General features: G+C 39.0%; 1 protein-coding gene across 1 annotated transcript; it reads left to right on the plus strand.

Annotated features, from left to right (window-relative positions):
• Positions 1 to 660: 660 nt before the first annotated feature.
• On the plus strand, positions 661 to 36,720 carry LOC126369014 (chaoptin-like). The gene is made up of 6 exons (XM_050013303.1): positions 661 to 864; positions 28,105 to 28,281; positions 31,282 to 31,426; positions 31,499 to 31,609; positions 31,692 to 34,678; positions 35,119 to 36,720. Exons 2-6 carry the CDS (start codon positions 28,107 to 28,109, stop codon positions 35,403 to 35,405), a joined length of 3,705 nt encoding a protein of 1,234 aa, XP_049869260.1. The 5' UTR covers positions 661 to 864; positions 28,105 to 28,106; the 3' UTR covers positions 35,406 to 36,720.
• Positions 36,721 to 72,089: the final 35,369 nt, after the last annotated feature.

Consider the following 72,089-nt stretch of genomic DNA (forward strand, 5'->3'; position numbering starts at 1 on the left):
ATTTATTAGGTGGTTGAAACCTAAAATAATATTTTCCACTTGAACGCAGTCACCTGTAGCGGTCGACCGTATTTGTCGACTTGTCAATTTCCTCCGCTAAAAGGGTTACGATGTTATTTCAGCGATCGGTTATATTTTCACAAAATAATATTTTATTTTCCCTCTATTTAAATAACTTACGAGGTTAAAAAGTATTATATTATTTTTTATTGTAACTTTAAATAAAAGTACAATAATTATCACAGTTTATTTTCCTCGTAAAAGGGAAATTATGTTGTCGACTTCAGTGAGTAAATGAGTAGGTACTTATATATTTATAAGACAAGATAAGATTTCTCTCAAAATTCAAAAAGTAAATATTCCTGTCCAGTAATAATCACAACTTGTAAGAAAATCTACAGTGACCAATTAAGTGCGCATAGAGTCCCACATTAATTTAAAAAGCCCGTCTAATTTTAAATGCATTTTTTTATTTTTCATAAAATATGCTATCAAATTCATAATTCCGGTCCAATTTTCAGGTAATTCCGTTGGCAAAATTACGTGGGAAAGCTGGGTTCGACGGTACCTGAGAGGTGTGAGCGTTGTACAGGACAGAACGCGGCGCGCGCCCATTCGCCTGCCGCGGCCTTCAGTTAGTAACCGGCAGCCGTACGCATCGGACGTACCTTTTGCGCCTTCCGTACGGCTACTACGATCTGTCTGAATAACTTTAAAATGAACGACCTACACCAACCGCGTACAGTGCGCCAACCCAGTGACTGATGAAGCACCAGAATATTGTTTCGCGTAGTTTCTAAGCGTAAAACTTTGGATTTATAAAGAATTGTGGTGATTATGAGATGTGATTTAAAGTAACAACTCGTAAGTATTTTTATGAAGTATATACTACTTAAATAATTTTATATATAAGAAAGTTCCAACAATTATAGTGAGTAGTACTTGAGATAAATAGCGTTTTTATAATTGTAGACATAACCTCAAACCAGAGTTACTAATTTAAAATAATAATAATTTAAGGAATATTATTTTTCTCAATTGAAGTTTTCAACTAAAACACACTACTCAGCGAACGCCTTCCTAAAATTATAAAATATAAAGTTACAACCAGAAAAAAAAAAACACTTAACCAAATTCCATTGTATTTTAAATAACAAAGACCGGCTAAAAATATTTCTCTAGAAAGGCGACTTCACGTAAACACTTTTCAATTTGCTCTTTATATATAGTCTTATAATAAGGCTTTCAATGCAAAAATGTTTTTCCCCAATTTTAGGTTCCTGAATAATATTCCTGGCTGGAATAATATTCTTATTGCATATCGTAATAAAAAAAAATTGTAAGTATGGAAATACATTAGGTAGTTCTCAAGATTGGCATGAGCGTGTAGAGGACAGATTTACTCATTATATAGGTATATACAGGGTGTTACTGATATCGTAACGATAACTTTAAGGGATGATTCAGACCATGATTTTGGGTTGCTATCAAGTGAAATTTTCCGTCGCTAAAGTATGGAACCGAAAATATAAAAAAACAATTTTTCATGATATCAACTCAGAATCATGGTTCGAATCATCCGAGTCAGCATTTGTCACGGTGTCACTAACACCCAAACGCAATTGTATGGCTACCTGTACGTACATGTATGGGGTATAAGTGACATCGTAAAGAATACTAAGGGTGGTGATTCAGCTCATTATTCTGAGTTAATATCAAGTGGATTTTTTATCGCAGAAGTATAGAATTAAAAATAACTTAAAAAAACACAAAAATTATAAATTTTGCAATGGAAATTCCACTTGATATTAACTCAGAATCATGGTCTGAATCATGCCTCTCTGTAGCTTTTTTAAATGAGGCTCCAAGGACCAAAATATGTACTTAGCCCGATTTTAGTTTAAGTCCGAACGCTTATTACGTCTACATTGATGAGGTAAAATTAATGAAAGATACGAATGCAAAGATGACATTATTGTTATTACTAAGTTAATTAGAAATAGTTACAAGATATTAGGTAGCGTATCGCTTACGTTGAGTTATGTCATTACACACTCTTCAACTATAACTATAGATGTAGGCGTTCTTCGGTTATACTAAAAACGGGCTATGTACGGTCACGAGTACTAATATGTATAATTGTATACACTTTGAAACCATGTCACATTAACTTTTTTGACAAATTACACCGTAAGTCTCATTAAATGTCAAATATGATAGTGCGACAGGGTTCTAAAGTGGGTACGTGAAATTGCTCATGACTGTACATCTTTTGGTCGTTCGAAAGTGATTTAAAAAAAGCTACATTCTGGCATCCCATCAGTCATCCGGAGGGTTCTGATGTGTAAGTACCCTTGCGTGTGCGTGAAGCGGACTAGTATTTAATATTAACAATGGAACCCTTAAAATTATTAATGCATCAGGTAACTCCTTCTAGTTAAAGTAGTTAATATATAAACAGTCAAAATACAACCGTTATTAGGCAGACGTTTGCCCTTGTCAACAGGCACGGATGTCAAACATACTTCATTGGCAAAGCCACAGGCAATGTATATGACAATAACTTGCAGCCACTTTTGATGCGAAGTCCTGAAAAACTGATTATGATGAAGGGACCCTTATAATGTATACCTATTGGTGAAGAGAATACCATCATTATCCGCCTTATCAATAAAAAATAAACAAGCGATGAACGTGTGTATAAGTCTCTTAGAACGTGTGAAAAAATTTTTGACAGGATTTGGATAAAAGTATTTGAAGTCTGAAGTGTTTGAAGCTTGTAAGCCAGTTGGTAGAACGCTTGCCTTTTTCAAATTCAAATTCAAAAATTTCTTTATTCGGTAGGTAACATAGTTACACTTTGAATCGTCAATTTTTACATAACGAACGTCTCATCCGCCTAAAACTACTGCAGCTTCCCACAACCTGTATAGCCAGGGAAAAGAAGCTGCAAGAAACGTTCTTGAAAAAAAAAATAGTTACTTTCACCTTGAGATCGCAGGTACGAATCCAGCACAAGCCTAAACCAATGATTGCGGATTTTATTTTGGGAATTCATGTTTGGATCATAAATGATTATCACGTGCTTAGCGGTGAAGGAAACATCGCGAAGAAACCCAAATTCCCGAGAAATGCATTTTTCGAAGGTATGTGACCAAACCTGCATTGGGCTGGTTTTCCCTTCGCGGGTTGGAAGGTTGGGTATGTGGATCCTGTGAAAAAGACGGGATAATGCTAGGGAGATGATGAATAGAATAGAATAGAATAATTTATTTGCCAGAAAACAGATGAATTATTTGATAGGACAGTTTCGATTCAATTTTGCTTGGCTGTCATATACTTATACACAAGTTCACAGCTTGTTTATTTTTTATTGGAAAGGTGGTTATTTACGACGTGTCCGGGATAATAGGCAGCTGGAAGCAATCTTTGTCCGACAGAGAAGTGTTTTTGAATAGAGAAAAACAAGAATAACTAGGACAAATTGAAAAAGTACCTATTTGGAAAACCAACATAAACATAAACAGCCTATTTACGTCCAACTGCTAGGCACAAGCCTTCCCTTTCTTCCTTTCTTTATGGAGCATACTCCACCACGCTGCTCCACTGCGGGTTGGTGGAGGTGTCTTTACGGCTAATAGCCGGGACCGACGACATAACGTGTCCTCCGAAACACGGAATCATCTTACTTTTACTTTGTTTAATTTAATGACCTAGTATAAATTTAGAATGTTCAACAACAACCGACATCAAATAGTAAAATGCATACCTACGTAAAAAGGTCACGTTTTCGATTCTATTCCACTTAATAGTTAATCAGAATTACATTGTAGATTAAAGAGTCTGTATACTTTTTACGTGTCATAAAAGAACACTACCTCTTTTACAGTTTCCACTGTACTATACGTAAAGTCACAACCGCAATGCATAAGGGGGTGGGTAGAGCCACGAGTGATCAGAAGACACTTGGAGACACTTTCGCTTCACAGTCCTAAGATTCTTTCCTTCCTGTCCTTTTAGAAAACTAGTTATAGGTATAAAAGTACTTTTTGTCACACCTCAAATGAAATCGAATATACTTTATGGCACAGAACTAAATTTGCGGCCCAGTGCGGATTGGTGGTTATTAACGACTGCTAATGCAGCCGGGACCAACGGCTTAACGTGCCTTCCGAAGCACGGAGGAGCTCGAGATAAAAACTTTTTTTTTGTGGTCACCCATCCTATGACCGGCCTCTGCGAAAGTTGCTTAACTTCAACAATCGCAGACCGAGCGCGTTTACCGCTGCGCCACTGAGCTCCTCATAACACATATAATACTGTACAATTTGGGCGGCCTTATTGTCTATTTGATTTCACTGCCAAAAATGAAATACGCATAAGTTAGCATCACGCCTTTATCCTCAAAGGGGTAGGCAGAGGTGTATAGTAGGTCCAAAGAGCTCATTAACCAAAAAATAAAGGGAAAATGTATTTCAATCTGTCTTGTTGAAACACAACATGACAAATAGAGCAATAAAAAGATGATACCTATGTCGTGGCCAGATCATTAGAATTGGTTATTTCATGATGTGTTCGACCATTTCATGAAATGATATCATGAAACCATAACCATATCGTTGAAACGTTAACGTTTGGCCATATCGTTAATGTAGGTGATGTACATGTTATGTGGTGTAATAGAAATGCGAATAGTAGATTTTCTTGGGTTCAAAATTATGTACCTATTCGATATGTAAAATTGTACAATTAATGATTCATCGATTATAATATATTATAAATCAAGTTTTAAATATAATCGACACCAGCGGCACTACCGATGGATAATGTTACTACTAATTTTACGATGATTGCCAACGTTTGGTCATATCATGAAGTAATCATGCATTTAGTTGCTCATATCGTTAAACGTTTTGTGTTCATTGATCTGGCCAAACTACATCATGATGAATATGACCATTTTATGAAATGATCGAGCACATCATGAAATGATCATTTCTAAGATCTGGCCACGACTCCTACACCATTTAAAAAAAGAAAAAGCTTCAGAAACATAAACTCACAATGTTCGAGCTTTTCAGAAAGCTCGGTGAAATATGGCTACTTCATGTTGCTAGTTCATCGGGCGATAGATTTACCTCGTACTAGCCTAATTGGTAATACAGTCGGGCGCTTATGGTATGTAGTTAGAATACAGGGTTCATAGCAAAACATAACAGCATCACGCCTGTATCCCCTAAGGGGTAGGCAGTTAAGTTCTGTGTAATAGGGAGCGAGCCTCTTGCCATTTACTGGGCAAAACCCTGGAAACCACGTGATATAAATAATAATCAATAATTCAAACTTACAAATCTACAAAGTCAGACTTAGTGGTTTCGAGCCCGAGCTAGAATTCGAACTAATGCCGTTACGATGTACAGTCATGAGCAATATAATGTACCCACTTTAGGACTCTGTCGCACTAACATATTTGACATTTAGTGAGACAGTTCAATTTGTCAAAAAAGTTAATGTGACATGGTACCAAAGTGTATACATATTAATGCTCGTGACCGTAAGCCACCCGTTCTCTGAACTGCGCTTATACAAAGTTCGTGTTAAACAAAAACTGGTCTACGTTCTACTATGGATTACCAATGACGAATGGAGACATGAGGGGTTAAAATGACCACATCTAAGCAATTCATCTAAGAAAGCAATATTGCAATTTGACATTTGCGCATATAAAAGTAAGTGCGCAATGCAAACAACTTTCAAACAGCAATATAGCTTTCTTAGATGTATTGCTTCGATGTGACCATTTTAACCCCCCTGATCTACGCTATGAGGTTTTTACTTTTACTTGCTTGCTTTACAACGAAAGACTATCAAATAATTCGATTGAACTTTCCATGTTTACTTACACGTTTATCTCATGTTTATTTTTTATTGTTAGGCTGTTATTATATTTTATTAATAAGATAATGACCGACATAGCTCGGAGAATTGCAAAGCTGAAGTGGCAGTTGGCAGGACACATAGCGAGGAGAACCGATGGCCGGTGGGGCGGAAAGGTTCTAGAATGGCGACCACGTGTCGGACGACGCTCAGTGGGTAGGCCCGCTACAAGGTGGACCGACGATCTGGTGAAGGTCGCGGGAAGCCGCTGGATGCGGGCAGCGCAGGACCGATCGTCGTGGAGACCCTTGGGGGAGGCCTATGCCCAGCAGTGGGCGTCGTACGGCTGATGATGATGATGAATAAGATAATCATTTCCCCCTCGCATTATTCCGTTTCTCACAGGGTGCGCTTACCTAACCTGACAATTTGACGGGTCCGGTTTTTACAGAAGCAACTGCCTGTCTGACCTTCCAACCCGCGAAGGGAAAACCAGCCAAATACAGATTAGGTTACATTCCTCCGAAAATGCATTTCTCAGGAATGTGGGTTTCCTCACGTTGATTACCTTCACCGATGAGCACGTGATAATCATTTATGATCCAAACATGAATTCGAAAACAAATTCGGCTATCATCGGCATGTGCTGGATTCGAACATGCGACCTCAAAGTGAGAGGCAAGCGTTCTTGCAACTGGGCTATCACGGCTCTTTAATACCTTCCACGCTTTATTAATATGATAATATTCATAGATATATTTTATATATAGTTTATGAGGGGGTGGTTCGGGAAGTGTACGCAGTTTACACTCTGATATCTACGCCATTACTTCTGCTGCATGCATCTGACGCCGACAAGTATTTCGCCCTTTCGTTATGGATAACCGAACAACCCAAACTGTCTGCATTGTACTAGATAACTAGAGACAACGTCCCCCACCGAGAATCAAACCTGAGATATCCAAATCGTGAGCCGAATGCCCTAACAACTAAACACAATTCGCCGTCAATATTAAAAATAATTATTTATATCGGTCAAATGTGCTTAATTTGATTATCTTGTGATGGATGTATCTCTGACTACAATTGGGATATTGTCGTGAACTTATGTTATGTTTTATGATTTATTCAGGCAAAGAACATATTGACATTGGCCGACGTCATACAACTTTAGACACAATTTACTTTTGCAATTAGAAGAATGTTGTTTTATAATTAACCTACTTCTCTTTTAACAGAGCTCGACTTCCATTGTCTGCTAATTAATTAGCAATCAGAGCAGGAGAGAATCTAGTTTAGTTCGGGGTACACTTCGTCTTATCCAAACGTTCTTGTGTGAGTTAAGAAGTTTTCGAAGTAGATGAACTGTTTGATTCGGTCTAAGAAAGGCCAACAGAGCGTTGCTCTCCGTTGTGCTATCGTAACGGCTGGCGTTGCAACGCAATGTGTGCTATATCGTTGTGATTCAAATTCAAAACTATCTTTATTCAATAGGTAACATAGTTACACTTTGAAGCGTGGAGTTACGGTCTTTTGGAAGGCATGCGTGGGGCCGAAGCCAATTTCTTGGAATTCAAATTCAATAGGTTACATAGTTACACTTGGAAGCGTCAATTTTTACATAACAAACGTCTCATCCGCATATAACTACTGCAGCTTCTCACAACCTGTATAGTCGGGGAAAAGAAGCTGCAAGATAAACCTCGGCACAGGGCCCTAGACGTTCTTTTTAAAAAATAAACATAGAATATTGTTATACAATTGAGTAATTTAGCTGCCTAATATCAGTTCTCAGACAGTTAATCCCACGCATCCATATCTTGTAAATAATCACTAACCTTATAATAACCTTTTTTGCAAAGTTTCTCTTTAACTACTGTCTTAAACCAGTTGAAAGGCAAATTCTGAGTGTCAGTGGGAATCTTATTGTAAAAACGTATACATTGCCCCTTCAAAGATTTAGTGATCTTATGTAATCGACTGGCTTGTAAAGCAAGTTTATTTTTATTCCGGGTAATAACAATGTGATTTATATGTGGAACGACGGAACGTCACAGCAACGCGTCGTGTGGACTTACTCTTACGTTATCGTAACGATTCAACGGTTCAGAAATCTCAAAGGAATAAACAGACAAAAAAAACTTGTAAATATAGATAAAGGAAAACTTTAGACATATTTATTGAGATTATTTACTTTCTTTTCTGTCGATTAGAAACGAATCAGTGAACTATAAATCGGATATCGTTGCTTTAGCACCACCCGAAGGTCACAGGTTTCGTAGATAAACCAAAGGACGACGAAAGTAGCTACCCTCCAGCTAGTGAAGAACAACACTCTTTAGACTTCAAAAGAAACACAACATAACTTGAAATTCTCGAGCATTCAACGCTATACCGGCACCGTACCAGTTGCTATAGCAACATAATGGAGTAAGCTACAAAAACCCCTTTCGTTGATGAGAAGACTTCTGTCCACTAGCGTTACTTGTCACTGGTACTTTTGTACCTACAAACTAGGGGCGCTACGTAAAATCCGAACGCTTTTCATTCGGTGAATCTTTTCGCACTAAAACCTTTTGCTTGGTCTCTCCACATTTCTGCAAGTTCTTTTGCAACGGGTACTGATAAAATCTGATAATACCCTGCTGCTTCAATCTCTGCTACTTAAGTTCATTTGGAAGGCAATAATTAATAGGTAAATCAGTTATGCCAGTTTGCATAGCTGACGCGTAGTAGAATGTCTCGTTTAAACGAAATCATTTGAAAAATATCATTTTTTAAGTTTGAGATAGAATTGAAACTGTTCATAGTTGTACAACAGTCTACAATAACGAAACATGAAGGTGATGAACACAATTTCGTGTAATTATGGTAATTTTTTAGTACAATAAAATTCGGGTCAATTTCGGGTAATACCCATATAAAATAGAATTAGTGTTAGTAACAAATATACTTAGATAGATAGATAGATAAAATACTTTATTGAGCACAATGGACACAAAATACAGAGAAAGTTTCTTTGTTTCTTTCAGAGGGTGTTTCTTTTGTAGTTCTTAGGTGTATGTTAGGGTAAATAAAATATCAATAAAGTATTGCACACAATAAAATATTTAATTAATTACAATATAGTCGGTTCATCTTTCTTTTTTTCTATGATATTACGAGTCTTTATTGATATTATGATACCCATTCAAAATTCAAAAATGCAAATATATTATTTTTCAAAATTGGCTTACAAAGTTAGCGCTTTTTGAGCGTCAAAAATTAAATTACATATTATGTAACTAGCTGTAAAACTACTACCACATACCACATCGGAATCTGTAACGCTGAGGGAAAGACGTGGTCAGAAAACCTCCCAGCACAGGGCCCTAGTCCTTGTTTCATGTTTTCCTTTCGTTTTTTTAATCCAGTTTGTATTACATAATTTATAAACTTAAATACAATGGTATTCCAATTTCAAATTGTGGAAGAGAAGTGAAAAATAAAGAGTTTATGTGACTTCATAAAAACTCATTTCAACCCAAAAGCAAAACACGTTTCTTTCTACACACCTGTGTCCTCATTCTTGTGCTAGTTGCATCCACTATTCGTAACTTTAACAACGTCCCCACTTCTAACGTCTAGTGTTTCACTGACTTGCCTTCTGTATCTGGTCGTATCATCTGATGACAAACAACATGAATCTCACATACAGTCATGAGCAATATAATGTACCCACTTTAGGACTCTGTCGCACTAACATACTTTACATTTAGTGAGACTTACAGTTCAATTTGTCAAAAAAGTTAATGTGACATGGTACCAAAGTGTATACATATGCTCGTGACCGTACACCTCAATTTTCACCTAACAAACCTGAAATTTAATTTCCTCGAATAGTACTAACTTCTTCTTCTTATCGTGAGGGTTGTGAGGTGGAATACCAATCTCATCAACTCTGGTGTCAGGGTTATTATTAAACCGCCAAAGGCCCCTGACATGGCTCATGTAACGACTACATAATTACATCAGTAAGTAGTAACTGGGACCAACGGCTTAACATGCCTTCCGAAGCACGGATCATCTTAGTTTCGGACAATCAGGTAATCAGCTTGTAATGTCCTAACCAAACTAGGGATCACAAAGTGATTTTTGTGATATGTCCCCACCGGGATTCGCACCCGGGGCCGGAGGTAAAAATAAGCAACTCAAGAGCCACAGAATATAAAAAAGACCACAACACACTTCATTACAAAAACAAAACCATTTACAATTTAAAAAAGGAAAAGAATAAGTACCTTGGAGTACATTCAAGACACAAAAAAAAAATAAAAAATAGAAAATATAATTTATTTATGAGTTCACTGACGTTCATTATAATAAGGAAGAAGATATTCAACAAACTAGGATAATTTATTTTGTTCATTTTAATTCCTTTGACATAAGTAAATAAACGATAAATAAAGTAGTCAAAGCGACTTTCAAAACCAGTATCGCCCCATTTGGTTTACTTTTCGGCGTGTGTATTACGTATACATGAGTAAATAGTTTGATTTGAATTTTAAAGCATTATTTAATCGACTGTATAGTCAACGGTTTCCGCTTTTCTACTATTTGAATGTTTATTTCTGATTTCTGGTTTCATTTTTATCGTAGATTGCACACGACATGTGAATATTTTAAGATGTTTGTTAATAGTTCCTTCCATAAGGAAAACGCGCATTTCTATTGAATGAGAATTTCTAACCGACCTGGAAATTCTTGACGAGATATTAAATACTCGTAAATTCCGTTTTGTTAGTCTGTATCCTACTTATGATGAGGTATTTCTTCAATTAAACGGGCTCTAAATCACTGAAATCGAATGTATTCGCCTTATTACAAAAAAAAACTTTAGGTTTAAACATGGACTTACTAGTCCGGTACTAACATTAATACTAGAATTAAGACTCATGAGTTTAAATTCATGTTTGGATCATAATATTATTGACATTACATGGTTTCCAGAACTTGTAGCCGGTTAATGGCATACTCGCCCCTAATACATGGGACTTAAACACAGCTGACGAGCAGTGAGTGTAAAATACACCTCTGCCTACCCCTTCGGGGATACAGGCGTGATGTTATGTTATGTTATATTTCAAATATCGCTGTTCAAGAACTCGAACGCGCTGTGGTTTGTTAGAAGGTGTTTTCAACACAGAATAAAATGCTCTACACTAGAATTCCTTGACAATGAAAAGCCGATTCGTACCTTCCTTAGAGCAAATTTCAAAGATCATTTTCAGTCCCATTCTGAGGAAGTATCTTATCAACGAATTGCTGAAACAAAATGCTCACGGTAATAAGTAATGGTCTTCTTTGTTGTTTTTCTTTTAAGAGAAGAGTAATGGTAGGTATAATAAGCGGCATGGATCATTTCAAAGGTCTATTGTCATGTCTGATAATATTCTATGATGATTCGAAACAGCACATTGTAAATCGAGATATATATTTTTTGGAATAACGAAATTATACTTTTATTTTATTTATTCATTCATGTAAAAAGGCTTTGCCAGGCATGCGTAAAAACAAGCGAATTCGTCGCTCAGCTAAAAGTGCGGGCAACACTATTTTTTCCCTTTATATCACGTATGGAAAATGGATTTGCAACGCCGAATTTGAAATGGTTCCAAATCCCGCACAAATTAGTGGTGGAATTTAATGGTGACAGTCAGTGTTTTCAGTGCAACGGCATATAAATGCCAGTGTTTTCGTTGGGCTTCAAAATATTTTATGGTAAATCAATGTAGTATTATCAAACACGAATATATCTCTGTTTTTCTGTTTCCTTTTCACGCTACGTACTAGATCGATTATGCTCATATTAAAAACTAGAGACATGATAATCAAAACACGCGTAATATTGCAATTTTTTAATAATACAAATCGTTAGAAACGTGTAAAAATATCAGCACTGTTTGAAACGAACCAAGAGTACTTACTCAAACAATAATAAGAAAAAATGCCTTCCTATCGGGATAGCTCGTTGACACCACTTGATGCTTTGCGAAAAAAGCTATCAATTTATCATGATCGTTATATCGAACTCCGAATATTCTCTTCAGAATATTTCGTATTTTCTCCGACACAGCTATTTTATTTCAGTATCTTTATTTTTTGTCTTGTTTGATTAAACTTATACGTGCTCAACGTCTATCAGAGGCATTTCTCTAAAAGCCATACTTGAACATCAAAGTTATCATTACTTGACTCGATCCCCGCCGTGCCTGTCAACCGCAGAAGCTGATTTCCGTCAATTAATGAATAATTAATAAGTTTCCTACGTAATAACGAACAACCCTACAAGCAGTTAAATTTGAGCACTAGACACGACGCGACGTACACAACAGATGGTAGAAATAATTATAAAAGTCCCCAACTTTGTGTACTTTCATCGCAGTTTGTTAGAGACTTGTGAAATGTTACTATCAGCTTTTGGTGGTCAAACCACATTACTCGCGCAGATTTTGTTGTTTATTCTAAACAATCTCAACGACAGTGGAATTATTTTAACTCGTAAAAGCTAACTGCCTTGTGAGCCTGTCATTGTCCCAAGCTCACCTGCTTGCATAAAGTATACGGCAATTACACTGAAACGTGTCATGCACGAGTGCTCGGACTGACGTGATTATCTATTTAAATACACCCGGGAATTTAGCAAGAGCCACGCAGACGTGCCCACGCGACATCAGCATACAAATACATTGTGTTACTGACGGGTAACGTCCCTGGTTCTATCCCAAATTATCAAAATATCCCCAATGCTCGCCATTGCCAAAACCAATCAGATAAAAAGTACGCGTCGTATCGCATGCATTATTAACTTATATCTGCTGTAAAAACAAACTGAGGTTCTTCCATAAATTGTCTCGATTTATTGGCAACCAACTTAGTAGTCTTCTGACCGGGGATGGAAGCTCCGAATTTATTTGCGAGATCTGACAATTTATTTCCGTGACTTCAGCCATTTTATATGGCCATCAGCCACCACGCTTAATCCGATTACGACAGATGGAAATTTCCCAGATTACCATTTAACGCGGAAATCTCTGCAAGAACCTATTACCGCTCAGATGCCTTAAAATAATTTCTTACTTTTTCGTCGCGAGCACTTCGTTACGTTGTCTTTCATGTTTTAATTTCTTTTTCGACTTTGTTTTTTGTTCAACCTGTTCACATCCGTGTCCCCAGTGTATAATGCTTCAATTACAGCGAGAATAAAGAAGTGCAATGGAGAAAAAACAAAATAGAAGACAACGATGAAAATAACGATTACGAAGTACGGTTGCGAAACATCGGGACGTTGGAGCGTCTCCTAATTTATTAGAAGAAGGAAAAGAAAAGCTTTTGTATAAATATATTTTTGTACTTATGGCCTTAATTTAAGTCAAATTTACGAAGTCACTCTTTTTAAAACATAAAAAACCTTAATTTGTCTGTTGGAATGAAAGTAAAAGTACATAGAATACGTATGTTGCTTATCATGATCATATAGAAGTCTATAATAAGAGCCCTATCTCACTTTTTCTCGTATCACATTTCGTTGGATGCATGATGGTGGTGCCGCCACCACGGTCTTATTGAGTTAGACCTGTTAGGGTGCCCCTAAAAGTAAATATTATAAAAAAATACTATAGAAGAACAGTCATTTCATTATTCAATTAAGCTGGTAACTGTGTTTGTAGTAGAACCACAGGTAACCAACGGTTGGAAACGCAATATATATTATTTATCAAAATTACTTGAAGGAAACGTTTCGTTCCATCGTAAATATACTTTTTATTTACTCGTTCTTATTAAAAGAAAACGGTTCGTAACTTTTGTCCAGGGTCGACTTAAAACGGACACATGTTTTATGGTTTTGCTTATCTCACTTTTCATCATCGATAGTATATTGTTTATTTAATTAATAGGAATTGATTAAATAGTTTCCTATTACAGACCGTCATTCCATTAGCAGAATTTAAATTGAAATCTTACCGTAACGTTGAATAAAGATTTAAGGTACTTATCTTTGTTCAGAAAATAACAGTGATAAACTAAGCTGTTATTCTGAATGTCGGAATCCACTAACACTGCCGCTGCATCAACGGGTTAGGAAGCAGCTAGTGTTTACGACTATAGGTCCATATTTTTCTAAAAGTGAATACTCCATCATCAGCTTCCATCAGCTTTTCGGACTAGATTTACCTACCTGACTCGCATTAACCTAGTGACATACTTACTGTATCTTTGAATTACACAGCAAAATACATGGTAAGTCTTTATTTCATGTCCTATCAATACATTATATATTCATATTTTCATTGAAGTAATTTCCTTTTTTTATTGAGGCTACGTTCTTATAAAAATAGCACTGTACAGACTCGCTTTCGTTAAACCATTTCTTGGATAACAAACATATGCATCTTTTAACATCGTTTTTGGGTATAACTGACCCTTGTTATTACACCGAGTTGCAAAACATCTTCCACCCATTATTATTATTATTATCAAAATAAAAAAAGCAATAGGTAGCCACATAACTATATACCATATCTGATCCAAATATCAAGCAACAATTTTATTTTTGCCTTTATAATTACGTTATATTTTGAAATAATTATGTACCCAATCAATGATAAAATAGGTAATTATCACGTGCAATCTTCACCTTCAGGGGGTTGTTGGGGCTGCCCTGGCGCTGCAGTGCCTCGGGGATGTTCGCCTCTTGAAGCCATCAGGCTTCCAGGCCACTACGCAAGCGTGTAGCTTCTCTCTGGGAGCGAGTGCGGGGCAGCAGCAACAGTCTCCTGAAGGTGGTCTCACAAAGGATGGATAGTCCCATCCTCACTCACTGGATGTACATGCATGTGACATCCAATGAAAATTATAAATTTTACTAACTTATACAATATTCTGTTACTAACAAAATATGGATAAATATCCGAAATATAATTATATTTCATTTCATTTTACAAGGTCATTTATATTTATTTTGGGGAACGTAACCTAGAAAGTTCTAGGTACGTTCCCTCATTTTATTTTTAATAATGATCTTCTCTCGTGTAGTTTGTGAGATTCATGACCGGTTGATTATTAAGTGGCGTCAGGGTTGAGCCGGCAATGGCTCCTGACGTCACATGTAAAGACTACAGACTTATTTAAGTACTTATAAAGTGACCGAAACCGACTGCTAAACGTGCCTCCCGAAACACGGAATCACCTTATTTTCAGGACAAAGAAAGAAAGAAAGAAAAAATTATATTATTTTCGGGCACTATAATATACTGTAATGTTACATTAAATGTAATATGCCTGTATGTGTGTCTGTGGTGTCACACAGGACAGAAACCACACGGGAAATAATATAAAAAAGAACACTAAGATTAAAAATAATTAAAAAAAGAAATACAAACCCAAAATAATAATAACAGTATTCAAAATGCAACGCAACAACCAACAACCAGGTGAATGTCCTGACCAAACCAAGGACAGTATCACAAAGTGATTTAGTAAACGTGTCCCAATCGAGAATGGAGCCCAAGACCTCCGGATAGCGAACCCAAAGCTTAACCAATTTGTAATTTAGAATTTAAAAAAAAAGTCAGCAAAGTTATCTCTAATTACTTATAGCTCTGTCCACTCTATTAGTTATTACAGGCATGAGTGTTTATGAAGGAGAAAGCTCGGTGAGTGAAACATGAATTTTGCGACGGAAAATTCATCTTGATATTAACTATTGGTCTGAATCTTCCCCCTCAGTATTCGTTACGATGTTAATAACACCTGTATACATAAGGTTGCCTGGAAAAGATGCTACTTAGCAATAAGGCCGTTTATTGTATTCTTTCTATTTCTCTTTGGTTTTGTATTTTGTATTTCCTGTGTGTGCAATAAAGTATTTAAACTCATGCCCGTAATCACTAATGGGATGGGCAGAGCCACAAGTAATTAAATACAATACACACACTGTTGATACGAAGTCCTAAAATGGACATGACAAGGGATCAGCCTATCGCCTATAAACTGTCCGTCATGTTAGAAAGGACACAATCCCTCTGTCGGATTGTAAAACGTGGCTGGGAATTTTCTATACAGAGCGTTTGTGACATCGTAACGAACACTGAGGGGGATGATTCAGACCATGATTCTGAGTTGATATCAAGTGGAATTATTTTTTGCAAAGTTCGTGATATTATTGCTTTTTTTTTAAATTTTAATTTCAATGCTATATATTGGCGATGGAAAATTCCACTTGATATTAACTCAGAATAATGAGCTGAATCATCCCCCTCAGTATTAGTTACGATGTCATTTACGCCCCGTACAAGCTCATACAAGTAGCCATTCAAGAACATATGGGTGTTAGTGACATCGTGACGAAAACCCAGGGGGATGACTCAGCTCATTATTCTGAGTTAATATCAAATGGATTTTCCTATCAGAAAATTCATGAAAATTTTAGTGTTTTTTTTCAAAATTTTCAAAATTTCACTTGATATCAACTCAGAATCATAGTCTGAATGATCCCTTAAAGTTTTCGTTGCAATGTCACTAACACCCCGTATATATTATTCGCTCTCAGTCCAAAATATTCCGGGCAAGTACAAAAGTCACGTCAAAAAAAGTCCAGCGTATAAAAGCGAACATAGCTGCTAACAATGCCTGATATTCATTACAAACAGTAACAATAAGTCATTGCCAGTCTAGAAATTGGTGAAATCATTCCCATTGAAGGTTGTGGTTGCACTAACATTCATCTCCGGTAATGATGGTCATTGTTCATTCCGACCGTATCACGTTACCTTTCCGCAACAGTAAGGGAAGTCTAGCGAAATGGAATTGCTGACTGTACTGAGCAGAATGACCTCTTTTGATGGAAAACGTGTATCTAAAGACTGTATTAGTATTGAACGTTTTCAATTCCTGCTTTCAATTTTTAATAAAATACTTATGATTAGCTTTCCGCTCGCGACGTTGTCCGCGTGGACTTATTTATGTCCATCCCCTTTTCATCCCCTTAAGGGATTAGTTTCGGGATAAAAACTGTCCTATGTTCAACCGTCCTTAAGTCTCAAATTATCTCCATACCGAACATCTAAATCCGTTAAACCGTTTAAGCGTAAAAAGGTAACCGACAGGCAGAGTTACTTCCGCGTTTTAATGTTAACATACAAAAAATAACATAATCAACCCATATATGTCCCACAGGCCTCCCCTCAATCAACCGGAGGGCGTATGGAGCATACTCCACCACGCTACTCCACTGCGGATTGGTGGAGGTGTTTTTACGGCTAATAGCCGGAATCAACTGCATAACGTGCCCTCCTAAGCGCGGAATCATCTTACTTTTTCGGACGATCAGGTGATTCAAGTCTGCAACGTCGTTCACAACAAAAAACGGTCTCACAAAGTGGTTTCGACAATGCCTCCATCGGGAATCAAACCCGAACCTCCAAATCGAGAGCCTAACGCTTTAACCACTACACCATGAAGGCTGTTGTTATGGAGGGTATTTTAATGTTATTACGAATAAATATATAAGTAGTCGCAGTCAGGGATCGGCTTTACGCCCTTATTTTTTTCTCCGGATTATAGATGATTTGACGTAACATTAAGCTCATGACTATATACTCAATTGGGCTAGGCAGAGGAACATCCATTGCAGGATGAACTAATTTAGTAGGTGCCCACGTTTCATCGAACTTTCTGTTAGATCAACGTCACAATTAAATGATAAACAACACGTTCTTATGCGTTTTATAGTTTGCTACCGTATATATGTATGTATTTCTACATATATCTCACACATTACTAATTTACCACGCCTTTGTTGGTGTAGCATTCTCCATTCCTGTCTATCAAAAGCCAATTCTTTCACTTCCTTAGAAGAAACGACATTCGCCGAATTCCGTCTATGTATCTTACAATATTTTCTTATATTGCATTTATTTAATCGTTACATGAGCCATGTCAGGGACCTTTGGCGGCTCAGTAATAAACCTGACATCAATCCTGTTGTGAGGTGAAATACTAACCTCATCAACCCGCACGATAAGAAGATAATGCATTGATATATAAATCGTTTCTATAGCAACCTCATTGTTATAATGACAAAATGCGAGAAATTATTTCCTCTACAAAATAAAAACTACATAAAACAAGAGCCGCACTTTAAAAAAACAAGATTGTTGGCCACAGAATATTTTTCACACTGTCTACGCGAAACCATGACACGGTTTTAATGAGATAAAAGTTATTCTCTTAGCAAAACGCAGGGGTTCCGTCTACTGAGGCCTGTGGTAACGCTATTCAAAATGCGACGCAGATGCTCCAGCATTTTTCCCGCCTTGGCTACAAGCCAGCCTTTATATCCACTCATGGCCTCTATAAAGCACCTTCGCTTAGCGTAAATAACCAAACAACCTCCTGTCAAACAAAATCCCTTTGAGAACTCGTGCGTTAAAAATTACGGTAATGAAAGAGGTGTCTATATAGTCTCTACGCAAATGTTTTTTAGGGATTCCGATTGTGACGGGTCTGTTTAACACTACCTTTTGTTAATTTGATAATTAAAATATACTAAGACCAAGAAATATACTTATACAAACTGACTTCTATAAAATAGAGTGGGCAGTGGTACAAGTAATCAAAGACAACTTGCAGCCACTATTAATACTAAGTCTAAGATGGACATAGCAAAAAAAAAATATTTTAGACAGAAAAATCATCATCATCTCTTCCCATTTTACTTATAATTATTAATTCAAAGTAATTCGAGATAAGTAGGTTTTAAATAAAGAGACGGAACAGTTTCAATACAAATTAAAAATAAAACATAATTACTCCAGTCGTAATGCAAACTGAATAATAAATATTAAATGGTGTAATAATTATTCACATTTAATTTGCCGAATACATCGTATGCAATGAAATTATAAGTAAGTAATGTATTTATAACGAGGATTCGAGTTTTTCCAATTAAAAACTGATACACTCATCTTCATGGACAATTTTACAATGAGGGCGACACACGTTTTCATACCCGCTGATTTTTTAATCCCACTCACGCAATTTTCGAATAATGCTCATAGTTTTCATACAAAATAAACTTTTTAATTAAGTATAGCTATTGTTTCCACGATAATATGCCACAGAATTAATTGGGTGAACATTATTGTATTGCAATTTAACCAAATTAAATTGCTCAGAGCTTTCAAGGGCTACATTGAAAACCTTCTTTCAGAAACCTCTTCATTCCGTTGAGAAGCAGTTAATTATGTAAACGAGTTTCTTTTAGGAAAGATTGGAGGGATTAATAATTAAAGTGGTTAATGTTCGCTTAAAAGATTTCAAATTCGTTTCGCTTTAAGTAGGTAATTATCTTCGGTGAGAGTTCAAAGTTTTTGGGTGAATTTGACCGTATATCAAAATCAAACTTCGAAACAGAGAGACCTTCATGAAGAGACTATAGCAATAACTATAACACTTACTTATTTGCGCGCTACACTGCGCTGTACACATTTAGCAAATCCTTTGCCGAAGGTTGTCTGGAAGAGATCGCTCTTAGCGATAACGCCGCCTTTGCCCACCTTAGAATAAGTTTATCCTGTAAATGTTTTGTAAATTTGTGTGCAATAAAGTGTTTTATTATTATTATTATTATAACACTAATTCTTCGGTAGAGGCATAAAAACGTGATTTAAACGTAATAACATAAGCTCACGACTTACATCCCAATTGGAGTAGTCAGAGTTACATTCATCACAATATGAACTAAATGCCTAGCCACACCTCCACAGCTTCTTATCAGTATCGCACACACACACACACATACTTTTCTTTTTATATTTTTTTTGTTATTATTATTATTTTTAAACTACGTATATTTCTTATTTTCTTACCATAATATTGTTTTCGCACTTTAAACTGGTTGGACATCTATCACATTGTATATGCGAATATCATCAATTGTATGTACTAAACCGTGTTGCATGCCGCGGTCAGGAGTGGAGGCCTGGTGACCTGTCACTGCCTAGCTCGGGCACCAGTCTGCCACAACTGAACATTTAGTTAATAGTTTTATATTTGCCATTGTCATCTACTTATATTGTCACATTTCATATTTCCTTATGTTGAGTTATGGTGCGAAATAAAGATTCTTATTATTATTGTATGTCTTTTTCATATCTCGGGCCTATGGAGGCCCGGACTTTTGGAAGGCGTGCGTGGGACCGAAGCCAACACGTAGAGGCCCCTTAAGACAGTTTAATCTAAATGTGGTGTGACACCAACCGGCGATTATCCCTGTATGCACTATGGGAGTGCACCCAAAGACAATCCCCGGTTCGTGTAGGACTATTGCAGATTATGGGAACAAAGGGAACTGGGCTATTGGGTTGGGGGTTAGTGGACCGGGATACTGGAGCTATGGGGGACTATGGCGCCTGCTCGACCAATGTTGGTAAACATGGATAAATGAGCAGGCGGCGACTCGCCACTCACTGGATGGGCCACCTATCTAGCCGACGCGACTGGACGGCAAGGCAGCAACATGGTTGTGAGCAGCTCAAGATGTCGAGAGGTGTTATTATTATTATTATTATTACCTCCCCGAGCTTTCTGTTAGACCAACGTGATAGGTGGTGAGCCGTATCACGACATATAATGGTCGAGCCAACTGTGTTAGTGATAACTGCACTTAAGATAAATTAATAACTCATTGGTGCAAGTCCGGTACCGGGAATCGAACCGGCGCTCCCCGTTTGAGAAGCAAGCCGGTTTACCACACTACCTACGAAATTCAAAAGCTTCGATGAAATCTCGATAATAGACTACTTGACAACCTAGTCAAATGAGATACTCTTTAGGAAACGTCAAAACGAAAGTTTTCTTTGGAGTTTGTAGGGAAATACTGTCCTGTGACGTCATCAATGAAAGCGATCAAACGTCGTACTCACCGTTACTTAATTCGTAATTAAATTCGAAAAATAAGTCGAAAAACAAAATGAGATTGTTTTTGATCATCTTAGACTATTATCTATTTCTAAATTAGCATTTTATAATCATTTTTTAATCTTTGACCCAGTCAAATACCCTGTTTTCTGTATTATGCTCGAGGTTCTTCTACGTCTGACCTAATAATAACTCGAAACGACATAATTCTCTTCAGTCAATCTTTTCTGAGAGTGTATGAAGGGAAAATGGTGTGTCAAGATCATAGTAAGTGAAATTCCGTGGTGTCTGTCTGCCCCAACGGGAAAATGGTTTGATCTTATACATATATGTACCAAAAAGTTAACCCGTCTATTGATAAATATGGATTTTCGACAAGAGTACTCATGGGAGTACTCTTGTCGTAAAATTGTTTATGATTCTCGACCGACTAATTCACATAGCCTGCGTATTCGACAAAATATGAAACTTATTCAGATATTATTCGAAATCTTTTTCTTCTGGCACGTGTCACATTATTCCCGTTCCTCAACCTTTCAAGATTCTGCGCACTAGGACATTCTGTTGACATTCCCGCAGATATTACGCTTTAGTTTTCATATCACGGGCTCTCTTTTCACCGCAATCGTGGCTTCGGTAAAATAAAAGGAATAGCCTGAGTATTGTAAACGTAGTAGTTATTGGATAGAATCTGGAGGTCCGGGAGTGCCACCGCCAAGACGAGCAAATCGAAACGCAAGGGCAGGGCATTACCTACCTTTTCTCGAAACATTTCGTCGATTTTTTAACCCTCCTATCGCTGGTTTGGATTATACCAGGGGCCTGTTTAATAAAACTTACAATTGTAAATTACAATGACAATTTGATGTACATTGCGGAGAGTGTGATCATGAATATTTTGCAGTTTCATATTAGCTACGTAATGCACACCAAATTGTCGTTGTAATTTACAATTGTAAGTTTTATGAAACAGGCCCCAGATAAACCAATTCCTCAGGATATGAAGTCAGCAGTAAACTATTAAAGATATAGTTTCAAACGCATAGCTATTATAAATACTTCAAATTTTATTAATATGCAAATAACCCGATTTTGACACCCACTGATATAATCTAAAGTATTTTCAGATGTCTTAGAAAGCTGAAATTTGGGAAAGGTGAAAAATCAATTTCATGCCGTCACCATGGGTGACAAATTTATCGACTGTTCATTGCCATTCTGTTAAGTAGTTCTTGTAGTAATGAAACGGTCAAGCCACGTTGGGTTAACAAAACTCGATGAGGTACTAAAACATCTTGCGATGGATGTTCTATGACTACCCCACTTGGGATATAGCCGTGACTTTATGTTATGTTTCGAATAATAATTTAGTAGAGAGCCAAATGACTGGCGATAAACCTGGAGCCTGGAGTTTGTCTACCATATCTACACCATGTCTTTTTTTTTTATTATAAGCAGTCCATGGTATGTTCAGCAAGTGAATTATTTTTTTTAATAATATATTAACATGATTTCTTTATACATATTATACCTCGTAATACCTACCTAAACATATTATGGCTAATTATAAATTTTATCCGTTATAAATTTACTCACACAAATAATATTTAATTAAAAGGAGTATAAGCTCCCATATTGCGGAGATTTGTATCTAATCGGGACCCAAAAGTTTTAATAGATATATTACAAATGTTTCAAACTGAAAAGAGCGAAAACACCACCCAAAACTAACCAGATGCTAATCCATGTTTAAAAACCAAAACTATTGCGTAACTTACCTACATCGTAGTGACATAGAATAAGTAATAATAATACTTAGTGTAACGGGTTTGAATCCCGCCTGGGGCTTTAAACCCCCCATCACCCCCCTAGCATTATCCCGTTTTTCACAGGGTCCGCTTACCTAACCTGAAGATTTGACAGGTCCGGTTTTTTACAGAAGGGACTGCCTGTCTGACCTTCCAACCCACGAAGGGAAAACCAGCCCAATACCTATAGATGACGTCTCATACCTCCGAAAATGCATTTCTCGGGAATGTGGGTTTCCTCACGATGTTTTCCTTCACCGCTGAGCACGTGATAATCATTTATAATCCAAACATGAATTCCGAAAACAAATTCGACAATCCTTGGTTGAGGCCTGTGCTGGACTCGAACTTGCGACCTCAAAGTGAGAGGCAAGCGTTCTACCAACTGGGTTACCACGGCTTCAAACCTCCCATTGGGATATATTGTTATGGCACTAATTATACTGACGTCAGCAGGCTCTGCACGGCCACCGCGCCGCGCCCGCTGCGCAAATTATATCGGGAGTTTCGGCCAATAGACGCAGCTGATGCTATCTACGTGGATATACGTCGTACGCCTATTAGTCAAAGCTCTCGATATAATTCGCGCAGCCCGCGGCGCGGTTGCTGTGCCGCGAGGGCCGGTACTCTGAAACTCACCGTTAATTACTTATTATTAATTTGTTACGAGGTAATATACGGCGGCAATTATAATAATCACTATAACTATATTGCTACTAGAACCTAATTAGATATATAATTAAGTGCTCGTTACGAAAAAACTGTTGAAGTACTATTAGCTTTGCAGGAGAATTACTGATATAATTTTCATATAATTATACTCAAAATACAAATTATTCTTAGAAGACAATTAAAAGTTTTAAAGTATCAAATAAATTATTGACTTTCAACTGGCGGGTACTACCTCTCTGGTGTCACAATCATAATTAACCTTTTCAAATGCCATGGCTTGACAAAGGGCTATTTAGGGCTACTGTGCAATAAAATGACACAAAATTCGTTAATTCTATCTATTAATTCTAGGTGTCGTTATACCTTATAATGTAGATATTTAGAGCTTTGTTTTTTAATAATAGTAATATTGAATAGCATTGCACCGGAATTAGGTAGGTAGCTACCTAACTAACTATTTATAAGTAAAATAGGTCTTACCTTTAAAGTGAAGGGCGGCTTCTGTGATCCAGTGGTTGGGCCCACAATTCGGTCCCAGATTTGAATTCTGGTGGGGACATATCATAAAAATCACTTTGGGATCCCTAGTTTGCTCAGGATATTTCAGGCTAGTCACCTGATTGTCTGAAAGTAAGATGATCCGTGTTTCGGAAGGCACGTTAAGCCATTGGTCCCTGTTACTACTTTACTTACATCAATACAATGATATTTCTTACCGATGTAAGTAGTAGTTACATGAGCTAAGTATAATGACATACTCCCTCAATAATATCTAACTACATTATTTTACCCCAGCAATGAGAAAATAGGCAATTATTACGTGAAAAGTAAAAATAAAAAAAAGGTTTATTGCAGTATCTTTTCGTACATAGTTTATACTGGGTTTGGAGCCACCTTTTAAGCATACCTAGATATGCTTGTATTAGGTGAATCCGTTCTTCCATAAAAAATTTCGTAATTGTACCTTACACTAACTGACAAAAGAACTTAAAAAAAAGAAAAAAATAAAAATGATTAAAAATGAAAAAATCAGGCATGCTTTTATATTTATATGTAAATTTTTGAAATTTGTATTTAGTTTGTATTGTAATGTAACTTTCCATTGGCATTAGTGCGTGTGTGTGTGCGTGTGTGTGTGTGTGTGTGTGTGTGTGTGTGCGTGTGTGTGTGTGTAAATGTGTAGGTGTGTGTGTGTGTGTGTGTGTGTGTGTGTGTGTGTGTGTGTGTTCAAGTGTGTGTTTGCGAGTGTACGGTTGTGTGTATGTGCGGGTCTCTGTTGATAAAAGTGAACAACGCCATCTATCGTGTGTTTGGGGAATACCGATTGGAAAGTCCCTCATTATACAATGTGCTTTGATTACGTTAATAGGCACCGAGGCTTGTGTATTGAAACAAATTTGCTCAAAGACGAAGCTCATAAGTATAAAAGGCAAGTGAAGATGATATAGCGAATATCCTGAAGGACCATTTTTCGGTCAGTTCGCCATTGGGTCCGGCGGGGGGGTGGGTGCTTGATGCTGAAATGAACTGTCAACCGGTTACGAAATTTTTTGCGAAAGATGTCGATAAAGCTATAAAGCTTATAGCAAGAGGTAAATCCCCGGGCCACGATGGGCTCAGCATCGAACACCTGCAGCACGCCGGGCCGCACATTGCCAGAGTGTTGGCCATGTTCTATTCACTTTGTGTGGGTCATTCCTATTTACCAGCCGACTTCATGAAAACAGTGGTAGTGCCTGTGGTGAAGAATAAAACAGGTGACCTTACCGACAAACTTAACTACAGACCTATCTCTCTTGCCACTGTTGTAGCAAAAGTTTTTGACGGGCTGCTTAATACACAGTTAAATAAGTACGTATCGCTACATGATAATCAATTTGGATTTCGACCACGATTATCTACTGAGAGTGCAATTCTGTGTCTTAAGCATACCGTCAAATACTACACAGACCGTCAGACGCCTGTATATGCTTGCTTCCTTGACCTGTCCAAAGCATTCGACTTGGTTCGGTATGACTTGTTATGGGATAAGTTGAGGAGCATAAACCTACCTCAGGAACTAATTAATATGTTTCGGTATTGGTACGCGCACCAGTCCAACATGGTCAGATGGGCAGGGGAAGTGTCGGAGACGTATCGACTCGAGTGTGGAGTGCGGCAGGGTGGGTTGACGTCTCCGACCCTGTTCAACCTTTACATGAACGAGCTGATCGCCGCGCTGAGCAGCACGCGTGTCGGCTGCCATGTGGATGGCGTTTGTGTTAATAATCTGAGTTACGCTGACGACATGGTGCTGCTCAGTGCGTCGGTCTGCGGTTTGAGAAGACTGATGCGGATTTGTGAGGAGTATGCAGGTGGTCACGGTTTAACATATAATATTAGGAAAAGCCAGTGCATGGTCTTTGAGGCGGGTAATAAATGCCCAGAGAACGTTCCTCCGGTGTTGCTGAATGGTACGCCCTTGGAGAGGGTATATCAGTTTAAGTACCTGGGGCACATAGTTACTGCTGACCTCAGTGACAATGCGGATATTGAGCGGGAGCGGAGGGCGCTGTCTGTAAGGGCTAATATGATAGCCCGCAGGTTTGCGCGATGTACACCAGAGGTTAAAATTACACTCTTTCGTGCGTATTGTACATCACTATACACCTGCAGCCTGTGGGCGAATTACACTAAGCGCTGTTACAACGACCTCCGCATCCTGTACAATAATGCGTTCAGGGTGATATTGGGGCTGCCTCGGTTCTGCAGCGCGTCGGGTATGTTCGCGGCGGCGCGCACCGCCTGCTTCCATGCGACGATGCGCGCCCGCGGCATGTCCCTGGTGCGCAGAGTGCGGGCCAGCTCCAATGTCATCCTGCAAATGATCGGTGATAGGCTGGACTGTCCTTATCTCCGGCATTGCTGCGACAGACATGTGCCTGTATCGATGCCGGTGAGAAGGTATTGTTGATATTCTATTTTAATTGATTTTATTTGTTTTATCTAATTCTATTTTATTATATTTATTATTTTAAGATATTTGAATGTTTTATTATGTAAATTATGGATCATTGTTATCTGAAATAAAGAAATTTTAATTTAATTTAATAACCCCAAAGACAGAGCGAGTGTCGTCATAAGGAGCGTCCCATAATTATGTTAGTCGTAACGAGCTTCCATATACGGGCACGGAGAACATTATGTGAAGACCTCTTTTTACCGGAAAATTTCTGGTCTAGCACAACAAATATTCTGTGCAGTCGACTGGAATGGAAAATACTGGAACCCAAGACTGCAACCTACTTTTACATTAATACTTTAAGGTTCTTAATTTAAAAAGTTTAACCAACGGCTTAAAGTGCCTTCCGAAGCACGAATCATCTCACTTTCAGAAAATCGGATGTTATGGGGATCACAAAGTGATGTGATATGTGCCCATCGAAATTCGAATCCGGAACCTCCAAATCGTGAGCTCAATGCTCTGCCGCTAGACCATGGAGGCTGTTAAAATGTCTCTAGAAAGTACATAATACTGTAAACCACAATGTAATAATTTCTTATTTTTGTATATTATACTGGTTTCGTAAGCAGCTGCAATTGGTGTACTTTATAGTCTTCTAGAAACTTCCCATAAACTTTCCTTTTATTTGTTGTGAATGGTTTCGCCTGTTCGCAAAGTATTGCAAAACAGAGACTGTTAACAGAAGCAAAACAGTCACCGACCGCAAAAAGTTCCTAAAACACAGGAACCATGGACACAGCGACTCAGCGTTTTCATACATAACGTACTAAAATCGATTTTCTAGCATTTTTGGCAATTGCGTTGCATATAGAATTGTCGGATTCTATCAAGCGACATGACAGACACGACTATGAGATATAACTTCAGATTTGTTGCTGAATCGGTATTTTGGAGATATATTCGTCATTTCGTGTTCGAATAAGACCTATTGCATGATGGCTATTTATCAGACATGATGTTTAGCGAGACACGCACGCTACTACTCCATTCTAGACGCTGTCAGCTACATCTGATATGAAAATTACGCACTGTCATGTTAGCAACAACGATGAAGGACAAGTTGAAGCAATGAAAGCTTGAAATAAGCCCTAGAAGTGTGACGTAGGAGGTTTATTAGCATGTCTAAGTTCGGAAATAAACAAAACTCTTGTCTTGTTAGAATTGGCGATAAGCAAAAGTGTTTTTTTCTTTTTTTGAAGTTTTTCGTTCCATCTCTGTCGTCCCTGCTTTAGCCAAGTCTCAAACGATTACGAAAAATGACAGTGACAGTGTTAAAAATTGATGTGTGGTGTTACCTATAGTTGGATTTACAAGTCACCTCAGGTCACTGTGGCGTTTTGAAATCGTTTGCAATTCAATCTGATAAAAGAAATACTGCATACGTTTTTTCGCGTTCAAGTGCAATATCACCGATTGAAAGGTCATCATCATCAATTTAAGAGCCACGCTCTTGTCGGTGTAGCATTTTCCATTTCAGTCTATCAAAGGCCAATTGATTGAAAGGTAACCTCATATTATTTTATGGGTATACCATGACAAAACTAACACAAAAAAATACATTAACGGCACGAGTTTGAATCTAAATAAAAGAATTTATTAATATTTTCTCATTGCACTGTGTTTTCTAACGATAAAGCGACAGTTTAGACAAAATTCAAAAGTTGACTGACTTTAACCTTCGATAAGGCCGTTATTTGTAGTCAATACTACAAAAAATTTGCTACCGAAGTTATGTACTCACAGACACTTTTGAAAACTCATCCATTTACATTTCTCTGACAGTGATGGTGTGGAGCGATGGTAGCGCGCGATGGGCGCTGCAGCGGGCCTGGCTGGCGGCATGCCTGCTGGTGGGCGCGCTGGCCCCGGAGAGAGTGGAGCCCTGCGCCGGCAGCCCGCTCTGCTCGTGCCGGCCCGCGCACATGTCCTGCATCGCCGTGCCGCTGCACCGGTTCCCAGGTGATTCTGCTGTCCTTAACCAGTCATGTGCCCTTCCCGGGAATGCTCCCACTTTAAGAACGTCCTAATCCACAATAAGCACGTCAAAAAAAATATGGAATAGAAGAAAAAGGTTGGAAAGGCCAAGTTAGCGCAAATCGCGCGCCATACAAGTATGAGCAAATAGTTTATAATTGCACTCCACTGGTCCGCAAACTTTACGTAAATATATTAAAAGGTCGTCTTGTGTCGTGTAAGTTGAATATCGACTGTCATGCAAGGTGATCCCTCTTTATCACAGGAAAGTTAAAAACCTTAGTGTGATTGGTTATAAAATGGCTATCGTAGTTATCTGTTTGCAAGAGTAGTAGTAAAAGAGAGTGGGGTTGAACCGGCGACAGCGGCTCTCATACAAAATGCGCGTTTGGGCTTTTCCAACCTCTTTCTTCTATTCCGTGATATTAACCCATCACTAGACATCACTATGCTTAACAATGGCCGACTCTACATAATATATGTCATCGAATTTCCGCTAAAGCATACTTCAATTTCCCTAAAACATCCTGTTGTTCACATATACATAACATAACATAACAGAAACGGGATTCAAGCCTGCAAAATCCTTACCAAATTAAGGACAGTCTCACAAAGTGATTTCGACAATGTCCTCATCGGTAAACAAACCCGAACCTCCAGAACGTGAACCTAACGCTCTAACCACTAGATCACAGAGACTATCGAATTTTCTATACCTTCCTTTGACCGAAGGATGGTGAAAATTACATACAATTAAGAACCACTTACTTATTGGCTATTATATTATAGGTCTTGATACAAAACTTTCTAATTCTTAAACTGCTACCAACTTTAACGGCATATCAAATTGTGGGTTAAAATACGACAGTGTCAATGTTAATTAAACATGTTAGCAACCTTTCTCACAGCCGTGCGATATCAAAACAATTAAAAGTAGGTGAATTAAGTGGTAGAACCCCGCGGCCGCTGGCATCGCCAAATATTCATAGAATTATTATGACTTTGTATGACTTGTCAATTAGTTCCATTAAAATCCGAAAGACTTGTTTCGTGTCGCGTACAATAGATGAGAAATTAGAAATTATACTTAAGTATTACGATATTATATTATACGTCAAATCAAATCAGAATTTAACTTCATTAAAAATGGTCAACCTCGAACACTTTGCTATACGGGTTGTTAGTGACATCGTAACGAAACTTTTGAGGAATGATTCAGTCCATGATTCTGCGTTGATATCAAGTGGAATTTTCCATCGCAAAATTAATGGTTTTTTTTTATATTTTTAAATAGCGTTGAGCTCACGATCCGGAGGTCCCGGATTCGAATCCCGTTGGGGACATATCACAAAAATCACTTTGTTATCCCTTGTTTGGTTAGGACATTACAAGCTGATTACCTAATTGTCCGAAAGTAAGATGATCCGTGTTTCGAAAGACACGTTAAACCGTCCCGGTTACTGCTTACTGATGTAAGTAAGTAGTCGTTACATGAGCCATGTTAGGGGCCTTTGGCGGCTTAATAAAAACACTGACACTATTTGATGAAGTTTGTAATCAACTTTACAAACCAAAAGACAGAAGTATTCACATAATTTCACTTTTTAGATATACGTATACCTCTAAATGAGTTTTCTGGTAAATAATTTTATTTTTTTCATATTTGCTTTCAGGGTCTTGTTACAGAAGCTCGTCTAGGAATACCTAACTTATTGGTTCTGTCATGTTTTGTACAAATAAAAGAAGTAAATTGGAGACATTGTCAATTTAGGTCGAGTTTCAAAAATGGAAATATATATTTCGTTACATCTCGTTGCTGAAAGGCAAAATTAATTGAATTGGAAACTACGCTTTTATGAATAATACAAGTAATTGGAGATTACGAGTAAAACTGTTTTGGTTTCGAGAAGAAATTAATAATAAAAAAGAGTATCTAGTACGGTCACGAGCATTAATATGTATAGTATACACTTTGGTACCATGTCACATTAACTTTTTTGACATTATTGAACTGTAAGTCTCACTAAATGTCAAATATGTTAGTGCGACAGAGTCCTAAAGTGGGTACATTATATTGCTCATGACTGTACACATACATACACAGTATAGTCATCATATCTGTAAAAGTCATATGTAGTCATTACGTCTGTATCCCCGAAAGGGTTGACAGTATTTTTTTTGACGTGACTTATTGTAGATTTACCGCAAATGGCATTAACTACTTGACCGGCCAAATGGAGAGCGCTGAGGACTCTCAGCCGGTAGAAAAGTTAAGACAACAAGCTCGAGGGTGCCCAATTGGGCGCGAAGAGTGGGCAGTAAAATAGAGAAATAGAGTATTGGAACTCCTTTCGGACACTTTTTGTTAGTTATTCAAAACAGGCTTACATACAGGGTGTTAGTGACATCGTAACGAAAATTTTGAGGGGTGATTGAGGCCATGATTCTGAGTTGATATCAAGTGGAATTTTCCGTCGCAAAAGTATGGAACTGAAAATAATTAAAAAAAAAACACAAAAAAAATATGAATATTCAGACTGAAAATTCTACTTGATATCAACTCAGAATCATGGTCTGAACCATCCCCCTCAGTATTCGTTACGGTGTCATTAACACCCATACCTACTAGTATGGCTACTGTATGAAGTTGTACGGGGTGTAAGTGACATCGTAACGAATACTGAGAGGGATGATTCGCTGATTATTCTAACTTAATTTTCCATCGCAAAAGTATAGAATTGAAAATAATTCAAAAAAACTAAAAAAATATCATGAATTTTGCGACGAAAAATTCCACTTGATATTAACTCAGAATCATGGTCTGAATCATCCCCCGGAGTATTCGTTACGATGTCACTAACACCCTGTATATGTATGTTTTGAATAGCTAACAAAAGTAACAAACACGTTAGCTGTAAAGCAAGCAAGCACGTTAACTATAAAGTTAGTAACAGTAATATATTCATAAATTTACTTTTGTTTCAGAATGGCCCCGGATAGAGTTACAACATCTGGACATCAGCATGTCCAACTTGGAAGTAATCTCAGAGAGTGCACTCGACGGATTGCGATTACAGACTTTAGTACTAGTAGCTAACAAATTACATTACATCGAACAACACGCGTTTACGTAAGTAAAACTTCAAAAAGTGCTGTGCAGGAAACCAAGAAAGTGGAAACAAGTAATATCGTTTATTTTCAGTTCCATGGCTGCCACGCTAGCCTCCCTAGACCTCGGTTACAACGAATTCACTGAAATACCGCAACAAGGTTTGAGAGACTTAAAAGTTTTAAACTGGTTAAATCTGCAGAAGTAAGCACAAACTTTGGAATCTAAATTCTATCAAACTTTTAATTGGCTGATATTTTTACTTACGTTCAAATATTTGTTTTAGCAACAACATCGCACAGGTTGGGACCGACATAAAATGGCATCACTTGGAAGAAACTTTAACGAGTTTATCTTTGAGCAACAATCAGATAACGCAGTTGAAGCCTCACGCGCTGATGTCTCTTTATCATCTTGTACAATTGGATCTTGAAGGAAATCATCTACGGACCATCAGCTCAGACGCATTTCCACCTTCCCTATCCATCCTGAAATTATCCAATAACTTCCTACACGATGTTTCGTGTGATTTATATTTTAATCTGCCCAGACTTCAATCTATACATCTAAGACACAACACAATTACGTTCGACAGAAATTCAAATTGCCCAGATAACAAAACCAGGAAAATTGAGAAGTTGGATTTGAGCAACAATAAAATTAATGATACAACGCAAATATCTGTTCTTAGACAAATTCAAATTAGGCAAATAATTCTAGATTTTAACGAGCTATCCGTGATACCGAAGTTAGTCTACGTTAACAATAGAGTGGAGAGGTTGTCGGTGTCGTTTAATAATATAGTATTTATACATCGCGACGTGTTCCTGTCGCTGAAAAACTCGCTGGAGCGTTTGGAAGTGGAGCACAACAAATTGTCGCAGCTGGGGGACAGCTTGAGTCAGGTGGCGCGCCTCCGCCATTTATCTCTGGCCTACAACCGGCTGGAGGAGTCGCCGGCGCTCCCGCCCCGCATCCAGACACTCTCGCTCGCCGGCAACTTTTTAACTTCAATACCCTCCGCACTTCAAACTCTCGAACCCGGCTCCATTCGCTATCTCGACTTAAGCTACAACAGGATATCTAATTTGTTACCTAACGAATTCCTCGACTGGTCCACCTCCCTCGGGACTATCAACTTGAGAGGTAACAGGATCTCACAGATTTATAAGAACGTTTTTCCGGCAACCATGCCGGTAAAAGAGATTAATTTGAGCTTTAACGATTTGTATTACGTGCATCCGCAAGCTTTCTCGAACGTAACGGGTTCTTTGCACGTTATCGAGTCGTCTTCTACATTGTTCAGTGGTTATTTCCCCTTCGAAATAGACGAGGGATTAGAAAATCTCAGTTGGCTGTCGTACGATAATAACGATTTCCATATCCTCAAGCTATCAGACACCGCCGCGTTTCCATATTTGAAATATTTAAACTTGGACTATAACAGGATCGTAGACATCGTCGTCGACTACCTAAATATTTCAATTTCCCTCAGCGACTTGCGAGTCGCTTACAATTTCATAGGAGTAATACACAGCAGAACTTTTGCGAATATGCTCGACTTAAGAAATTTAGATTTATCTTACAACCGAATCAACAACTTGACTAAGCACAGTTTCACGAACTTACCGAACTTGCGATATTTATCTCTCGCGGGGAACATAATCGATTCGATGGAAGCGGAAGCCTTTGCTAATTTACCCAAACTAGAAGTATTAGAACTGCAGGGAAACAACTTCACATATTTATCGCTCTCTTCGTTTCATAACGTCTCCAATGAAGACGTTACTTTTACGTTCAATGTAAGTAAAAATCATATCAGATATATTGATGGCGAGTCAAGATTGCCTGTAAATATTTTTGATGGGTCGTATAACGACATGCAAGAAGTGCCAAACGATTTCTTTATTGCAATAGAAACATCCGTAAGACACATTATATTGTCTCATAATAAACTTATCCACATATCGAGTGAAGCTTTTGGGGAAGCGGTGTATTTAGAAATATTAGACTTGCATAAAAATAGCTTAAACAATATAAAAAGAAAATCGTTTAATAGCTTAGTCTCCTTACAGATACTAGATTTATCTTACAATATACTTTCTCAATTATCTGTAGAACAATTTTATAATTTGAATAAATTGAGATATATAAAATTGGACCATAATAATTTAAGGCTTTTACCTAGAGATGTATTTAAAAACACCATCATAGAGCACTTGGATTTGAGTTTTAATGAAATATCGCTGTTCCCGCTGACGGCGCTCTCCCAGATTGGATTCACACTGAGATACCTTGACCTGTCTCATAACCGGATAGAATATCTGGATAACAGTATATTCCGTAACACGCAGTTTTTATTGAACCTGAATCTAGGTCACAATTTGCTAACTGTGCTGTCGGATAACACATTTTCGAGTCTGGGAGGGCTGCGCCAGCTGGACCTTAGCTTCAACTCGGTGAAGGCAAACTTCAAGGAACTGTTTCACAACCTCCCCAACTTGAGGCATTTGAATCTTGCAAATGTAAGTTTAAAGTCAGTGCCTTATCTACCTTTGACGAACTTAACGAGTCTCAATTTGACTTCAAATTACATAAACAGTTTTAAGGAGACTGATGTTAAACGGCTAGTGAATCTTCGCCACTTAGACCTTAGTCATAATCGTCTTACCTCTTTAGTGCCAAAGATGTGGTTTCATTTAAATAATTTGAACGTTCTAGATATCTCATGTAACCCTATAGTAAGAATCACGCCAAATAGTTTCAAGTGGTTGCATAACTTATCTCATTTAAATTTAAATGGGCTCAAATACTTAGACATAGTCGACCAAGATTCCTTCCGTCCCTTAATCTCATTGCGTTCCTTGCATCTCCAGTCGTGGTCATCGATCAACCATTCCACTTTCCGCTTATCTAACATCACCTCCTCCCTCCCGTCGCTGTATAAACTAGTGATAGACTGGACGGACGATGTAATGGACACGCAGCTACACGGAATTGATGCAAGGAATCTCCGCTATTTAGAAATAAGGGGAGGCAGTTTGCGGAGGATATCGGACGAGGCGTTCGAGCCATTTGCCGACAGCCAAGAGATATTTATCAGGATTACGAAGACGTCGCTAACGAAACTGCCGACTGCGTTTATGAAGCACCTCGGCCAAGTTCCGCAGTTGGGCGTCGACATAAGTTATAACCAACTCACATCGCTTAATCCGGCTATCTTCTATCCAAATTTCACGAGCTGGAGTCACGTCGCCACAAAATTGCTATCAGGTAAATTGTCCGTGCAATATTAACTTACCAAACTAATCTACACAGAAACCCTGCGCTTATTATTTCCAATTACAGCACGAAAGATAATGTTATAAAAAATGAGACGCGAAAATGAGTTTAGTTGTAAACTCGGAAAGTGCTATAATCACGCCATGGCATAATGGGTCCAAGTGTAATATAATATAATTAAAAATTAATGTCACTCCACAGAAACGCGGTTTAAACGCAATATTTTATTAAAATTTATGGATCCCGTTGCAAATTGGAGTATCTAAGTTAATAACTTCGAGCATCTAATGAGTTTTAATCGTTAATGTTCCGCTTATATTCGGGGAAAGCGGGTAAAAAGTCGTGCTGGTTTCAGCTAGCTATTATAAAATCAATAATGTCATGTTTGAGCAGGGTTGTTTTCCGTTGAATAATTGAGGTGTTTTTTGTAGGTGGTTTGATTTTGACGGGGAACCCGTTGCGGTGTGAGTGCGAGTTAGCGTGGCTTGGGGCGTGGCTGCGACGTTGGCTGCAGGAGAACGACGCGGGCGCAGAGTTGCGGCGCGCCGTGCGCAGTGCCACCTGCAAGGACCAGCTCGGCCGCCGCGTACCCTTATTGCAACTACGTGCAGACGAGGCCGAGTGTCACGCCAGCGCGCTATCCAGCGACGCACAACCACATTATTCAGACGTAGTTTACACTCTCGTCGTCGCCATATGGACACTCCTCTTCAGATGATAGTATAACGTAGTCGTAAGTTACTCGTGCATATTGTAAATATGTTTCATCACACCTAGTGTTTGCGCATTCGACAGACAGTGGCCCCGATTCCTACAGACACCTCCTAATTTTACTTTAAGTTATACATGTCATTTTCTTATCCACCGAAAAGGAAAGAGACGGATGATTGACAGCTCTTAATTTTAGGAAGGATTAGTAAATGAATGAATATCCCGGGCGAATCAAAAAGGTATCTCGCTGTTATGCAAACCGTTTGACGTGTGCTGTCAACATGATTCTGTCGAATTATTGGCCAATATAAAATTTTTAGACGGTTGTTTTAGATTTGTGCGTAAAATTGACATGTGTTCCATAAATTTTATGCTTGTCGATTACCCGTCCCTTTCCTTTTCGGCGAATAAGAAAATGATATATATAACTTAAAATAAAATTAGATGGTGTTTATAGAAATTAGCACCAGTAGTTACTTTAAATACCATTTTATACACTGTACATTTTAACTTTTAATATAGACGAGTAAAATAGGTGATGTAGATAGTAAAACGTGGAACACTTGCGCGGTCTGACACCATGTTAGCGGCAACATCACATTTACAACTTGACGCTACATACGGACCCAACTACGACCACTTGAATAAATTTACATACCCCTGAAACAACGCCGACTTCAGGCGTGAGTTATTAGAAAACAACCTTAACAAACGTTGTTACCTTCGCTGTGTTGAATAAGCAATATTGGTTACAGGAATTGCGTACCTTTCCGTTTTTTACTGGCCGAGTGAAATGTTAACGGTAGACCGAAATTTTATACAAATAACAAAGGCATTTCATTGTACTATATATTTAACAGAACAGGTAGTGTTTTTATTCGGTCGGTCCGTATATACCGCGCACCAGCAGTGAATAGTAACAGTCATTATCAAAATGTTTATAGTGTTACACGCTGCCAACAACTGTGGTTTAGTGCGGGCGATCGCAGTTTTACAGTCCACTTCGTAAAATAAAACATTCCAGTATGTTAAAGTTAAGGTTTCTCCAACTTCAGTGATAGTATCTTTATAAGTTGGTCTAGTCGATTCGTCGAGTTTTGCTCAGTACCAAAGAATGTATGAAAAGTTCCTGAAAAGGTTTGGTAACTGCAAAATAAAATAACGCAAATCCGACTTTCTTTCCCCGAGTACTTAAGCCTGCGCAAGTTAAGCGGTCAAAACCTTTTTCGGGACACTTTTCCCAATTTCTTTGTCTGATTCGCTATCACTATACCTGTTTGCGAGACCCGTTACTCACCCTTTGTAAACTAAACGACTTTAACCTTATTTATATTGTGTTACCTGTGTAAATATGTACAAAAGTAAATATTTTTCCAAAATACGTGTTGATTTTATTGTGACCTCATAATGTTAATAAAGACGATCCTTTTAAACGATCCGAGCGCACATAAAGAAATATTTTATCACGCCTTGAATATTTCACGAAACTTCGTTCAGCTGACGTGGGGCTTTGTGATTTCAACTGTGTATTATGATTCGCATTGTGATTCCAGTGGCAGGGGCGGCTCCAGGGAGGGTCAGCCAGTCAGGGGTAAGGGTTGACCTTACATAACGGCCGTCCGCCCTTCTGCCGATCATCATGAATAAGATTAATGGCGAAACGAAAAAAATATAATTGGAAATGTCCCTCCACTTTTTTCTTTGAAGGCCTTTGGATTGTCTCGTTGATTAAGAGACACTTAAGGAGATTTCTTGCAGCAATGAAAACAGAATGAATTGCTCGGGGAGAATAATGGGTAGGGTTGAGACATTTGTATAGCGTGACCCCCGGTGAGATCCGGCTCTGAGCGGGCGCCAGCCGGCCGAGCCAGCTTGCTTAATTCCCGTAGGTCAAAGCAAATTGCTTCACTTTATTCTATTCCCGTAGATTTTGGAGTTGAGTTACTCGGCAAGGGGTTCTCTCCTATATATAGCAATAAAATTATAGTTTCATGTCAGGCTTTTCGTGCCGTAACTGGAGCAATCTCGCATCACATAGCTTCACTGCACCTCCGTGAAAGCCAACAAATGTACGCTCCCCTACTTCGGCGAGAGAAGTTTCCTTTATCAGTAACGAAACAAAGTAAGTAAGCTAATGTTTATTGGGTCGACTTAGTAGGGAAAGATGCCGCCTCCCTAATTTCCGTGAAAACGGAATTGTAAACTCGAGTTATAAATACGAGAACATGTTAGTACTAACACGTTAATTTCGCGTCGGGTTGCGAGCAAACTAAAACCGGAGCAATTAAATTAATTCCGGCGCATTAGCAATGGCCAAAATAGCTGGAATCGATACGGCATCAAAGCCAGTTCGGAAATTAAATGTATTCATCGGCGACGTTTTGATTTATTCGTATTCCGACTAACCCGCCTCTTTATTTATATCCTTTCTGCACGTAATTTAAACGCACGCATTTGCCAAACTATCTAGCTTACTATTTTCCTATAAATTTCACTGTACAATATATAGCTTTTATCTCGTTTTACATCGGGGATTACAGCCAGCACTCTGCTTTAGAAGCATTAAGAGTCGTAAATGACAGATTCAAAAAGAAATGGCGTAAACCTCAGGGAAAGTAAGATAAAGAAACGGTTTTCTTTGATTTAGATTGTTACTTAAAAGTTAAGCTTTATGAATAAAATAAGAAAATGCAATGTTTTTCAGTTGCCCGATGTAGGAAACAACGCATTTAGGGAAAAAAATATGATTGGTTTAAAGTTATTGGTTAAGCAGCTTGGAGCATAAACTTAGATGTTTTCTTTTTGTTCCTGACCACACAAAGAATTCTTAATCTTATCTACAGTCACAGTGCTTTATTACCTGACTACATAGCTGTAGATAGGATCCAAAGTTCCAGATATCTCAGTGTAAGCCTTTGTTTATCTAGCAATGCGGCGGAGGGTTCCTTTACCTGTACTGTGTTAGTTAGTTAGCGTGCACAACCAACGCAATATACTATTGAGTGTTCACATACATATATACCTAAACTTAAACCTATTACCCACTAGGGTAAGCAGAAACTATGGAATTCCATTTGCTGCGATCCTGGCGTGTTTCTCTTGCTTCTCCACGTTCATCAATCGTTCCATACATACACGATTCAGAGTAAGGTTATTGAGTGAAGTTTAGAAATAGCCATCAGTCTACCAGAGCATAGGTACAATACGCTTCTCATTGTTATTCTAGAGTCTGAATGAAAGAAAAATATACGAAAGTTTATATTATGGTATTTAATTTATGCTTTTTAGTTTAGCCCGGGGTATTGTCTGACCTGAAGTTCGCGCCCCACCTACGCATGAAAAAAATCAAGTGAAGGTTTTCAGAAGCTTTGATGAGAAAAATAACAATAAGTAAACGCTTGCTTATCGTGACAATCTATAATAATAATAATATAAGAAGAAGAAGAAAATGTTTAAAATAATAAAACATAACATAAATACCCTATATACGGCCCACTGCTGGGCATTAGACTTTCCCTCAATCAACAGTAGGGGGTATGGAGTATACTCCACGCTGTTTGGGCTAGTATTCCGGCACCATTTTTTCGGACAATCAAGTGGTTCAACCTGTAATGTCCAAGCCAAACAAAGAACAGTCTCACAAAATAATCGACAGTGTCCCCATCGGGAATCGAACCCAGATAGATCGTGAGAGCAATGCTCAACTAAACACCACTGGACAATGGAGCTTGTTAAAATCTCATCATTTAAAAAAACATGTATATCCTCCTAAAACCGAATGTTCTTTATAAATCCAAACCCCATTGTTTAACTATTGTGTCTGGAAATCTCGGTCTTAAGAGGATAAATCCCAAATCATGTAACAAACTTTTAGCCCTTAATTTGTAGTCACCATAATTTCTTGTAAAAATCGGAGTGGTCACGTATCACCCTCCTAGCTCCCGTTTATCACAAGGTTTTCTTACCGAACTTGAAGATTTGACAAGTCCAGTGTTATATACAAATGACTGCCTGTCTGACCTTCCAACCCGCGAAGGAGAAACCAGCCCCTTACAGCTAAGGTCACATACCTCCGAGACGCATTTCTCGGGAACGGAGTAGTCTTGTAAGCGGCACATTTATTAGTGCCGAGTAGCATCTCCGTAGAGACAACAGAACCAACAAGCGACCGTGTGACTAGACGGATCTGCATGCTTGCGGTGTTCGCAATTAACTTGGAGACATAGGTCGCAGCGCTCGGAACAAGCGAAACTTAATTTATACATTGCACTCTTATAACAATAGTAACACAACTCAAAATTAGGGTTTGTTGACTTTCTGAATTCGGTCACTACACTCCTGTATAGTAATGTATACTAATGTATACTAATGTATAGTAATGTGTAATCAACACCGTAACGAATACTAAAGGGGATGATTCAGCTTAGATACCGTGCTTCGAAAGGCACGTTAAGCCGTTAGTCCCGGTTACTACTTACTGATGTAAGTAAGTAGTCGTTACATGAACCTTGTCGCGACTCAATAATAACCCTGACATAAGGATTGATGAGGTTAGTAATTCACCTCACAACTCACAAGATGAAGAAGATTCTGATGTGGAATTTTCCGTCGCAAAATTCTTTTGCGTTGGAGAATTCCACTTGATATTAACTCACAATCCGCAGCGAAACTATTTGGTGATCTATGTATCCCATTAAAAATTACAAGCGTGATTTTATATAGATGTAAAAAGAGGGTAAATACTCATAAGACATTATCACACAGTAGTCTTAGTGTAGATTAACATAAACCATAGGTGCGGTGTTTTCAATTAAGTTGCAAGAGGGTAGACTTGACTCGTCTTGTACACACTATACGAGAGTGGATGAAACAAGGCTGTTAGAAGGTAAAGTAATGAATACACACAATGCCTAGCCCCAGAGGGAGGAATATACATGAGAAATCGTTGATTATGTGAATTAGACGCATTGTATAAATCAATGTTAAATAATAATAATATAATTTGAATAGGCAAGAATAACCTAGTCAAATGAGAAGAGAAACGAAACGTCAAAATGATTCTTGTCTATGGAAATTGTAAAGAAATACTTACATTATATACGACATAATCATTAAACGTGGCCAAACGTCGTACTCTTTATTATGTCATACCTAATTTAAATTCATTTATCAGTTAAAAAGAAACATTACATTGATTTTTAATCATCATAGATTAGATTAGCACTTTATAATTTATCTTTGACCTAATAATCTAGCCTACTACAAAAGAAAATATGTTTATTGAGCACAATCAATATAGACATTTTTTCAGGCACCCTTTTTAATTTAGATAAAATATAAAAAATTTCTTTATGTAGGAAAATGAGTAGACGGAACGTATGATTGATAGAAAGTAAAAGATAATAATACTATGGAAGGATAATGAATGGGGATTTTATTGTTTATGGTATGTATTTAAAACGATTAATGAATGGGACGGAAGGAAGCTTTTTAATAATAAGTTGTAGTTGTAGGTGGATTATTATATTGGGGACGGGCGGCGTCAACGTGAATATTGTATGGCCATCGACACGATATGAAGAATAAGAAGAAAATAAATATAAAAGGAGTGAAGAACAATGAAATATCCCTTTTAATATATCCCACGTTTATCCAGTTACAATACATTTTAAATACAAAATGTGATCCGTTTGTGAACCAGTCATTCTTGTGAATCAATCATTTGAAAATATATTTTTGCTTTGCTATACCCAAAGTGGAAACATTTCTGAGGACGACATATCACTGATTAAAACCATGTCACATTAAGATACTTGGCAATTTGTTGGATTAAGATTCACTAAATGACATGTACGACAGGGTTTTCCGACGACGAATGACCTCCGTGGTCCAGGTTGAGTCCACTCATGATCTGTGGTCCCAGGTACGAATACCAGCCCCCCCAATGGATTCTCGCCTTGTCGTGGCGGGGGGGCTCAGTAGCTGCATCGGCGGGTGCCGCTTTAGCCCAATGATGCAGTGAAGCTAAGAAGAATCCAGCGCGGCGGTGGCAAAGTCCATCGCTGCGCAACCCGTAACCCCTTAGCGCTTTGTGGTGGGGCGCCAAAGGGGTCGGGGGCCGCTTCCACATTGAGTGGAGGGGGCCGCGAGGAGACAACCTCTGTAAAAAACCGCCGGGAGGAGGCGTTTCGCCTGCGCGCGGCGGTCGTTCGTATTGCACGGCGGCCGTCGGGCCACCCGCAACCCTCGGTATTCCGAAGCGTGGGGGCCGCTCCCACGCAAGTGGGGGGGGCCGCGAGGAGACAACCTCTTTAAAAAATCCACCCGGAGGAGGAGGGCGCGTGGCGCCGTCGGCGACGGGTTCGGCGGCCATGAATACATGCCCGTCGGACAGGCTTCGGCCACCGTCGCCAAACTTGTTATCCTGGTTAGGTGTCGTGGACATGTCTCGCGGCCTACCAGGACCAAGGGGCTTGCCTTGGTCGGCCGGCCCAAGAGGAGCCAACCTCAATAAAAAACCCCCAAAGTCCCGGCGTTGAGGTGCCTTCGGGCCTTCGCGCGGCGTCGGGGCGCCGGAAGGTGGCGGAGGGGGTATTCTCCGCCAGCTAGCGACCAACCCTGGGGCACCTCCCGCACCCCAGCGGTATTAGGGTTATCCGGGTACAGGGGGCACTGCCCGGATGGACCACCCTTTCCCCCATACTCGTGGATCAAAAATGAATATTTCTGCAAATAAAGCCGAGAATTCGGAGCTGGACGGTGGGAGTGAAGGAGAGAGGATGGGAGAGAGAAGAGGAGTCAAAAAGCGTGCTCAGGCACAGATGTTTACCGGCCTTGATGCGGGCACCAAGTCCGCGGGGCATGCAGTGGCGCAACCGGGATCCACCACCCCGGAAGCGACACTCAGCCCTGGCCTAGGCGCTTGCGCCACCCGTCTCCGCAAGGGGACTGCGGAGAATGTCAACTCCGTACGGCCGATCCTAAGCGGCAAGGATCTGCTGTCGGAAGTTGAGAAGGAGAGACGGCTCAGCGTGGTCCTGTCACGCTGTGACACGCCCGTCATCGCGAACACCGCTAGCCGGGAGGAGGAGTCCATGGACTCGGACGATGATTCCTCCTGCGCTAGCATGGTGACGGTGGGGTCGGAGCTGTCGGGAGGAAGACGGTTCCTGAAAAGGAACCGGTCAGACCTCGAGGTGGAGGATGACTCCGGGGACTCTGTTGTGTTGCCCCTTGAAGGGGCGGCCCACAGGTCTAAGAGAGGGAGAGGACGCCCGCCCTCCACCGGGAAGTATGTCGGTCTGGCCGCAGCCAGGGCGGCATACAATCAGGAGCTGGCGGAGAGCCTCCGGCTGGAGGCAGAAGCGGAGGTGGCAGGGATGACCCGGAACCTGAGGGAGGCTAGGGCCTCTTTACAGCCCAGCCCCCACCTGCCCATCCAAGAGGAGGAAGAGCAGACGAGCGCTGCCCTGGCCAACGTTGTGGGGACTTCGTTGGAAACCATTACGATGGTTGCCACCAAGTCCTCACATCTAAAGGGGACGTACGTTCGGGCCCTAAAAGATGCAGTGAAGGGCATACAGGAGGCTGTATCCCAGATAAGGGAGCGGACGATGTCCGAGGAGGTTATGCGGCTGGAGGCTGCTAACTCCAAGCTCACGAGGGAGGTCGCCGATCTGCGCCGCGACTTGCAAGAGTTGCGGCAGCGACCCTCCCAGCCTCAGAGCTCGGAGCCAAGCCTCCGGCAGCTACTGGAGGAGACAGCCCGCGCCAACGCCGAGATGTTCGGGAACATGTTGAACGCTCGGCTGGCCGGGATTGAAGACCGTCTCCTCCCAGAGCCGCGTAAGAGACCTCCGCTTGCGGCGGACACAAGAAGTGCCAGGGCAGACCCTGCTCACTCTGCGCCAGCAGGGGCCCCGGTCGCCTCGGCAAGCGGCAGTGGCCGCCTCGTCAAAGAGGCTCCCACGAACAGCCAGGCTTCTTCTGCACCCGCTTCTTCTAGTAAGAAGGGGAAGGGCAAGAAGAAAAGCCTGGCTGCGCAGGAGGCAGCAGAGGCACGGCGTCAGCCCGCCTCCGCACCGGTGGAGCTGCCTTGGACCGCAGTCGTTGGTCGAAAGGCCAAGGCCAAGGCGGCCAAAGTGGCGAAGGAGCCGAAAAAGGCTCAGCCCACGGCGCGCGCGAAAGTGAGGCTTCGCGCGCCCAAATCGGCAGCGGTGACGCTCACCCTGGCGCCAGGGGCGGAGGAGAGAGGTGTGACGTACGCGTCCATCCTCTCCGACGCCAAGCAGCGTGTCCGTCTTGCGGACCTCAAGATCAATAGCTTGAGGTTCCGCAAGACAGCGACCGGGGCTCGCATGCTAGAGGTTGGGGGTGAGGCCTCGGCTGAGAAGGCGGACTCCTTGGCCCAAAAGCTTAAGGAGGTCCTGAGTCCAGAGGCAGTCCGGATCGCCAGGCCCGTGAAGCGGGCGGAAATCCGCGTCACGGGGTTGGACGATTCGGCCGACGCTGTGGAGGTGGCGGAGGCGATTGCCAAGGAGGGAGGCTGCTCCTTCGAGGCAGTGAAGTGCGGCAGGATCGTGGTCGGTCCGCGGGGAGACGGCTCCCTCTGGGTGAGCTGCCCCGTCACCGCTGCCAAAAAGGTGGCCGGCTCCGGCCGGGTCCAGGTCGGATGGACCTCGGCAAGAGCGAGGCTCCTCAGCCCAAGACCCATGAGGTGCTTCCGCTGTCTGGAGCCGGGCCACATGGGAGTTAAGTGCTCCTGTGAGTTCGACCGCAGCCGACTGTGCTTCCGCTGCGGACAACCGGACCACAGGGCACGAGACTGTGACGCCGAGCCTCACTGCCCAGTGTGTGAGACTGCGGGCAAGCCGGCGTCACATTCGATCGGTGGGAGCGGCTGTATTTCTGCGGCAAACCAGCCAAAGAACCAGGCCCCCGAGAGGAAGAGCGCCCCGAAGACCAAGGGGAAGCGCAAGGCCAAGAAGGCCAAGGCCAAGAAGGCCGGGGTGGAGCGGATGGATACCATTCAATGAATGGATCCTGCTCCACCCTAACGGGGACCTGTGGACGGTGGTCGGGGGACCGCCGTCCACAACATAGGTCCCGTGCTGTAGGGCTGCCCAAGTGTTCCGGGCAGCCCTCGGCGGAGGGGGAGGCGCTTGTTGCGCCCCCATAGGCGCTGGGCCCAAGAGGGCATCCGCCGGCGGGGACGCGGTTGTGTGCAATTGCGTTCCCGCATCCCCGCCACATGGCGGCGAGGAGGAACACCGTTGGGTTTTAGTGGGTATACCGGGTTTCCCGGGGAGTCCCACATAACCACGTCGTCCCCCCGGGCGGCGTGGTATGCGTAACGCATTTCCCAACGTTAAAAAAAAAAAAAAAAAAAAAAGGTACGAATACCAGTGGAGACTTCTTCTATCGTGTGGATTGTGGGATGAGTTACCAACCCCATCAACCCTGGTGTCAGGGTTATTACTTAGCCGCCATAAGCCCCTGACATGACTCATGTAGCCACTGCGTACTTACATCAGTGAGTAATAACCGGGACCAACGGCTTAACGTGCCTTCTGAAGCACGGATAATCTTACTTTCGGACAATCAGGTTATCAGCCTGTAATTTCCTAACCAAACTAGGGATCACAAAGTGATTTTTGTGATTTGTCCCCACCGGGATTTGAACCCGGGACTTCCGTATCGTGAGCACAACGCTCAACCACTAGACCATGGAGGCCGTTGGAGTGCCGAATGGAGACTAATTACAAAAAAACACATAAAACATTAGTATTAAAGCTTCATACATACATCGCATAAAGTCTAACATTCAATTAAATCAATTGTTTTTTAAATTATGTACACCAACCATGAATACTAGGTGTTTGATTTCTATTAGTTCATACACTACTACTGTACTACGCCCTACGCTTGCTACGACGCTGCTACGTGCTACGAATCCACTACGCACTACAGCCAGTGTACTCGTAGCGTGGCAAGTTCCAAACGATTACGAAGTAACATTAGAGTAATCGAATAAAATGTATCGTATGAGATAAGGTGATATATCAATTAGGGTGGTCCTTATTTTTCAAAGTAAAATATATCAATGGGGCACCCTCTAATTATGTTCTCTATGATTAAATATGAACACAGTAAGTATATTTGATTTTTTAAATAATATTTAGGGGTCGCGACCGACATTTTAAAATTGTAAAAATTACTAAATCAGACTAATGTTTAAGAAAAAAATCATGAATGAATTTATAACAGAATATGAGTTTTATTTATGTATATAACACGTTAATAAGCTGTCTTGTTCTTAATTTGACCTTCCTCGCCCCCCTCGTGCCTCACATGCTCATAGGCACGCCACGCAAATCGCTCAAGTTAGTTCCGTTTAGTGATGGGCAGGGAAAGAAAAAATTGGGTGGGAAAGAAAAAATATCGGGAAAATATGGGAAAATAAAATAAACACCCGAAAAATTCCCGAATTATGGGAAAATATTTTTTAATTTAATTATTTATAATCTTATTATTATTTGTATGTCGTTTCCATGTCTGGGGCCTATGGAGTCCCGGACTTTTGAAACGCGTGTGTGGGGCCCCTTAAGATAATTTAATCTAAATGTGTTGTGACACCAACCGGCGACTATCCCTGTATGCACTATGGGAGTGAGAAGACAATCCCCGGTTCGTGTTGACTATTGCAGACTATTGCAGATTATGGGAACAAAAGGAACTGGGCTATTGGGTTGCGGGTTAGTGAACCGGGATACTGGGGCTATGGGGGACTATGGGGCCTGCTCGACCAATGTTATTAACAGAGATACATTGGGCAGGCGGTGACTCGCCACTCACTGGATGGGCCACCTTTCTAGCCGACGCGACTGGACGGCAAGGCAGCAACATGGTTGTAAGCAGCTCAGGGTGGCAAGAGGTGTACACCGCTTTCTGCGACTTAAGCATCTTTCACTGCCACCCTGCGAGCGTATAGCTAACTCCACACTCTGGCCGGCCAATGAAGGCAAGCCAGAGGTGACAGTCCTGTAGCTCCCGCTGGGGTCCACTCCGGCCGGCCAGGACTGTCACTATCTTTGTTGCTCTTCTTTGGACTCTCTCTAGTAGTGCAATGTCCTTCCGATAGTAAGGTCTCCATATTTGAAACCCATGTTCTAACAGCGGTCTTACGTAAGTTTTGTAAAGCCTAAGAAACAATTCCTTATCTATATAGTAAAAAGCTTTCTAATTATGTATAGGAGGGAGTTAGTCTTCTTAGTGATTCCAATAATTGTTCGTCTCACTTTAGATTATGTGTTATCGTTATGCCAAGGTCCTTTTGTTTTTTAACACACTCTAGAGGTTTTGAGTCAATGGTGTAACTCAACGAGGGGTTGTTACTGTCAACACGCATCACAGTGCATTTAATTTGTCCACGTTCAATGTGATTAGCTAATCTCGGGTCCAAGCAATTACTCTATTCAGATCAACTTGGATTATATTATGGCTAATAAGTGGATTCCCAATACAACAGCCTGCGTAGTCTAGTGGTTAGAGCGTTAAGCTCGTTAATGGGACGTATATAGACAGTTTATACATATGTGAGTGGATTCCCCATTATTTTCGTGTCATCTGCAAAGAGTGATATATCAGACATGATAACATGTTTAAGATCTGTAAGGTGGATACTCAATAAAATTGGTCCTAACACCGATCCCTGCGGCACACAGCTGAGGATTTTCTGGGAACAGAGTATGATTCTCTGATGCGCACAGAGAAGGTGCGCTTTGACAAGGAAGTCTTCAATCCACTTCAAGAGATTGGCTCTTGATTCCAAAGAGCTCTAATTTAGCAATCAATCGTGTGACAGGAACTCGATCAAAAGCTTTTTCATAGTCCAAGTAAATAATATCTGTAGGTATTCGTGCCTCCCAATTTCTTGTCCATGTGTCCAAGCAACAGAATAAGTTGGTAACTGTTGACCTCCTTGGCACAAAACCATGTTGCTCCTCGATGATGACATTCTCTCGTGCCAAAAACATCCTATACAGAATGTTAGTGACATTGTAACGAATACTGACGGAGATGATTCAGACCATGATTCTGAGTTAATTTCAAGTGGAATTTTTCGTCGCAAAATTCATGTCTTTTCTTTTAATTAAGATGGGTTTGCTCTTGACTTCGTTCTTCCACAAAAAGAAGAGATCGACGTTGGAACGAGCTTACCCAGAAAATGGACTATTCACCCTTTTTAGTTTGTTTTGTAATTATTTTCAATTATATACTTTTGCGATGGAAAATTCCAATTCATATTAACTAAGCTTAATCATGCCTCTCAGTATTCGTTACGATGTCACTTACACCCCGTACAAGTACATACAAGTAGCCATACAATTAGGTATGGGTATTAGTGACAACATAACGAATACAGAGGAGGATGGTTCAGGCTATGATTCTGAGTTGATATCAAGTGGAATTTCCTGTCGGAAAATTCATGTAATATTTTGTATTTTTTTATTTTTTTTTAGTTCCATGCTTTTGCGACGGAAAATTACACTTGATATCAACTCTGAATCATGGTCTGAATCATCCCTCAAAGTTTTCGTTACCATGTCACTAACACCCAGTATATCCTATTCTTCTTCTTCTTCTATCGTGTGGTTTGTGAGGTGAATTACCCACCTCATCAACCCTGGTGTCAGGGTTACTATTGAGCCGCCAAAGTCCCCTGACATGGCTCATGTAACGACTACTTACTTACATCAGTAAGTAGTAACCGGGACCAACGGCTTAACGTGCCTTCCGAAGCACGGATCATCTTACTTAGTATATCCTATAATATGTACGTATCATTGCACGGAATTATTAAAATCGAACATTCCATTCAAAAGATATTACGAATTTAAGTTTTAAGAGTTCATACAACACTACGACAGAACATGAATTGGGCATAAGTAGGCATACATTATATTTAAATGGTCGTTGTTGGAAATCCTTACTTTTAATACAAATATATGCGATAAAAAATATTTTCCCTTGAAATGGGAATTTTTCGGGTTTTTTCCCTCAAAATTGGGAAAATTCCCAAAACGCGGGAATTTTCCGGGTAAGAACCCAACACTAGTTCCGTTCCGTGTGAGAGAAGCACTAGGTCCTTAAAGTGGGCCTGATATTTTAATTTTTAACATGTTGACAGTCCAGTGATCCATATAGGGTCATGACGAACTGGCTCCATACGTCCGTGACCCATACATGGTCACTAAGAAACGACCAGGTACGCACTAAAGGCTGGAGCTCCACTTGGATCCCGGGTAATGTAGCAAAGGTTAAGTAATATGCGGGACTTACAAGGAAATTTAAACATTTTTTATGGGGACTGTCAACGTGTTAAACGATTTAAAAACTACTGGAGCAAAATCGACCAAACCAACTACAAAACATTAACATCTGATCCCCATTCCATGACATTTGTTTTCCCAAAATCAACTTAGCCAATATCAACCTCGAGATGATTATTAAAGAGCTTCTCAACCTCACTATTATTTACCTAGGAGGAGTACCTGAATCTGACAGACGAAACTATGCATTGTTTAGAATGCCAGCAGGACTGCATAGGGCTCGTTGGATGGGAAAAGCAATTTATTGCTTAAAAATATTTTTATTTAGGCACCAATTCAAAATTACCAAATAGAAGAAAAAGGAATTAAATATATCTGCATATTTTCAGTAATGATTTATGTTAAATACTAGTATCAAGGTTCTATTGCTTCGTCAGCGCCCAAAAATGACTTGCAGCTATTAAAAGACCTTATTATGTTCGAGAATATAAATCCTGCACTAGCCAAAGTTTCATTAAAAAAAATAATGGGCCATTTGTGGTACTTATCAGAGGAGCTCATATGATTAGCATTTTTGATGATGAAATTACCACAGATACCAAACAAAAAATGGTTCAAGCGTTAAATAACGAAGTTCTCACTTCTCTCCGAAGCGAATAAGTCTGGATGCCATAGAAATTGTAAGAAAAAATATCGAAGACTGTGTCTAGTAATTCACTTCGTTTCTGTAAAATACTCGGAATATCATCCTGTAAGATACTCGGAATATCATCCATTTTTTAGAAAAAGGAGTTGCTAACTGGCTTTTTGATGAAGAGTACAAAGTTGGAAGAGACATAGTGCGGTCAATGAAGTTAGTCAATGATATTGCAGAACGTGGTCTTGCTTTAATGGAAGCATTTAATAAGTTGATTACCATTAATGAGCAACAAAAGCAGTAACTATCTTCTTTTGATTTTCAAATAATTTAGAAAAATATCCGATAGTAAAAAATCAACCCTAGTTAGTCTCTCTCTCTTTATTTAAGAGCTGCGCTCTTGTCGCGGTGGAGTAATCGCCTTCATTACTCCATAGATAGGGCGTGTAGAACGGTGGTTGCCCCAATTAGCCTTCCGTTCCGCAGTACACCGACCAATTTCTCAATCGGTGATGTTCTAGCTAGAGCCCTACCAGAATCCATTTCCTCGGCCTCCAACCAGTACTGATACCGCTGCTGCCCGGCATCAGGGGTGCGCTTTTGAAGTAGCGGCACCTACTCGCTACGTCACAAGATCGGCATAGAACCTAAGTAGCATTTTATAGGTTAGCCCGTCCCAGTGAGCTACCCACAACGTTCTGCTAATCCTGTCCTAGTTAGTAGTTAATAGTGAAGTAATCCTAGTTCGTAGTTAAGTATTTTTTTAATTTTTTAAATGAATGTGTGTTAATTTCAAAAAAAAATTTTTTTTCATTTTCAAAGTCCTGTCGCAACCCCTAAAAATAAAAAATAAATTCTAAAAAAAATGTCGTGTTTCTTTCTAAGCCTATATATCACTTTGCGAGGGTGCCCCAACGACATTTCAAAAAATGTTTTTTTCTGAACAAATAAGGACCACCCTAATATCAATCCAATATATTTTATTCCATTAAACATAACACATAACATATCATCACGCCTGTGTCCTCGAAGAGGTAGACAGAGCTTCTAGCTTTGTTTAAGTTCCATTCCATGTAATAAGCGACGAGTCTATTGCCATTACCGTGCACATATCCTCTAACCAAATAATTTATTAAAATTCAAACTCATAAAGTCGTATTGAGGTTCAATGTTGCTGTTTCACACCTGGCCTGGCCTGGTGACCTATATTACAAGTTTTTAACTTAGTTTAGGCATCAGCCCTTTCACAAAATCTGTCAGTTTAAACTAGTAAATTGTCATGTACATTTAAATATGTGTGGGGAAATAAATATTTTTCTTTCTTTATTCGATTACCCTGTCGCTTTTCATAGTCATTTGCAACTTGGCTAAGGCCCCCGAAATAGATAACTTTTCACATCTTAACTTCTAACCGTGGTTACACGTAGAGCTACAGAGGTGCAAACTTACATAAATTCACGCCCATAATCCCTAATGGGGTTGGCAGAGCCACAAGAAATCAAAGAACAACTTGTTGTTTTGATTCAAAATACGTAAGAAGTGGTCGATATTAGTGCCCCTTGGTATCCGTTTTGAAGGAAAAGCACAAAGACTAAATATTTAAAAACATCGAACCTTTACGAGTATTATAAAGAAAGAAAGAAAAAAAGAAACATTTATTACTTCCGGACATCACAGACACAGACAGACAGATACATTACATTTAACACAGGACAGAAACCACACGAAAATCAATAAGTATACAGACAAAAAAAAAATATCCGAAACAAAAAGAAAAGCAAACCAAAATCATAAAAACAATAATAATAAAACTAAGTATTCTAAATGCATTATTCTAAGTTCATAATAAAAAAACATCGACAGTACCTTCGGAAATTACATTACATAACCTCTATTATTTCAAACTAATTTCCCCGGTAACGTATTAGGACCGTTTACTTTCAATTAGTTAATGAATTCTAGTATCTACTTAATTGATACTCGAACTTTTAACATTTATGGGGGCAGCAGCGTACCACGCACAACTTCAGTCGCGTAAACTTCGAAATTCGAATACACTTTATTGCACTAAAATAAAAAGGAAAGAGTAAAAAAAATTACGCTTAGGTACATATCTATTAGCAGCCTTATCGCTTGGTACGTTTTCTCATGCAATAAAACTTCCAAATACATAAAAACCATATTATTTAATATCACTAAATAAAGAAAAGTCATATTATATCATACACATTTATATTGACATTCAACATTTCGAGTTTCGATTATCTATCAATTTAAATATTTATTAAATACGACTAATATAATTAATTATCTGTAGCATGACCAATCCTTTCCGCGCCCGATCGTCAATTGTCTTCCTTTCTTAAAAATGTCCGCCATTATGTTTTTTTTTAAAGGACTGGATTTGGCCAAAGGTGTATTTACTTCGTTCGGCGACTCGGCTCACCACATATCACATTAGTCTAACAGAAAGCTAAGTGATTTCTTCGAAGCAAACATAAGGCGAGGAAAATTATGCGAATGTTTAAACAAACTAAATACAAAAAATAAAAAAAATGCAGCACTGCATTTATAGCAAATAAATAAATCTTATCTTAAACAACAACAATACAACAACAACAACTATAGTTCAATACATACATAGACATTAATAAATTATACAAGGTGTGAATAATTAGTTCATCTTGCGATAGATGTACTTCTGACATCCCTATTGGTATAACATAACACTATTATAGTCAGGAGGTTATGTTAGAATGATAAATACATAATATATCTATATAAATACATTCATAATGTATACGTACATTATAATAAGCAGTTCAAAAGTACAAAACGCAGGGTATTAGTAACATCGAAATATGATCCTGAGTTGAAGTCAAGTGGAACTCTCCATCGCAAAAGTATAGAATTGAAAAATAATTTAAAAATTACACAAAAAAAGTTTGATATTAGACGGTTGATATTAACTCAGAATCACGGTCTAAAATATTTCCCTCAGTATTCGTTACGATGTCACGAACACCTGTATAGATAACACACTTCATTACAAAAACAAAAACTGTATGATTTCAAATGGAGAAAAGAGTACCTACGTTCATGTAGATGGAGTAGAATTATCATAAATGTTATTCTTGAAACAAAATTTTAAAAATTAAAACGAATACTCAAGGAGATTATTCAGATCATGATTCTAAGTTAATATCAAGTGGAAGTTTCCGTCGCAAAATTCATGTTTTTTTTTAAGTTTTTTTAAATTATTTTCATTTGTATACTTTTGCGATGGAAAATTCCAATTGATATTTACTCAGAATAATTAGCTGAATCATCCCCCTCAGTATTCGTTACGATGTCACTTACACCCCGCACAAGTACATACGGTAGCCATACAAGTAGGTATGGGTGTTACTGACATCGTAACGAATACTGAGGGGGATGGTTCAGACCATGATTCTGAGTTGATATCAAGTGGAATTTTCAGACGGAATATTCATATTTTTTTTGTGTTTTTTAAAAATATTTTCAGTTCCATACTTTTGCGACGGAAAATTCCACTTGATATCAACTCAGAATCATGGTCTCAATCATCCCTCAAAGTATTCGTTACGATGTCACTAACACCCTGTATATTCTGTCAGTCCCCAAAATTACCCAACATCTATTCTATACTTGGGATTCGATGCCGATGCTTTCAGCAATTTAAAATGAATAATTAATTTATTAGTCATTTGTTTACTATTATTATTATTAATTAATTATTGGTCGGTCATTAAACTATGTATCAGCAATTTAAAATGAATAATTAATTAATTAGTAATTTTTTACTATTATTATTAATTAATTATTGGTCGGTCATTAAACTTAAACGATAAAAGATAAAAATTGGCCACTACCAACCCGCAGTGGAGCAGCGTGGTGAAGTATGCTCCATACCCCCTCCGGTTGATTGAGGAGAGGCCTATGCCCAGCAGTGGGACGTATATAGGCTGTTTATGTATATGTATGTATGAGTGTGCTCACAGGTGTGGTTCCATAGTTTTACCTATATTGAGTAATACATTTCCTTCTAATAATAGAATTTGTGGATGGCACAATTATTATTTTAGTCAATTATTGTTGAAGATGTGGGTGGTCAAACAACGACTTTTCATTACGTCACCAGAGCGGTAACATTCCGCAATAGACATCGCAGATACGTTGCGATTTAATGAGACTCAGAACTACAAAACCGTAGAGTTGCGACAACAAGACAGATCGACAACGATCCTCTTCGTATAGCATTTTAATATTACCTCCTGGCGCACATCCATTACACGAGGATCTAAGCTTAGTGCCACCTCGTCTTCTTCAGATTCCTTTTAAGGTTTACAAAGTACTTTCTCACAAACAACTCATTTCTACTGAATCGTATTGCCGAAACTTACTTTAAAAGGTCTTCACTGGAATTAAGCCGATTGCAAAAGCCAACCCTCCAAAAGAGCTATAAATTTAAATTAAAAATAAAGGCTTGTAATAAAATTTCTCTCTAGACGGGTTATTGAGTAATTAACTAAGCACTATCTATAATCTACATGTCATTAGAACGATTATTTTGATGACGAACGTAATAAAAAACCGGCATAAACTTCGTTTTATGGTAAGTGTTCGGTCGCCAACAAGAGCCCGACTAAAGCCAGGCAGACGTTTGCAGCCACTAAACAAGCTCTAAGCTCTGTTAACAGTGCTGGAGCAAGCGACACAGTCGTAATCCCTAAGCTATTTTGTGGGAGACTCGTCCCCGCAATGCTTCGAGTCACTCCTGCCCTATTGTACCGCGCCCCACACGGAATCCTACTACCTGCACAGTCAGGCGTTGCAAGCGACAAAGCCTGACCTACGGAACCTTATCTCGTAATCGCGACCAGGGTTGCGCCATCACATTTTTCAGATGAGTACACTTTCTTCTAATAAGATTCCATTTGCCCTAACGATATTGGTCCAGTCAGCCAGATACCTGGGCATCACAAAAATTGCGAAGATTTACGGCTCCGTTAAGGGAATTAGCCCTTTATGCGATGAGGTATAAGCAAGCGTGGCGTTCGCAATTAGACGCAGTGATATATCTTGCGTGACAGCCCTCCACGCGAGGATTAAATCCGGCTCACATTCCTACGGAGATTTAGCGGGCGATCGAGTAAGTTACTCGCATTCACTCGCTCGCATCGACGTGCCTGCCTGCACTCCTCACGCTCCTCACGAGATTTATGGCCTAACACGACCTTAACTTCCAAAATGGAACTTTGCCAGAGCAAAAATACTTCTAACCGCTTTTATATACACCTCGTTTGATTTCTAAAAGAAACCAATTGATCGCTTTAAAATAAAAGTGGGCGCCACTCAAAATGTGAAAGTTGAAAACTTAAAGTATACCCACCGTTTCCAGAAGCAAAGAAATCAGAGTATTATTGTAGAGACCTTTCAACTGTTAAAGGCGTGAGCGATGACCCGAAAATTTGCTCTCACTTCAAATGGATACATAGTCTCGAATATCTACAATATTTGTTTTTAAAGTCAAGGATTCCCTTATCTGTCTTCGGAACGACAGTTTCTTATTGCTAATCTTACAGAGTACTTTTATATACTTTTTTTATTCACTAAGTACTTTAATTCTAAATAACGACATATCGTAGCAATTTTAATTTGGAAATTTGAAATGTAAATTATTAAAATTAATAACTAAGTTTAATCGAATATTCGAAACGAATTAAGTAGGCAATTGTATTTAGCATAAGTAATTACAGTCCTGGCATTGACATGGTTCGGTACATCGGCACGAAATGAAAATTAACATGGATGGCTCGTGTATTATTACACTCGGCCGTTCTGCTATTAGTCGATTAATTTACACATTGTGTGCGACCCTAGAACAATGCGGCTGTTTGAACTAAATGGTAATTTTGGCTTTGAAGTGATGTGACGTGCGATCTAGTCGAGAATTCGTGAGTTCGGCGCAGTTCGTCTTCGTATACTTTAATGTACATGTGTAACCCGTATTTGCGCGTGCGTGTACCGGCGGTCCCAGCGGATGAGCTCGACTGGCATGCTTCAATTACATTCCGTATACGCTCCCGGAATCGGCAACAAAGGTGCCGTCCAGAAACGGCTGTCGTCAATTCTACGCCCTTATCACTCCCATAACAATTGCCCCGCTCATTTACTTAGATGAGTCATTTATTTTTTACGTGAAATAGCAATAATAGAAGGAGTTCCGGCCCGCTCAGACATAAGTTATACTGAACGTCAAAGATGCAAATTAGTCAAAGCATTTGCCGGATTAAATTTATTTAAATTGGCGAATTTGTATACAGATGCCTGTACAATGTGCTCTGCGCCTAACAATATTGCCTGGCTCGGCCGAGTACCTAATACGCAGTAATATACATAACCATACGATTGCTACAATAATAACCGCAAGATTTACACCCTAATATGTGTAGGCAAACGTTTGGCCTAAGCGGTTCGACAATTACGTGCTAAAACCTCCTCCTATCTACTGTGTACTTACCTGCCGAAATTAGCTCTTAAGTGACTTTGAGTGAATCTAATTGCAATGCACACAAGTTAATTGTTTTGTTGATTTATAAACGTAGAGGTTTTCAGCTTCGTTATTAACCAACAAAGCTTTACGATGCATTATAACAATCAAATGCATTATCCGATTATAATGATAATCGATTGGCTATAACATCGGAAGTACGTCTAGTTAATTCCTGAGCAGTCGTTTCGTTTCCAATAAAGAAATGTGAATTGAAAGAAGGATCTCCGAAAGTAATTGTCCGTGCTCGCAGCAAACGATTTCTATTGCTTATTGCCTCCAAGGGTTTCATGCAATTTTCTTAATGTTATTCTCTGACAACTGAATTTTATGACACTACTTTAGGACAGTATCGTGAAACGGAATCTCGTTCGGGAAAAAATGATCGTTCAGTACACATAAATATGTATTAGTGTACCACTCTAAAAATATTATTCTTAATGACATTGCGATTCGGACTTATTAATTACATAATTCCTTTTATAACTGATTAATGATTATAGAGAAATTATGTTAAATGTTTAAATAAATATTTATTAAATAAATCAAACAGATTGAAATGTACTTTTGGAAGAGGCACCAAACATCCTACAACACTCATTAATTATTTATTACTCCCAATTTATAATTATGAATCGGACATATTTAAAAGTAATACATTACGAAAATGAATTGAATACTAAAATTCATATTTTATTCCTGTGTTCTTTGACAATAATAAACTGACTGTCTGAAAAACTAACAAAGTGTTTCAAAGAAAAATGACGTTAGAGTAAGCCGTTTCCTCAGATATATTGCTCATAAATTATGGCCATAAATTAAAAGCGCCCTTTTCCCCGACTGTTAAAATGTGTTTCAGCTTGAGCAGCAATAAGTTCATATCGATTCAGAAATCTGTGGCAAAGAGAACAAACTTAATCATCGCTGGAGCTCATTTAGTGAACCTAAATTAATGGTACAAGTTAGATAAAGTTTGCTCAAGTTCATTTGGCGCGGACTCCTTAAATACATAGAAACTTCACACTCACGTACTGCGTTATTATTCAGATGTAATCATACTTTGTAACCTTATTTACTTCCTTCAAAATACTAGCTTCACCGTAATCTAATGTACGATCTTCCCCTTCCATCCAGGCCTTTGTCGTAGAGAGATCAAAATATATAGCACAAACTTTTCCTTATGGCATAATGAAAACTTCTTTGATCCCGAGTTTCTCAATTTATCGCGTTCAAAGCAATACAATAGAGTAAACTGGCCAGTAAACAGATAATAATAGGAAGGTTTAAAGCTGAGATTATACTCCATTGTTGACCTTACGATTATGAAGATATTTTAAAACAAACTTTATATAATATACGGAAGGAGAAGACTATTTCATATTCAAGTCTTTTGTTTATTTCAAGGTTTGTTATATTTATAGAGTTTTCTAAGGCAGTAAATTGATCAATTGTTCTTGCGCAAAGACCAATTCATTTATTTAGAATTGACAGAGCAAAATAGAGAAGAAGAATTACAAATCCGTTGTGTGCCGGGCGTACCCGCGTTTATTCTCTACGGCTACCTCATCATCTATAAAATTCATTATATTTGGCTTCGTACTCGAGATTAGGGGAAAATGTAGGTAAACACTTATAGGCTCGTGTAGCAATCGCCATTCTCACTACACGACACTTTAAGTGTTTACCTATTTTTTCACTAATCTAGACGTACGAATCCTTCATTGTAATTATCATTTTCATTGTAATTATTATTATTTCCTGTTCGTTGAATAATGACTTATTTTTATTTTACGGACTGTAACATCCAAATCTGGAATCTATCTATCTTACATACAAAAACAGCCTATATACGTACTAATGCAGGACACAGGCCGGCGCTCAATCAGCTGGAGGAGTATGGAGCATACTCTACCACGCTGCTCCACTGCGGGTTGGTGAAGGTGTTTTTTATGGCCTAAAGCCAACGGTTTGACGTGCCCTCCGAAACATCATCATTTTCAAACACATTTTTTTTTGACTCATTTTACTTTTTCGAACTATCAGGTGATTCAAAACTGCAATGTCCTAAAATCAACAGTCTAAAATAATCTAAAATCTTATATACATACAAAGAAACTCGGAATACAAAGTGCATACTCACAAAACATCGAGCACGGAATATTAGGTAGTTATCCAAACTATCAGACTCACAATAGGCACTCGTAGCTAACAGTAAAAACTGATGGTGCGGAAACGAACCGAAATGAACGACCGATGACTTTCGTTTTGTCCTAATTCTTCGTATTGTCGAGGAAAATAAGCCACTTAAGTAGCCAGCTACCTGATCTTATGGCAATTTATGTTCCCTTTTATCATTTCCACTAACAATATAAGTATGAGAGGAGAAGGAACCAGTAAGTAAAAGGACTCTGAATTTATTTTGTAATGAAACAGTTCTTCTATGATAGATAGATAAACTCTTTAATTTGGGTTTAAGCCTTTTCTTAAACGCAACTTATTGTATTTGTCGCTAATGGCAGTAACTACTTGGCCTGACAAATAGGGAGCGCTAAGAGCTCTCACTCATCGATTGCAGAGGCGGTACGGCAGGATGGAAGAGGCGACTCACAGGGACTGTGACCTGGAACCTGACAGAGGGCAGCAGTAACTGTTAGAACTATTCAGAGGCGGAGGACAGGAGTCCTAGTACGGCTTTGAAATAGACTACTCTGGATACCATCACACTCGCGTCAGACAGAGTAGTACAGGGCAAGAGGTAAACTACTGCCCTATTTTTCTGTAAAAAGAAGCATGGAGAATGCTACAAAGTATAAGTGTCATCATACCTGAGAGTTCCCAGTTGGGCATGAACCTGGGCTCAGGGTGTGAAAGGATTTCATTAAAAAAAAAACTCTAGAGCCGATTGTGATTAGCGCTCAATAAAGTAAATCTTTGACCGCGCCGGCGGGGTAAAACGGTGGGTTTAAGACGTTGTATAACTTCTTAATATTAAAAATAGCTATACAGAATTAGTAGTGAATAAATATCGAACTCGTTCAGATTATACTGAGGGACATGTCGCAAAAACCGACAGAGGTATTTTGTCCTTAGTAACATGATGAAATATTAACGCACGGTTTAGTAAAGTTCTGTTTAAAAATATACTTAAATATCGACTGTTTAAGTTCGAATTCATGTTTACATCATTGATAATTGATATCACGTGACTTATTTTTTAGTTACAGATTCAAATATCGGATTCGGGTTCTAAACCTCAAAATTCGACTTTATGAGTTTGAATTCCAATTTGATATCATGTGGTTTCCAGTACTTGTACCCGGTTAAAGGCTTGCCCCCTATTACATAGGATTTAAACGTAGCTGGTGAGGAGAGGGTGCTTATTATAAACTATCACCTGTGCCTACCCCTTCAGGGATGCACACGTGATGCAATGTTCTGTTAAAAACATCATCATCATCATCAGCCCATTAACGTCCCCACTGCTGGGGCACGGGCCTTCCCTATGGATGGATAGGGAGATTGGACCTTAAACCATACGCGGGCCCAGTGCGGATTGATGATTATTAATGACTGCTAAGCTAATGCAGTCGGGACCAACGACTTAACGTGCCTTCCGAAGCATGGAGGAGCTCGAGATGAAAACTTTTTATTTTGTGGTCACCCATCCTATGACCGGCCTTTGCGAAAGTTGCTTAACTTCAACAATCGCAGACCGAGCGCGTTTACCGCTGCGCCACCGAGCTCCTCATAATGCAGTTATGTATGTTTTTAAAAGGACTAAACCAATCACAATACCACAATGAATGTTGTCCATCAACATTTTTGCCAATCACGTTGTACATATTCCTAAATCTAATAATTTAAATGTCACTTTGTGAATTCAAATTTCGACCTAGTTTGTTTGATTGCTACGTGCTACATTTCTGATGCGGCTGCTGTCGTGTGTACAGACATACGTGCGTATAGATATACTACAGCTATACATTATACAGGGTATTAGTGACAACGTAACGAAAACTTTGAGGGTTGATTCAGACCTATCAAGTGGAATTTTCTATCGCAAAAGTATGGAACGAAAAATAATTTAAAAAAACACCAAATTTTTTAAGAATTTTCCGACAGGAAATTTCACTTGATATCAACTCAGAATCATAGTCTGAACCATCCCGCTCAGTATTCGTTACGGTGTCACTAACATCCATCTTACCTACTTGTATGGCTACCGTATGTACATGTACGGGGTGCAAGCGACATCGTAACGAATACTGAGAGGGATATATATTTTTTTTATTCAAAGTAATAATAACCCTTTTATAATCAAAAACGGTGTCTCATAAACCTATCGACAGGTTTTTCTGTACACCGCAACTCATCGTCTGTTTTTACACTTTGTAGGTAGATACAATAAAGATATTATACTAAATGGATACACACGGTAGTGAAGAAGTAGGTAGTTCGCTCGTTACCGCTTGCTAAACAAGTTGAACCTCACACGACATAACTATATTAATTCAGCTCATTATTCTGAATTAATATCATATGGAATTGTCCATCGCAAAACTGTAGAATTCGAAATTAGAAAAAAATCATGAATTTTGCGACGGGAAATTCCACTTGATATTTACTCAGAGTCATGGTCTGAATCATCCCCCTGAGTATTCGTTACGATGTCACTAACACTCTGTATACGTGTTGAGACATATGTACGCATGTGTTGATGCGTATTGGATATCTATTGGCTGGGCGGCGCTGTTTGCCCTGAGTTTCCGACTGTCAGGCGTCCTAAACTAACAGAACAACAATGTAATGACCTGCCGCTCACAAAGTAAACTTTCACAATCGTTTTATTTTCTTATTCGATTCTTATTACGTAAACTGAGTAACGGCCTCCGCGGTCCAGTGATCGAGCGTTTTCCTCCCGATCCGGAGGTCCCGAGTTCGAATCCCGGTGGTAACAAACCACAAAAATCACTGTCATCCCTAGTTTGGTTAGGACATTACGGGCTGATCACCTGATTGTCCAAAAGTAAAATGACCCGTGCTTCAGAAGGCACATTAAGCCGTTAGTCCCGGCTAACAGCCGCTAAAACACCTCCACCAACTCGCAGTGGAGCAGCGTGGTGGAGTATGCTCCATACCCCCGGTAACCCGGCTCCAGTTGATTGAGCGGAGGCATGTGCCCAGCAGTGAGACGTATATAGGCTGTTCGTTGATATTTTCTTGTCCCGCTCAAGCTCTTATCAACCCCAGGTCCAATTCATTCAGCGTCCTTGATAAAGGAGGTTAACTACAACAGGTAGACTAATTTCAACTATGAACAGTTAAAATTCTAGCCCTAATTTGTAATCCGACACCTAGCCATTACCATTTTATTCGATTAACAACACGACACGCGTTCAGCACATTAAAGCGGTCATGCGAACCACGAGTCTTTACTATGTCAATGTCCCTATCCAATTGGGTAGTTTCTAAATCAAAGATAAATTATGAAATTCTGATTACTAAATAAAGACAGATCTAAAGGTGACGAAAAACTTTTATTTTTTCTATTTAATTAATTTAATAATTTCAATAAAGAAAAATGTAATAATAAGTACCTACTACATTTTGTCACGTTTTTCTATGACGTGTCTGGTTGCAAGTTCCATAGTAATTTCATGTTTTGACGTTTAGTAGAAAGTAACTGACTTGACTAGTTGCAAACTACCCTATTGTTTTATTGCGTAGATAGGTACGTAAATTCATTGTAATCCTTAAAGGGTGGGCAGGGCAACAAGTAGGCACAAGATATTGACTCGCAGCCACTTTTGATACAAAGTCCTCGGAGATGATAGACCGTATAGTGACAGGAACCGTATAGGTCTAGTAGTTAGAGCATTCGACTCACGATCTGCAGGTCTGGGTTCGATTCCCGGTCGGGGCATTGTCGAAATCACTTTATGAAACTTTCCTTTGTTTGGTAAAGACTTTGCAGGCTTGAATCACCTGATTGTCCGTCCGAGAGTAAGATGATTCCGTGCTTCAGAGGGCACGTTAAGCCGTTGATTCCATCTATTTGGCCGTGAAACACCTCTACCAACTCGCAGTGGAGCAGCATGGTGGAGTATATGCTCCACACGCGCTCCGGTTGCGTGATTTTTGAATTGGTTGGTTGATTCCCAATTTCGCTAGTCAGAGTCCATCGCAAGATGAACTCGGTACCTCCACCCTTTACCGAGCTTTCTGTCACCACAGCGCCTTCTATACCTAATGGTCGAGCTAACTGAAAATTGCACTTAAAACGAGCCCACTCTGTTAGTGATAATGAAAAACACATTGGTGCAAGTCCAGTAGGTACCGAAGTTTGAATCAACGAAATATTATATCTGAATAATTTAAAATCTATCTATTTAAAACCGTCAGCTGTTTATCACATGCGGCTACAATCATCTCTGCCTAAACCGCAAAAAAACACCATATAAGTAAATAAGTAGGTAAGTACATTGCAATTGCGGCTATCAGATATCGGCTGTACTGATATTTATTTCTGGCAATATTTTCGGCAAATGTTATTTCATGAACCCATATTTTAAATACTTCCAATTTTAAAAAATCGATGTGTATTTTATTTTTGGGACGGATTCATTAATTCATATACAGGAAATGCGTACGCTGTGTACCATCCCAATCATGTAGTGAAGTGTACAGCTATAGTATCACGTTTTATCTAACATGATTGACAAGCGATAACCTCGTAACCTGTCACTATCTACCTCATACTACCAATACTTACTAAATACTTATAAGTAGTATTTGAAGTAGTATACTTATAAGTAGTAGTGTTTAGGCTACAGGAAGCCACAAACAAACAGACATACATGCATTCATACTTTTGAAAAACATTACCCTCCGCAGCAGTCGGGTAAAAACATTCCCAAAGCGCCGCGGTGCGTTCCCTTCAAATTCCTTTGTCCGTCGTAGAGATAAGAACACAACTTCCATTCCAAGTATCCATTCTCTTATTTCATAGACCGTGTCCGACTAGAACTATCAATGTAATGACGCGAGTTGTATCAAATGTTGTATCAATCGAAAAGATCGCTCGTAACGTGTGTAAGGTCGGCGATATTGTGGCTACGGCGGTTTGATGTTAGTACGTTTGTATTCATTATTGTAGTGAGTTTTATTATGCTAGTTTAAATCATAGCCGTAGTAGCCCAGGTTCAAATCCAGCACAGGCCTAAACCAATGATTGTGAAATTTGTTTTCGAATTCATGTTTGGATCATAAATGATAAAAACACCGCATTCCCGCGAAATGCTCGGAGGTATGTGACCTAACCTGTATTAAGCTGGTTTCCCTTTATTAAAAGGTCAGACAGGCAGTCGCTTCTCTAAAAAACCGGACCTGTCAAATCTTCAAGTTAGGTAAGCGGACCCTGTGAAAAACAGGATAATGCTAGGGGGATGAGTTTCAATTAATTCTTAGTAGAAAAATAAACCTGTTCTAAGTTCCTATGTTCGGGTTAATCTTGAGAACCAGTGGATGGATTTCACCCCGATACCGACCCCGGCGTAGACGAAAATTTCCCAAATAAAAGAAAAATCTCATCAGATTTAACTTCTAGAGATACCACATGACTCACTTTGATTCATTCTTCTTCATCGAGAAAAATGAAAAAATATTTTCTTATTACAAAGAGAAGACTAAAGATTCGTTCGTGATATGAAATTCCCGGCGCTAGGTTCCCTTCTGAATTTTTAATTGATTGATAATTTGTCAATTAAGTTCCATTAAAATCCGCGGACTTCTTTCATGGCGCGCATTTTCATTTTAAATCTGGTTTATCTTTAGTCTTCGTTTATATAACATAAAATAATCATCATGTATACGTCCCACTACTGGGCACAAGCCTCCCCTCAATCAACCAGAAGGGGTATGGAGTATACTCCACCACGCTGCTCTGCTGCGGGTTGGTGGAGGCATTTGGGCTAGTAGACGGTGCCCTCCGAAGCATGGTATCACCTTACTTTTTCAAACAACCAGGTGATTCAGCCTGTAATGTCCTAGGCAAACAAATGACAGTCTCACAAAGTAATTTTCAACAGTGTCCCTTTCGGGAATCAAACCCGGACCTCCAGATCGTGAACCCAATGCTCTAACCACTAAACCATGGAGAGTTCATCTTCGTTTATAAGGCAGCAAGTTTAAACACATACCAAATACGTCTATAGTCGTCTATAAACTACATACTAATCACGTACGTCGTTTAATAGTAGTAGTACGTTTTTTAAACAAAAGTACGAGTACTAATAAGTACGTTTCCCGCCCGCTTCCGTGACCGAGATCACATCGCAAGACCCTCTAGAGGCCTCCTTTCATCTCCCAACTCGTTTATCACAACAATCTGATTCATTGGAATTACACTAATCCAATTAGAGACGAAAAGAAAAATAAGAAAATGTCTCATCGATTGAATACTCGCTTTATTTATAAAACAAAGTGTAGTCAAGGAAAAAGATAATGATTATTTTACTTCGTTTCGGAAAAAAACAAAGTTACGCGATTTCCCATTCAAGCCTTTTTCAGTTCCCTACTTGTCCCAATTTGATGCTATTCGAGCCAAACCTACAATAAGAGGAAATTGAGACCTGAAAGTTGATGGTAGGGCTGGGAAGACCGAGAAGGACTTACGATGACCAAATTGGAGATGTCCTTAGAAAAGGTTCAATACGATCTACTCTGAACTGGCGTGCGTGTATGAAGCGATTGATGAATGTGGAGGAAGCAAGAGAAGTGTGTCGGGATCGAAGCAAATGGAATTCTATAGTCTCTGCTTACCCCGGTGGGAAATAGGCGTGAGTTTATGTATGTGTATGTATGAGACCTGACACCAATGTACCTATTGCTTTGTTAAGTTATTTTTCTCTATAGTTTCCACACACAAAGGTTAGGTTGATGGTAGGACTGGCAGAACAAGACCTAGAAGGACGTATATTGACCAAATTGGAGATGTCATTAGAAAAGGTTTAGTACGATCTACTCTGAACCGACGTGCGTGTATGAAACGATTGATGAATGTGGAGGAAGCAAGAGAAGTGTGTCAGGATCGAAGCAAATGGAATTCCATAGTCTCTGCTTACCCCTGTGGGAAATAGCGTGAGTTTATGTATGTATGTAAAATTCCTTATACAGACAATATACGGCCAATAATAAATAAAACATCATAAAGCACAAAGCTGTCAAAAAAAAAGTTTCCGAGTAAAGCTATTTTAAGATTGGGCAATAAAATTAATGAATGCAAATTTAATATGATGGCAAGAACGCGTGGCGGAATATAACCGTAACGATGATGAGACCAAAATAATCAGACACGTATCAGGAGACATGCCTTTAACGTGACGTGAGAGAATATTACATGATAAGTTACACGTTTACACGAATTTCGCGAAAAAACGTGACAATTATTCGCGTTTAAAACGAAACCGGGGCTATAAATAACTAACGCTCAATTAACTCTAAACAAAATATTTGTAGTAAAACAAAGAACAGTCGCGTTGGAATTGCGATAAAATTGTTGTTTTACTTTTCCTTTTCAGAAATAATGTTTATTTAATATTGGTGTTCTCATCTCAATGTATCAAAATAAGGATAAAAATGGCTATGGTTTGTCTTTGGATTGCGTCGATTTAGAAGCTTAATTTTTATATAGCTAGCTTGAAGAGACCGCAGACTTAAGTATTATATGTTAATTTCAACTTGATACCTCCATTCGCAGAGAGAAAGCGAGGAGCTCGGTGGCGCAGCGGTTCACGCGCTCGGTCTGCGATTGTTGAAGTTAACCAATTTCGCAAAGGCCGGTCATAGGATGGGTGACCACAAAAAAAAGTTTTCATCTCGAGGTCCTCCGTGCTTCGGAAGGCACGTTAAGCCGTTGGTCCCGGCTGCATTAGCAGTCGTTAATAACCATCAATCCGCACTGGGCCCGCGTGATGGTTTAAGGCCCGTTCTCCCTATCCATCCATAGGGTAGGCCCGTGCCCCAGCAGTGGGGACGTTAATGGGCTGATGATGATGATGATGACCTCCACTCGTTCCCTAGAAAAACAGACAGACGGGCATCAAAGCGATCATATATAAGGGTTCCGTTTTCCTTTTGAAGTTCGAAACCCTAAAAAACAAGCAGAAAAACATTTAACGCAGTACACTTTGTAATAAATAAAAGTATCTATTTACTCGCTTTCTGCTGTAACTTCCTCCAAATAGAATCTATTGGAAAACCATCTAGATGGATAATGCTTCTAAATTATTTTTCCTATTTCCTTTTCGTGAAAGACCAACAATATAATACAATAAATAAATAAGCCTCATACAATAATAATGGGAGGGTCAAATAGCTTGCCCATTGAAAGGATAGGTATTAGCACGTAGTAGATATACGAAATTCAATTGGTATCAGCTACCGGAAATTAAGAAGTATCGCCAATAACTTAAGAGCCACGCTCTCGTCAACGTAGCATTCTCCATTCTTGTCTATCTAAGGCAAATTCTTTCTCTTCCTTATAAGACTCGACGTTCACCTTGGTCTTGGTTTGGTTTTGGTCTCTTCTTGATTGGTTTCTTCTTGGTTCTTGGTTAATAAGTAAATCCTTATTTTCAAAACGGTGATAATAATAATAAATAAATATAATAGACGAAATAGTCATTCGTTATAATATCAAAATCATCACATACATCTTAGGACTTAATAAGAATGCCTGCAAGTGTTCTGATTATTTCTGGTCCTGACCACCCCGTTAGGAATGATAGGCGTGGGTTTATGAATACTCCGGCGTGAGTTTATAATATTATATATACATATATTATGTAGTAGTACCTAACGGCTATTAACCCAAACACCTCAACAGACCCGCAGTGGAACAGCGTGGTGGAGTATGCTGCACACTATAAGGTCGGTCGAAGGGAGACATGTGTCCAGCAGTGAGACGATATGTACCTAACGAGCTCTCTATTCCATACCGACAGCAACTATTGAACCAGTTAGTCCAAACTATACCCCTTGGAACAATAGCAAAACATCCCTCCAACTAACACGAAAACCCTAAAATTCACGCTACTATTTTCATAAAACAAACTTTTTTAAAAACATTTTCATATTCGCCCGAAATATGGTAGGTATTATTTTACCGATACTCACTTTGTTACAAATGTTACTGAATCGTGTGAACCAAGACATCTGGCATTCAGTGATTATTACGAGTACAATACAATATGTAATCAAAGCCTATCGGATTTCGTATTGTCCGTTTCCTAATACGACTACAATAAGTTTCTCGTAGTGATAATAATAAATTACTTATAGGTCGCGGTCTCGGGTCTGTCTACGCGGGCTAGATTATTTTACTTTATATAGGATTTAAGAAAATAATTCTTTTTTTAGGGTTCCGTAGCCTAATGGCAAAAAACGGAACCCTTATAGATTCGTCATGTCTATCCATCCGTCTGTCCGTCCGTCCGTATGACACAGCCACTTTTCTCCGAAACTATAATAGCTATACTGTTGAAACTTGATAAATATGTGTATTCTGTGAACCACATTAAGATTTTTACGCAATGATAGAAAAAAAAAACAATTAATTTTGGGGGTCCCCATACATAGAACTGAAACTCAAAAAATTTTTTTTCATCAAGCCCATACGTGTGGGGTATCTATGGATAGGTCTTCCAAAATGGTATTGAGGTTTCTAATATCATTTTTTCTAAACTGAAAAGTAGGTTGTAGTAATACTTGAAAGGCCTCTACGTGTCCCATTGACATTCAGAATTTGCCTTTCAACTGTTTTAAGACAGTAGTTAAACAAAAACTTTGCAAAAAAGGTTATTATAAGGTTAGTGACTATTTAGAAGATATGAATGCATGGGATTAACTGTCTGAGAATTGATATTGTACAACAATATTTTATTGTTTATTTTTATTTACAAGAACGTCTAGGGCCCTGTGCCGAGGTTTTTCTAGCAGTTTCCTTTCCCCGACTATACAGGTTGTGAGAAGCTGCAGTAGTTTTAGGCGGATGAGACGTTCGTTATGTAAAAATTGACGATTCAAAGTGTAACTATGTTACCTATTGAATTTGAATTCCAATTTGTTGGCTTCGGCCCCACGCATGTCTTCTAAAAGACCGTAACTCCATAGACCCTAGACATGGAAACAACATACAAATAATAATAATAATAAAGTTTATTATTGAGGTAAATACCCAACATACACAGTGTCATATATAATAGATATATACTCACATGCCAGAAAACTTGTAAGTTGCTCTCATCAAAGGAATATTCATGTTCGTTGCCACCTTTCATAAAGCGATATGAGATCTCCGTCTCTGTGATGTCATTAATCCAGATAATATACAGACCATTTTCCTTATAACTATAGATATGAATCAAATTACGAAAATACTGGATAATTAATGAAGTAATTAACTGTGATATACTTAATTGTGTGATGTAGCGAGCTTACACAAGTGTAAGGTAAAATATTATAACGTAGCTTCAAATGAAACCCTGGTTTCAAAAACGGACTAAAGAAGTGTCCTGCAAGTTACTCCTGAGTAACTTGCAGGACACTTCTTTATTCCGTTTTTGCACACAGATAATTCACACAATCTTCACTATAATGATAATCACTTGTTACCACGACGACGATCGTAGAACGACTGAGCTGCTTGCCATTCCATTTTGACGTAACTAACTTTTAGAGAGGGGATACACGATGTGAAGTTCGTTGCAAATGAAATTAATCAATTGAGTGACTATTAAATGGTAACCAAAGGGAAGTGACGTAACAATATTGATCTTAAACACGTCGTAAAAATCAAATAGCACGGACTTACCCCAGGTTAGCTCCGGCATCGTAAGAATTTGGAATAGAATAAAAACCTGGGCTTTAAAACAGTTAAAGTTACGCTGCCATTATTATACCGGTATGAAATTAGGGTACCGATATTTTCTACTGGTCCGTAAAGCGGTATCGTAACCTTAATAAGAACTGCATGGTTACGTGATAGCAGCCCATAGCCTAAATAGATATAGTTCATAATTTTAGAAATAACATTTGCCATATTTGGGCGATATATTGATGTACTTATTATACTTGGTTTTGGTCAGAGTGTATGGGCATTAAAGTATGTCAAAAAAATCGCTACACGCCTGCAGTCGACCTCGACCCACACAGGTCCACCAAGCCCAAAGAACGACGAACCATCCAAACAAAAAAGGTTCCGGAATTTCATTGAGTCTTAGTGGAAATTCTAAATTTAAACGATTCCTTTCACCGGCCCTTTTATCCCAATCAATACATACCAATACAACATATAGATGTTAATATAATAATAAGTAAAATTGTGGTAAAAAATAGGTAAGATCTACAAACAAGAAAAAATATAAAACGATAAAGTATGATGTCACTTTCATTTAAGGTCGCCTCATATATACATATATTTATGTAACGATGTTCAAAGCGACAAAATAGTTTTGCTTTCATAAACGCTAAAAAATGTAATGAAAATGTATAACGAATTAGGTAATGTGAGTCGTCAATCCAATAGGTTCATTTTTATTTATTTATTCTATTCATTAGAGTTAGCTTAAGTAAACCTCGAATAATTTAGGCTGTCTGGTGATACTGCATACACTATAAGCATCATAATTTTATCGTTATGATGTAAAATACACATACGTCACATATGTATACATCTCCGTGCTACTTATCATAATTATTATGCACAGGCAAAACTAGAAAGTTCTAAGAAAAATCCAGAATGCCACTTTTGAGTAACTGAACGATAAAACATAAAATTTTATTTTTCTCTATTTGTTAATGAAAAAAAAAAGTTATAAGGTGTTAAGATCGTAAACTGAAGGATGTAAAATTTCCTCAAGTTTTTATGATATAAAAAGTTTCTATACTTCATTAGATATTTTATAACGTCGACTATTAATGGATAGTAGAGTCGCAACCCTGTCTTTTACATGTTTGGATTAAAGTTCTTATACGTTTATACATATAGGAACCCGGATGAGGTAAAGGTACTTATGCAATGAATGTAGGCACCTCTGATTACCTCCATTGGGAATATTGTCGTAAACTTCGATTATGCTTTATAGTAGTAGATAACCTAACATGCGTAACAGCCTCCGTGGTCTAGTGGTTACAACGTTGGGCTCACGATCTGGAGGTCCAGGTTCGAACCCCGACGGGGATATTGTCGAAATCACTTTGTGAGACTATCCTTTGTTTGGCATTACAGACTTGAATTACCCGATTGTCCGAAAAAGTAAGATGATCCGGACTCCGGTTGATTGCGGAGAGGCCTGTGCCCAACAGTGGAACGTTTATGTTATGACCTAACATGTAATTAGGCTGGTTTTCTTTTCGAGTTGAAAAGTCACATGGCATTCGTTTCTGTAAAAACAAAAACCTGTCAATAACTGTGGATTAAGTAAGCAGGGCCTCTGAAAACGTGATGAAATGTGTAAGAAAAGGTGATGCACTTACAAAGCAGGGATTTGTAAAATAGTTTTTGAATTTGCTTTTAGTAGTTAAGGTGCAAGTTATTGATTGTGATAACGACTACCCCTTTGCAAGTTAAAGTAGACGTTGCAAGTCACTTAACTAGTAACAAGCCACCTTATAAAATAGGCTGCCGGGACAAACGCAATGAGTTATTAATTTATCTTAAGAACACAGTTGGCTCGACCATTATAGGTGACGATGCGTTGGTCTAACAGAAAGCTCGGTAAGGTGTGGTTGCTTAGTTCATCTTGCGATTGATGTACCTCTAGATATTCTAACTATATCTAATCATAACTATATCCTCTGAATGGGGATACAGTTATGAGCTTATGTTTGACTAAAATCTCACATGATGTTAAGTGAAACACGTTTACCTGTATAACATAATTGGTACCGCAGTATAATTTAATTAAGGTACTTCAGAACTTGTTCCGAATGTAGCTTACCTACTCCGCGAAAAACAATATTTTTTAACAAAACAATCCAGTCGAATTACAAGAGCGCTGAAAAATATTGGGTAATTTAGCGGATCGCAATAATAATAAAAAATCTATTTTCAGAGCATCCGAATCGGACTGTCGTCACGATTGATTGATACTGGTGCTCACATGCACAAACACATTTGTGACACACACATGCTGAGACGTACATTTGTGACACACACATTTACAAACCCATACACTTGTGACACACACATTTACAAATAACGGTCGTACGTCTCTGCCAAGATAACGCTCCCCAGGTACGGTGATTCGAGTTTTTGTTTGGCGTGTGACAAAGAGAAAATTGATAATTCATCAGCCATCTATTGTAACCCAGTTGTTTGATGGGATAATACAAAAGGAGCAATTCATTTTATTGCCCCTTTGTTTTTAGACTACGATACAAAATTACTTTTTAAGACCCAGTTCGCATTATTTCCTCAAACGAGTTAAGTTTAGAAACCAATATAAGTAAGTAAGTAAAACCATACCAAATAATATAATTAACCAAATGGACAAAAAATCCTCAAAAATAATAATTTTGATCACATTATCTATTATTTACTTACGTTACGTTTCAATATTTATTTAAAGAAGCAAGTTGTCATCAACCAGCAGTGGTAGATATAACATTTATTTGAATTATAAACCAGAAAGGCAGTAAATCCCGTTTGTATGTGACCTTCAAGGCCGACGCTCACGCTATAAAGTTTTGTATCTACTCTTGAACTATAGGTACCAAACTTTACAAACATGATCTATAAATAAACTTTCTGTATGTATTCTAACACAGGCCACACTGCCAATCACAAGCCCGTCGGGTCTCGTAAAGCAAATTGAAAAAAATATTTGATGTAAACTTCTACATACACCAAAACTTGTCAATATGATTGATCTCCCTCCACTTTCTATGCACATTCGTATTCTGAATATTTTTCATCATAAAGAAATTAGCAGCAGAATAATGCTAGCTAAATTCTTATGAAACAAGCTTGCACGTACTTTGATATTTCTGAATAAAAATTAGTATACCTAGCACAGTGTTTCCTTTCCTCTACACCTTCGATAAAAACTTAATTGCATAACAAGCCTCGCGTGTCTAAGCTTTCACATG

This window comes from Pectinophora gossypiella, chromosome 8 (assembly GCF_024362695.1).
Source record: "Pectinophora gossypiella chromosome 8, ilPecGoss1.1, whole genome shotgun sequence".
Lineage (NCBI taxonomy): Eukaryota > Metazoa > Arthropoda > Insecta > Lepidoptera > Gelechiidae > Pectinophora > Pectinophora gossypiella.

Bases quoted from the DNA above. Each gene is read 5' to 3' on its own strand.
- LOC126369014 (XM_050013303.1), top strand. From the start codon at position 28,107: ATGGTGTGGAGCGATGGTAGCGCGCGATGGGCGCTGCAGCGGGCCTGG. The intron at 31,427-31,498 runs GTAAGTAAAACT...GTTTATTTTCAG, and splicing joins ATCGAACAACACGCGTTTAC to TTCCATGGCTGCCACGCTAG. The intron at 31,610-31,691 runs GTAAGCACAAAC...TATTTGTTTTAG, and splicing joins AACTGGTTAAATCTGCAGAA to CAACAACATCGCACAGGTTG.